The sequence below is a fragment of the Hippopotamus amphibius genome, chromosome 2 (assembly GCF_030028045.1).
Source record: "Hippopotamus amphibius kiboko isolate mHipAmp2 chromosome 2, mHipAmp2.hap2, whole genome shotgun sequence".
NCBI lineage: Eukaryota > Metazoa > Chordata > Mammalia > Artiodactyla > Hippopotamidae > Hippopotamus > Hippopotamus amphibius.
In genome coordinates this window covers 7075143-7145961 of record NC_080187.1, presented here as the reverse complement: position 1 = coordinate 7145961, position 70819 = coordinate 7075143, and the positions used below count along the sequence as shown (strand labels likewise).

The 70819-nt window shown below is 52.0% G+C and overlaps 1 long non-coding RNA gene across 2 annotated transcripts; it reads left to right on the top strand.

Moving 5' to 3' along the window:
* The first annotated feature begins 40147 nt into the window (after positions 1–40147).
* Positions 40148–48125, top strand: LOC130846635 (uncharacterized). 2 transcript variants are annotated; one of them, XR_009051595.1, is made up of 4 exons: positions 40148–40195; positions 43742–43969; positions 45012–45274; positions 46281–48125. It is a non-coding gene; the product is annotated as an uncharacterized LOC130846635 (long non-coding RNA). The 2 variants fall into 2 exon arrangements; XR_009051596.1 differs by lacking the exon at positions 40148–40195 and adding an exon at positions 41303–41518.
* Positions 48126–70819: the final 22694 nt, after the last annotated feature.

Below are 70819 nucleotides of genomic sequence, written 5' to 3'. Positions count from 1 at the left end.
GGAGAAAAATCTAAACTCAGCTTTTAAGCAAGAACAGGAGCCCTCTGCTCCTCCACCTCATTCAACTCCTTTCAAGAGTTGAAATTGCCAGTGAAAAACATGTGAGCATTATTCAGAAAATCCATCCATCCATCCATCCATCCATCCACCCAACTGCCACCCATCCATCCATCCCCTAACAGAGCAGGGTTCTGTGCCAGGCACAGTTCTAGCCACTGGGATACAGCAGGGGAAAAAAAGAGACAAAAGATCATGCCATCATGGGGCTTGAATTCTCGTGGAGGGAAGTGGACAGTAAGCAAGAAATGAGTCAGTTATAGACTTTATCACAGGTGATTTAGAGGCTTCAGAGAAACATTAAGTGATGGAGGGCAGCGGGAGTGCTGGGAGATGGTTCGTGATGTGAACTAAAGAGGTCCTGGAGATCTCGGAGAAAAGGGGACATTTCAGCAAAGACTTGGGGGGATGGATGAAGGGCAAACTGAACATCTGGGGGAAGAGTGTCCAGCACAGGGGACAGTAAGTGCAAAGCCTCCAAGGTGGGACTTGAGGGACAGGAAGGCGGCCGGTGTGGCTGGAGTGGGGATGAGAAGAGAGGTGTCAGTGACTCCAGGAGATGAGGGAGGAGAGGCTTTGGGGGCGGGGCTTAGCAGCCACTTGGGCTTTGGCTTTTACCAGGAGAGCGGTGGGACACCATCTGGGGATTTTGAGCAGGACATAATCTGATTTACATTTTAAAAGGATCTCCCTGGCTGCTGTGCTGGGTATACTGAGGACTGCACGAGGAGGGGCAGGCGGAGGTGGCAGATGAGAAGCAACTGGGTTTGGGATTGATTGTGAAGGTGGAGCTGCCAGCATTGGATGGAGGAGGGTTTTTGAGAAAAGGCAGAATCAAAGCTGACCCCAGAGTTTTGGGCCCTGGGCCACTTCCTGGATGAGGAGCCATTAGATGAAATGAGAAAGCAAGTTTTGGGGGAAGAACAGAAGTTCCTTTTAGGCATTTTTTTTTATTGGAGTATAATTGCTTTACAATGTTGTGTTAGTTTCTGCTGTACAACGAAGTGAATCAGCTGGATGTATACATATAGCCCGTCCCTCTTGGACCTCCCTCCCTCGCCTCTCTCCCACCCATCTAGGTCATCACAGAGCACCAAGCTGAGCTCCCTGTGTTATTTGAGATGCAGCTTAGACCACTAGGTAGCCGTTGACAGGATGCTCGTGGATTCAGCAGGGCGGGCTGGGTGGTGATGTGGATGTGGGCCCCCTGATTCTAGAGGGGCACTGGAAGGCACCAGATGGGATGAGACCATCTGGGAAGTGAGAAAAGAGGGGGAGCCTGTATTGTTTCCTACAAGCTGCCGTCACAGAGTACCAAAGCTGGTGGCTCAGAACAACAGAACGTGCTTCTCTCTCAGTTCAGGAGACTAGAAGTCCGAGACCAAGGTGTCAGCAGGGCTGTGCTTCCTCAGGACTCTGGAGAGAAGCCTTCCTTGCCTCCTCCTGGTCGCAGGTGGCGGCTGGCAGTCCTTGGCTTGCAGCTGCGTTGCTGATCTCTGCTTTGGTCATCACATGTCCCCTGATCTCTCCCTGTGTCTCTGTCCTCTTCTTATAAGGACACCAGTCAAATTGGATAAAGGCCCACCCCACTCATGTATGACCTCATCCTAACTAATTACACCTGCACGACCCTATTTCCAAACAGGGTCACCTTCTGAGGTACTGGGTGGGGGTAGGACTTCAATATATCTTAAAAAAATTTTTTTATTAAAAATCTTTTTAGGTTGCCTTTTTCGTATATTGTGGAAAAATGCACAAGACATAAAATTTAGCATCCTAACCATTTTAAAGTGTAAGGTTCTGTGGCATTAAGCGCAGTCACGTTTTCAATGCAACCATCCCCACCATCCATCCCCAGAACTCTTTTCGTTTTGCAAAACGGAAACTCTATCCCCATTCAGCACTCACTCCTTGTTCTGCCCTCCCCCAGCCCCTGGCAACCACCTTTCTACTGTCTGTCTCTATGAATTTCACTACTGTAGGTTCCTTACATAAGCAGAATCACACAGTATTTGTCCTTTTGTAACTGGCTTATTTCACTTAGCATCATGTCCTCAAGGTTCATCCACATTGTAGCATGAGTCAGGATTTCCTCCTTTTATAAAAAATTATTTATTTATTTATCTGGCTGTGTGGGGTCTTCGCTGTGGCTTGCACAGGCTCCAGAGCACGCGGTCTCTGTAGCTGCGGCACGCGGGCTTAGTTGCCCTGCGGCGTGTGGAATCCTAGATCCCCCACCAGGGATCGAACCTGTGTCTCCTGCATTGGAAGACGGATTCTTAACTACTGGACCACCAGGGAAGTCCCAGGAGTTTCTTCATTTTTAAGGCTGAATACTATCCCTCAGCATATCTTTTGGGGGGACACAATTGAACCCATTATTGGGGTCAAAAGACTGAGTCTTGGTCATTCCAATATTAAGAGGCCTAAGACACGAGGAGGAACCAGCAGAGAAGGTGGAGGAGTGGCGGCGGGGAGGTCGAGGGAAATCAGGAGAATGAGCCGTCGGTAATGGGTTGAGGGGAGTGATGGTCAGTGCCAGGGCTTCTCCTGGTCAAACAAGAGGTGGAAGGAAACAGACCATCAGGTTAGCAACGAGGAGGACATTGGTGACATAGACCGGACCTATGTCGGTGGAGTGGGAGGGACGACGCCTGTTTGCAGGAGGATTCGGGAGACTGGGGTGAGAAGAAGCAGGCACAGCAGGCAGATAACTCTTTTGATAAATTTTGTAATAAAAGGGAGCTGAGAAATGGGGTGATGGCTGGAGAGAGACATGCAGTCAGAGGTTTTGCAAAGATGAGAGTAGTTACCGCATGCTTGTATGCGGGTGAGAATTATCCAACAGGGAAGGGAAATCTGATGAAGTGGAAGGAGAGGGGGTGTGGCTGGGGCATATGCCTGAGGGCAGGAGGTGGGATCTGGTGCCCAAGGCAGGGTTGGGCATCTCTAGAAGCAGGCGGGGGCAGAAGGAGTAGGCCACGTGCCAAGGGGTCTGGTGGTGGTGGCAGTCCTTGGATGTTCTTTTTTTTTTAATTGAAAGTTTTTCCTTTGTCAGTTTATTGTCTACCCCAACACATTCTATTTATTTATTTATTTTAATTTTATTTATTTATTTATTTTTGGCTGTGTTGGGTCTTTGCTGCCGCGCTCTGGCTTTCTCTAGTTGTGGCAAGCGGCGGGGGGTGGTGAGGGCTACTCTTTGTGTGGTATGTGGACTTCTCAGTGCGGTGGCTTGTTGTGGAGCACGGGCTCTAGGTACGTGGGCTTCAGTTGTTGTGGCGCATGGGCTTAGTTGCTCCTCGGCATGTGGGATCTTCCCGGACCAGGGATCAAACCCGTGTCCCCTGCATTGGCAGGCAGATTCTTAACCACTGCTCCACCAGGGAAGCCCCTGGATATTCTTATTGTTTATGTCCCTCTGCAATAGAACAGGGTTGTAAGTGAGAGAGTCAGGGGAGGTGGTGCTGACGGTCTGGGGAGTGAGAAGGCAGAGAGAGGGTGACTTGGTGGACCGGAGTAGGCGCTGTGGGTGCCAGAAAGAAGAACAGCTGCCGTTTGTTTGCTGCGGGTTTACTCCACACCAGGCACCACGCGAATGGTATTCCACGTCTTCTCATTTAATTCTCCCACCAACTCTGACATGTAGTTTTATTTTCCATTTTACAGATGTGGAGACTTTAAAACTTAGGAAGGTGATGTAACTTTCCTTACATCATATAACCTGTAAGTCTGACCCTGAAGCCTGACTACTAAACAAGTCTGTCCAAATCCTGCAGGAAGCCTGGAGACTATTTTGTCAATTATTAAATTACACTTTTTTCTCTCTGTAGAAGTACTAAGTGTTCATCTCAGAAAATCTGGAAAATTCAATGTCACATAAATTAAAAAAAAATTTTTAATGGCTCTAAGTTCACCACCCAGAAATAATTACAGTTAAAATGTGGTGATTTCTTTGTAGTATTTTTTTCAGTGCACGTTAACTGTGGCAGATTTGATGTGTTCAGCAAATCCTGTTTCTCTTATCTTCCTGGAAGGCAGCTAGACTACATTTCCCAGCTTCCCCTGAGGGTGGGGTGGCATGTGATTAAATTCTGACCAATGGAAGCTGGGAAGGAGTGATGTCACACACACACACACCCCCCTTTTGTGCCTGGCCCATAAACTCTTCTGATCTTCCATGCTCTCTCTCTTCTCTTGCTGCTCATGGGATGGAAAGGACTCAGTGACGGACTCCAAGACCCTAGGGGGCAGTTAGACCATTAGTTGGAAGGCCCCCAAGTTCTCGAATGACTCAGTGGAGTAGAGAAACCCACCTTCCCCTGATAGTTCCATAGGGTGGAATAAACCTTGGCTGTGTTCTCAGTGGACTCTGGGTTCTGGGTTGTTTGTTTAAGCAGTTAGCCTGATACAGTAACATCACATAAATATTGGAATCATACTGTATATACAGTTTTTAGGCGGATTTGTATTTATTATTATTATTTTAAAAGGATTTTTATTTAAAAATAAATTTGTTTATTTTTATTTATTGGCTGCATTTGGTCTTCATTGCTGCGCACGGGCTTTCTGTAGCTGCAGAGAGTGGAGGCTACTCTTTGTTGGAGTGCGAGGGCTTCTTATTGCGATGGCTTCTCTTGTTGCAGAGCATGGGCTCAGTAGTTGTGGCTCACAGACTCAAGAGCGCAGGTTCAGTAGTTGTGGTGCATGGGCTTAGTTGCTCTGCCGCATGTGGGATCTTCCTGGACTAGGGCTGGTGTCCCCTGCATTGGCAGGTGGATTCTTAACCACCGTGCTACCAGGGAAGCCCCTCTTATTATTATTACTTACCATTTACTACAACCTTCTCCCATATTATTAAACAATCTTGGGTAGCATGATTTTAATGGTAGTCCATTATAATTATTTACTCAATCCCATTGGATATTTAGGTTGCTTCCAACATTTTGCTTTTATAAGTCATGCTCCAGTGAACATCCTCATGATAAATCAGGTCACCAGATCTGGAGATGCACCAATTCATCCCACTTCTGTTTCCTGCCTCTGAGCCTCTCCTTTACTCAGGCTTAAGGAGGTGCCCCAATTCCATAGACACTATCAGCAAACAGGAGTGTAATGGGATGAAATATACATTCTCGGACCAAGGTGTGTGAAAACCTTGATTTTTCTAGCATTGATCTCATTTTGCCCTTGTGTCCCCTTTCCTGCCGATGTCTTGGCAGTGGAGGAGTAGGGTGACAAAACTGAAAGCCCGTCTCTTCCTTTGTAAAACAGTCTCTTCCAGGCAAATATCTGGTCAATTTAAAGTCCTAACTCCTCTGCACCCAGGGCATCTTCTTTCTGTTTCCTTTTGTAGATGGTGTCTGGCTGCGTGGAGAAGCTTATGTGGTCCAAAAAGGTTGAGGAAGGAGTGTCTGGTCCTCCTTGCTGCCACTGCACCCGCTCAGGTGTGGTTGGTTTAGTACGCCCTGGGCATCATGCGTGCTTTCGATGATGGCAACTGTGGACCTTGCTGTGTACCACAGCTCTCATCTCAGCGTCAAGGCTCTTCTCATCTGTGTGTGTTTACTAGGGCTGCTGTAAGAGAGCGCCCCAAACTGAGTGGCTTCAAACAGCAGGTATTTACTTATTCTGGAGTCTAGAAGTCTGAGATCAAGGTGTTACTCGTGCCATGCTTCTTCTGAAGCCTCTAGGGGCGGATCCTTCCTTGCCTCTCCCCACTTCTGGAAGCCCCAGGCTTGTAGCTACATCACTCCAATCTCTGTGTCTCCCCCTCTTCTCATAAGGACATCAGTCATATCAGGAGGCCTATCCTAACGTCCTCATCCTAATTCGATTACATCTTCAAAGAGCCTATTTCCAAATAAGTTCATATTTATGAGTACAGGGTCGGGGCCGGGGGTGGGCGTGGTTAGGACCTCAACATATCTTTTTTGGGGAAATACAGTTCAATCCATAATGCCCTCCCTGGACCCTCGCAGCTCCTGGGCTCCCTCCACTCAGTGTGGCAGTGAGGACCCTTACTATAAGACTGTCCTCAGTCCCCACTGCCTGTGGACCCGCAGCCATTTCTACTCTCCTGCAGCCTTGCCACGTGGGGTGCAGCGTCAGGCCAACGTGGACACACCCTGGGGGGACACAGGCACCACCCTGGATGTCCTCACATCCCCTAAACCTATCTGAATCCTGCTGCCCTAGAACCCTCTGACCACCCCTCCTCCTGCCCTGAAAGGGCCTTCCACTCCCCCTGCACCGTCTGGCAACCAACCTTCTTCTACTCTGTGCTACAGATATTATCCACCATCCCTTCATGGGGCGAAAGCCTCATGGTTTAAGTGTCAAGGTGGTGGCAATTTGAGAGAGAGGGGAAAAAAATACTGAATTAGCAAAAGGGAAAACACAGCAGGAAACATTTCAAAGATTCTATGCCTGTTAAAATGTTGTTGATGGTAAGTCCTATTTGCCTTGACCTTTGAAAGTCTAAGCAGATGAAAACCCTGGTCTCCCTTTATCTGTCAGCCTGTCTACTCCCTTAGTGAACCCTATCTGTTCCTCCAAAGGCTCTCAGCCCTTGATTTCTTCCTCCGGGACACTTTCCCTCCTACCCCCTTGCTGGGGCATTTCCTACTCATGCTTTGGGTCTCAGCTTGGACTACACTTCACCAGGGAAGCTGTTCCTGATGCCCCAGACAGGACCCCCCCCACACACACACCACCATCATGTCAGGCTGCCATCACCCGTGACACTTGTGGTTGTGTGTTTTACGTCTGTGGTCCTCAGCAGATCGCAGCTTCACAAGGACAGGAGCCACACGTGTTTTTTCCTCTCTGTGTTCCCACTGTCGGCACTTGTTAGGAACTCATCGAACGTTGGGTGAAGGAATGAAAGCCAGTGAACGTGACACGACATTGTTTTATATTAGATTGAACCATATGAGCTTACCAAAAATTTGGTGGGTTTTGACCTACAAATATCCCAGTGGCCTGTGACTGAAGCCTTCCCATGTTCTCCTTTTTTGCAGACTCTCATCACTGGGGGACCATCAGCTTGTCTGCTGGGAGGGGAGGCTGCAGACGGTCCGTAATTTCTTGGCAGTCTCCTTCTCCCCTCCCATGTTGATGGTCCACCTTTCCAGGCCTGGAAGATTTTGCGTTGGGCGAGTCAAATGTGTGTGATAAAATAGCCCATATGGTTTAGCCACTTTCTCCAATTTCTTTCTTTCTTTTTTCTTCCAGCTGTTCTTTCTTTCTTCCTTTCTCCTTTCTTCCTCCTCCCTCCCTCCCCTCCTTCCTTCCTTCCTTCCTTCCTCTTTCTTTCTTTCTTCCTTCCTTCCTTCCTTCCTTCCTCTCTCTCTCTCTTCTTTCTTTCTTTCTTTCTTTCTTTCTTTCTTTCTTTCTTTCTTTCTTTCTTTCTTTCTTTCTTTCTTTCTTTCTTTCTTTCTTTCTTTCTTTCTTTCTTTCTTTCTTTCTTTCTTTCTTTCTTTCTTTCTTTCTTTCTTTCTTTTTACCAGTGCTGCGCAGCTTGTGGGATTAGTTCCCCGACCAGGGATTGAACCCAGGCCCTGAAAGCACAGAGTCTCAACAACTGGACCGCCAGGGAATTCCCTCCAGTTTCTAACTGCTCTCCAATTTCTCCATGCCCTGGTGGATTACCTTCATGCACTGTGTCTTAGAGTAGCTTGGAGGTTGACCACTGTTTGAGCTGGTGTAGAGTCGCTGGTAAAAGCAGTAGATTTGGTGTCAAACAGCTCTCAGTGTGGGGCCTGGTACAGAGTAGGTGCTCGATAAATGCTGTGGAATGATGGAGAACAGATTGGAGTTTGAGTCCCAGCTCTGCTACTTATTGGCTTTGAGATCTTGGGCAAGTTATTTACACTCTCTGAGTCTGAGTCTCCTCACCTATAAACTGGGGTAACCGTGTACCCACCTGACCAGGTACATGGAGATGATGGAGGCAAAGGGCTCTGTGTGGTTTGGGGTTGGGTCCACCTGAGGCTTCATAGCAGTGGGAATTGATGGTGGTGGGTGTCTCTCAACAGTGTCCTCTCTTCTCTTCCAGACTGTTCTAAGCATCTCTCATCTGGCTTCCCAACTTCCTAACTCTTTCTCTCCAGCCACCCTGTACCCCTCAATAAGCATTAATCAGTGCTCTTGTCTCTGGTCCTATCATTTTCTGCTCACAGCCCTGCAGGAGCTCGTCCTTGCCTCTCAAGGGACAGCCAGGCTCCTCCTGTGGCGTCCAAGGCTTTCTGAGGTCGGCCTCACCCACCCACATGTCCAGCCTCGTCTCTGATTACACTGCTGCATTTCAACCAAACGTCTGTCACTTACTGTTTCTACCCCAAGCCCACCTAGCTTCCAGACTCCTGTTCCACTCAAGCTGTCCCGTCTACCTGGGATGCTCTCACCTCACCAAATGAGACGATGTTTGTCAATAAACTTTGATGTCAGATGGCTAATATTAAAAAAAAAAAAAAGGAAAAAATAAGTGTTGGAGAGAAGGTGGATAAGTTGGAACTCTTGTGTGCTGCTAGTAGAAATGTAAAATTGTGCAGCTGCTGTGGAAAACAGTATGATGGCTCCTCAAATAGCTAAACATGGAGTGATCACGTGATCCAGACATCCTACTTCTGCGTATATACCCAGAAGAACAAAAAGCAGGGACGTGAAGAGATATTCGTACACCCGTGTTCACAGCAGCAGCATTCACAATAGCCAAGAGGTGAAAGCAACCCAAATGTCCATGGACAGATGAGTGATAAACAAAATGTGGGAAATACATACAATGGAATATTATTCAGCCGTAAAAAGGAAGGGAATTCCGATACCTGCTGCAACATGCATGCACCTGGAGGACATTATACTAAGTGAAACAAGCCAATCATCAAAAAAACAAAAACTGTGTGATTCCAGTTATATGCGGTCCCTAGAGTAGTCAATTGCATAGAGTCAGAAGGTAGCATGGTGCTTGCCAGGGGGTGGGGGAGGAGGGAATGGGGAGTTAGTGTTTAATGGGTACAGAGATTCAGTTGGGAAGTTGAGAAGAGTTCTGGAGATGGGTGGCACGACCATGTGAATGTACCTAATGCCACTGAACTTATACTTGAAAATGGTTACGATGGTAAATGTTGTGTTTTGTGTATTTTACAAAAAAAAAAAAAAAAAAAGACATTGATGATTGCCTTTGCCAGACGTCACCATCAAGAGATGTCCTTGCTTAGCGGGACAGAGGGTAGTCTCCATGGAGGCCTCAGGCAGCATCTGCTCTGCAGCTGGAGCCAGCCCCAGGAACATTCCCAACCCCACCATAGAGGCCAAGGCCTCTGTGATAAGCAGGGCTGCTCCGGGATGCCCTCTGTCCCTGTCCTCCATCAGCCTGGCCTCACCTCTCAGTTCCCTAAAATCCTCTGCTCCAAAGACCTTTCAGCCCCTACGCCAGTTGCCACTTCCAAGGCCACACCTGGATCTTGGTTTCTCCAAGAACGCTCTCCCCGAGTCTCCACTTCCAGCCTCTCGTTCTAAGATTCCTGTATTTCCCACTTCCTGCCTTTACGCACACTCTGTCTGCGACCTTGACTCCAACAATTCCTTGCCCCCTGCAATCTTTGACCCCCTTTTCCTTGCCCTCCCCTCCCCCCACCGCCTCTGTCTCTCCTCACTCACGTTACAGGTGAGGGTCGCGTCTACCTCAGGCCCCTGCCCTTTCCCTCTTCCTATTTTCTCACCAAATCCTTGTCCCCGTTGAGTCCAGCGTGCTGCCTCTCTTGCTCTGGCCCCCAAGCCCTGGAACTGGTGAGGGACCCTCTGCATCTTCTCACCCCCTTCCCCTTTCCCAGGCTCCTCTGCAGCGTTGCGTCATCTCTCTCCTATCCCCTCTCTTGGATCGTCCCCATCAGCAGGCAACGAACATGCTGGAATGCCTCACATATTTAAAAAAGCCACCCCTTGACCCCACAATCACCCCCAGCTTCAGCTCTGTTTATCTGACCCTTTTCTAGGACACTTCCTCGTCAAGGTGGTCTTAGTGACGCCTCTCTGTGGCCCCCCTTCTATGATCTCCTGAGCCCACCGCAGTCAGGGATCTCCTGGCCACTCCACCCAAACTGCCTTTGCCAAGGTCACTGCTGATCCCTGTGATGCTGACCCCAAAGGTTACCCTTGGTCCACTGGGCAGCAGCAATGGACACAGCCGTTCACTCCCACCATCTCTGAATACTCCATCTCTTGACCTCCCACCTTTCCTCTTGCTCTTCTTCTCCCTGTTAACCTGGACCTGCCCCAGGACTGGGTCCTGACCCCACTCCTCCTGTCTGTCTGCAGCTCTCCCTGGGTGGTCTCTTCCTTTCATGGGGCTGAGAACCAGCTTTATGGGACATCCCCCAGACGCCTGCCTCCAGCTGAACTCCAGGCCTGCCCTTCCCACGGCCTCCCAACATCTCCAAGGGATGGCACGTGGCTTCTCACATGTAACTGGTTCCAAACAGCGTCTCCCCCCACTCCTAACCTCAAACCTGCTCTCCTGCAGAAAATGGAGACACCATGCCTTCATTTTCTCTGGTCAAAACTCGGAGTTGTCCCTGACTCCTGTCTCTCTCACATCCTCATCCAGACAGGCGAGTCTTGTCAGCTCTAACCTGAAACACACCAGGAACCTGGCCCCTTCTCCCGGTCTCCTGGGACCTGGGGCGCCAGCCGCCATCCCTGCTCCTCTGTCTCACCTGACCTTCTCCAGGCTTCACCCTCATTTCCCTTCCACCTATTCTCCACACAGAAGCCCAACCCATTCTTTCAAAATGCAAGTCCAGTCGTGTCTCTCGCAGGCTCAGAACCCTCCAGCGGCTTCTCACGGCAGGGAGAGGGAGATCTGAAGTCCTCATCTCCCAGGCCCCATCTGATCCCACCGCTCCCTTACCTTGCTCACCCCTCCTGAGCCCCCTGAGGGCCGGGCTGTGTGTTTGGTCTTGGCCGCTTCCCTGGCACCCTGACCCGCACCCAGGCCACACATCCGTACACATTGGGTGAATGAATAAGTGAGGAACAGGTTACTGGCCTCCCTGGGAGGCCCCGCCCTGCACTGGAGCCCCGCCCAGCTTCCTGCCGCCCTCTGCCTGCCCTGGCTGCACCTGGCCCCCGACCCCGCCCCCTTGGCCAGGTGTGCAGCCTCAAGAACTCTTCCATCTGGTTGCCACCTCTCTGCAAAGGGGGTGCCCCAGGGACCAAGGTTTTGTGGTGCCCCCAGATCCTCATGAGCCTGTGTGAATCTCCTCTCGCGGTCCTGGTTACCCTCCGGGGTCCCTCCCTCCACCTCCCCCACCCGGTGGGCGTGGCAGAGGGAGCAGAGACCACGCCCCTTCGTGACCAGGCCCCTCTTCAAGCCAACCAAGCTCCAGAAAGCCCAGCCTTGCAAGAGATTGGCAGCCTGGAGTAGGTCCTTCAGGCGCCTCACCTCTGCTTTGAGGAGGGGGAAGCCTCTTGTCCCAGTCTGGAAATCGAGGTACCCGGATGCAAGCTCGGCGCCTGTGTGGGTGGGGGGGCTCAAAAGGCCCCTTCAGCACGTGCTTCCCCCCATAGCCACAAGCCTCGCTTCTCACTTCTGACATGACATGTCACCGGGAGCTGAACAGAAATAGAACTGTAGGGATCTGTTCCAATCTGCAGGCTAAATTGAATTAATGCATCGGAATTCTCAGTTTTAAGTTTCTTTACTTAAAATTTTCTTATACGTTTAACACCTGCCAATATTTGTCTGTACGTGACATTCAATAATGATAATTGCTGTCACCTACACCAATTTTATCTGCACATCCCAAGCATCGTGCGCTTTCCACCCAAATGTATGAAAATCTACAGAAAACCTGTATTTGATCGGGGCTACTACGGTCTTGACTATTTTGCAGAGGAGGAAACCGAAGCTCAGAGAAGGGAAGTCTGTTGCCCAAAGTCACACAGCTGGCTTGGGTGGAGCTGAGATTTAGACCCAGGTCCAGGTAGCACTAAAGCCCTTGCTATCCCCGCCACCCTCTCCCATCTCCTTGTTGGCAACAGAGCACTTAGATGTTTTCGGAGAATGCTTTCCGCTCACCATCTCTACTTCACGGGGATTGTCCTTGCTTCTTAGGGCGCTCTGCCCTAGGAAGTCCTTTTGAGAGAGGGGCGTTCCCGTTTCGCTTGCCTAGATGTGACCTTGAGGCTAAGACCTAGAAGGAGTCAAAGCCGCGATTGCTCAGGGTGACCTGAGGGATGAGATGGGATGCTGGGGGGCTGCCCTTGCCAACCGCTGGACCTCCTGCTTTCCTGCTCCCTGACCACAGCAAGACGGCTCTGGGGACCCTGGGGGTGGAGTCCTGGGACTGAGCATCTCTCGTAAATGGTCTGCGTGCAGGCACAGGGTCTGCCCACTGCCGCTGACCAGACCCTCACTTGCAGAATCACCGTTCTAGGCTGCAAAGGGCTGGGCTCACCTCTGAATTCATCCTGTAAGTGGCATCTAAGGCAGACCCTCCCCAGACTGGGTCTGAGAGCCCCCAGCCCAGGGGAATTGCTTAAGATCCCACACTCCCCTGCACCACCTTCTCCCCACCCAGGGCTCATCCCACTTTATAAGGGGTTGGGGGGCTCTTGGGTCTTAGAGAATGTCTAGGCTGCTCTGAGGGGAACCCAGGAAGTTGTGGGGTCAGAGTAAGGAACATTATGGGCTTCAGAAGCTGGTCATGCCCAGTGGAACCCCTGTGGACAGAGACCTCACTGCTGCCACTCGGGCTGAGTGACAGATTTGCCGTCTGTGACATATGCCACCAGCCTGCGTGTCTGGCCCCTGACAGGGCCAGCGAGTGCAGAGCATGGACTATCTCTGCTGCTGGTTTGTGGGGACAAAATGGGACAAACAGCTGCCAGTCCTTTCGTTGATGAAGCGTCCCCTCCATCTTGGCTGGCCTCCCACCCAGAGGACCGTTCATGGCCCATCCTGGCACCTGCATGTGTTTCTTACCCCCTTTGTCACCACCACTGCTCATTTTCATCCACACATCCCTTTCTGAGACTTATAATTGCATGTTCTCATAAAGGGAATTGTTAGCATATGGGGTGATTACGATCTGACTTACCTATTTCACTTAGAAATCAAGGGGGTAGTTTGTGAGGATTTGGGGGGTGGCCTCCTTCCCCCGCATCTCTGGCAGAGCTTCTGGGCTGCAGTGTGTGTGTGGAGGGGGCGACAGTCTGCGGGGTCTGGCTTGCAGAGAGTCCTGGGTCCCAAATAGCAAAGCCGTCCTGCAGACACTGTGATCCTCAATGGGACGGTGCCCACCCCAGGGTGGGGAGCCACTGTGGCTAGAGGAGGGGGCCCCTAGGTCGGTGGGGTTGGACATGAGGTGCCAGGTGTGGGGGGCATCCAGCAGAGGGGAGACGTCTCCAAATTTGGAGTCTTTGTGGAGAACAGACTGGCCATGCAGTGAGCAGAGGGCTGAGGGCTGTGGTCTGTCTACTTCCAGCAGGAGGCCATGAGCCAGGCTCGCCCCCCAGGACTTGGGTGTCCTCCTCTGTAACAGGACCACAGGTGGTGCTTGCCTCTTGCAGGGAGGTAATGACGGTACCTGTCAGCAGTAAATGAGGTCAGTCCCTATCTTGCAGGGAGCCCCATCCTCTGGATCGGTGACTCGGGGGTGTCCCCCCTGGTCAGGGCTTCACATTTGTAGGTGAGCAGCCCTGGTGACATAGGAGGGGGCGATTCCAGGAGCCCCACAGACTCCCTTCTTCCCTCTCCCTCAGTTTCTTGGAGGAGAAGCTCACATTCCCTAATCCTTTATAACAAAGCGCTGTGTCAGGCAGATAGCCAGACAGAATTTGTTAACACTTTTAATTGTAACTTATCTTTACTTTTATCTTCTATTTATGGCATCGGATCTTAGTTTTCCACTTACAGTAATCATATAAAGTTCCTGGATAGACACATTTATTTAGGTGAGAATACTGAATTCGTTTAAAGAAAAATGTCAAATAATACTAAAAATGTAGTGAAGGTGGTACCTGAAGGGCTGGGTCAAGACAAGGAGCTGTGGGGAGTTTTGCTCTTTCGTTGATCAGGAGACACAGTTGATACTCGTTTTGTTAAGTTCGCCTCAAAGGTGGTGATGTGTTTGGCAGGAGGGGTTCAGGTACCCGGTGCTGTGTCTGTGCTGAGTGCGTCTTCTGGGATTCCTCCTCCTCCAGCAGCCCTGAAAGCTTGGGGCTGACGTGACCCCCATTTTAAGGTGAGGCAGCTGATCAGAGAAGGGCAGTGGTGTGTCCAAGGTCACACAGCCAGCGAGTTGGGGAATGGCCTGACTTCAACTCACACGGCGAGGGGTCTAGCGGTGATGGTGTCACTTCTGGTTGCCCAGTCCCAGTCATTTGGAAGGGGAAGGGTGTGGAGAAATGGGAGTGTGTGGTGGCGGGGAGGCGCTGGGGGACAGAGAGGGGCCCAGGAGTCTGGGCAGTGTGTATGGGCCTTGGAAGGAACAGCCACTCAAGGTCACCGGGTGAGCCTGGAACCCAGGGACCCCCACCCTTCACTGGATCTGCTGTCCAGCCCCACCACTGCATTCTGCAGGGGTCTCCTTTAGCCATGTGGCCACCTCTCCTTTGCAACCTCTCAGGCGCACAATGGCATTGAAGGAGACACTTCGGGGTGGGGGTGGGGGTGGGGTTGTGTGGAGGGAGAGGCCACTGTGCTGGACATCGGTGCCCCCTGGCCTGGCACACCTGGGTGGGCCTAGATGGGTGCTGGGCCCCCAGATCTGGCTCCTGCTCTCAGAGCAGAGCTTTGGGTCCCTCTCCCCCTCCCAATGCATCCTCTGCACATCGGTCCTGGGAGGGGCTGCGGGGGGGCTTTGCTGGGTTGGGGGCTCTGAGGAACAGGTGGCAACATGGGGGCAGAAGTGGGGTAGGAGTTGGGAGACCTGAGTCTCCTAGGGGGCCCTCAGCTTCTCCTTCCGTAGGGGGAAAGGGTGGGGCCTGATGGCCAGAGGGGCTTCGGGGTCTGATGGGGTCGGGATGGAGTGGGAAGGGCTCCTCCCTGTCCTGGTCTCCAGCCTGTGCCCTCACTCCCTCCTCCCCTTAGGAGAGGTCCCAGGGGGGCGCCAACACGGGGGTCCAGGCTGGGCCACAGCTCACTGGCTCTGCCCGCTGCACGGGTGGTGGTGGACTCATGGTAAGTGCTCAAGAAACCTTACCCGTGTGTTATTATTAATAACAAAGGGCTTAAAAAGCTGGACGAATCGCAATATTTTACACTAACTATAAATGGAGTATAACCTTTAAAAGTTGTGAGTCACTGTATTGTACACCTGTAACTTATATAATATTGTACATCAACTCTGCTTTAATAAAAAAGTCATTGCCACCCCCCCACCCCCCCAAAAAAAGGCTGAAAGGATCAAGCGGGGCCTTTTAAGAACGACAGTTGGCTCTTTGGGCTGGGGGTCCTTTTATCTAGCAGGAGCTGGGTGCCAGGAACCCTCTCGCCCACAGCCTGTAAAGAGGGGTCTGTCTTTTCTCCTTCTTCCCAGACTTCAGATCTGCGCTCCAAGATCAGCCTGCCTGAGGGGCCTCCAAGACCACTGTACGTGGTCAACTTGTGGGCTGAGCCCCTCTTCATTGTATGGTGCCTCCGTGTGAGAAGCTGAGCTGGGCGTCCCAAGACCTTCTTTCTGTGGCTCCACCTCTGGTGTGGTACCTGGCATGGAACGGGTTCTCCCCAAACCTTTGTGAATCAGTGAACGGTGGCATCGCTATGGTCCATCCCTGCCTCACAGAGGACACTGAGGCTCAGAGAGGTGAAGCCACTTGGCCGAGGACACACAGGAGGACAGTGAGGAGCGAGGATTGAGACCTCCAGTCTATGCCGGATGGCCTCCCCGCAGAGGTCCTGCCTCAGTCCCACCCCCGCCCCCCACGCCAGGATTTTACACCTATCCGGGCCCAGTGGGCTGAGAACACGGGGCTGGCGCGTTGGAGGCTGTGGAGCTGAGCTCTCCTGCTGTGCTTGGCAGGATGCCTTGCAGACCCAGCAGGCTGAGGAGGGAGTGAGAACTCGCAAACGCACTAATTATCTTAAGTTCAAGAGCCATGGCTCCCATCGTCAGGGACCAGGAGTCAGGTTCTGTCTGGGCTTGTTGTTTTATTATTTTCTTAAGTCTGGGACCTATGGTTTCTGCATGGAGTCCTATTAAACTCACATCTGTTGGATTCATTTCATTCATTCATTCAGCAAAATATTCTCAAAACTGAAAGAAAAACACCTTAGCGATACCTCTGCTTCCCCTGAGTTTGTCTGCAAATGGGATAAACGATGATTTTGTTGACTCCACATTTCTTGAGCTCTGTGATGTGCTAGGTCAGATGGTCTAGTTCAACCCCTGCAACACTGTAGCTGCCCGTCTGTCTTGTAACTTGAACTCACCTAACATTGTATTATGTACGTTTCCCCGTGTGCCAGAGATCCTTGTGAGAGGTGGTGCTTGGTGTGGGACACCCTACCTCAAAGGGCCTACTGCCTGGCTTACCCCTTTCAAGTTGGGGTCCCTCAGCACCCCTCCCCTCTGTCCAGCTACCCTGTCCTCGTGCTTCAAGGCCTGGCTCCATTCTGCCTCCTCCATGAAGCCCGCCATTCCCCCGCTCCTGTCCCATGCTCCCAACTCTGGAGCCTGGAGCTCTCTGCTCACCTCCCCCAGCTCTCCTACCCCTCCCCCTCTCCATAAATGTAACACCCTTTCTCTTCCTTTCCACGCTTCAGGTCAGAGTTCAAAAGTCACCTTGTCGGGGACCTCCCAGACCACCCCTTACACTTCTCTCGTGGGCTTGTCCCTCTGTCCCCAGGCCCACAGGAGAAGGACTTCTGTAGAAGGGGCTGGGCAGCTGCTAAAAGTGGAAAGGCCTGCTTTGTAAGGCTGCCAGATTTAGCAACAAAAGGAAAAGAAAAATAGAGGACACTCACACATAAATTTCAGAGAAGCAACAAATAACTTTTGAGTATAAGCATATCCTGAATACTGAATGGGATACACTTATACTAGAAAAAATGTTGTTTATCTCAAACTCAAATGTAACTCGGCATCTTGTATTTAATCTGGCAACCCTACCATCTTCCGCTCCACTTTGGCCCCTTGTCGGGCACGCTCAATAGTCAGATGGTGCACGGGGGCAGGGATCTTGTCTGTCTAGGCCACTGCCGTGTGCCCAGCCCTCAGCAGAGAACCTGACTGATATCCATGGATAGGTCAAGTGAGGGGGACTTGAGCCTGGTGCAAGAACTGTACGTGGGCTTTCATCGATTTCTGGGAAGACCAGTGCGAATCAGCGAGAAGACGAGATGCAGGCGATTTGGGTCAACAGGTACTTTTTAACTCTTGTAAAACGGCTGTGATTTACTGAGCACCTACTATGCACCAGGCCTCACACTGTTTTTATACACATCACCTCGCACAGCAGCTCTGTGGGGAAGGCATTATTATTTACACTTCTGATGGGAAACTGAGGCTCAGAGAGGGGGTGTCCTGGACCTAGGTCACACAGCAGAGAGCAAAGGCAGGTCTTCCTCCCGCTAGCCTAGTGCCTCCCTCTCCCCCGTGGTGTGAGCTGGGAGTGCAGAGGCTCTAATGAAGACCCTTTGTGAGCCGTGTGCTTCCCAAGTTTTGGACTCTCTCCTTCCAGGTTAACCCTTTCCCTATTCATCTTGCTAATGCAGTTCATTTATTCAGTAAACCCTGCTTCCCATGTTTGGTGCAAAGAAGTTCCTCCTCTCTGGTATTCTGAATTAAGGAGGCTTCAAATGAATGAGAGTCTGCTGAACTGAAGCTCCTGACGGGGGAGGGAGGTGGCCGGGTGACTGGGGAAGGGGCACCAGCTGGGCAGGCAGAAGGGGTTCACACCCAGCCCCTGCCCTTGATAGGCTCTGTGGCTTCAGGCAAGTCACTTCCTCGGCTTCACCATTTCTAAAGAGGGAGTTAAATTAATTCAGACACCCCAGGGCCCCCAGAAGTGCCAGCAAGGCTGCTGCTGCTACTGGAGGTGATTAGGGACAGGGCATGGCCTTCTTTGGCCTGGAGGGGCCCTGCCGGAGTGGAGCCAGGAAGCTTGGGCCCCAGGAGCCCTCAGGCATCTTTGCAGGTGGGGCTTGGTCTCTGGCTCCTCCACTGGGAGCTGCTGAGAAGGGAAACTGGCCTCTTCACTGGCCTAGGGCATTGTGGTCAAGGTCAGCCGAAGGCTGGCCGCGCCCCCACCCCCCCACCTGCCTTCTTGCTGTGGCTGCCTTCTGGGCTGCTGGTGTGTGCGTGTGCGTGCACACGCGTGTGTGTGTGTGTGTGTATATGCGTGTGTGCATGCGTGTGTGATAAGGAGGCATGGGCTGTAGTCTGGGTGGGGACAGGGGTGCGGGCTCGCATGTTTTCTGTTCATCACCTGGCTGAGGAAGAGTGGCTGTCCTCCCTCCAGAAAGAGGGCTATTTTCCCAAATTGTCACCACCGCCTCTTGCGTGTGCTTGGAGTTAAATGCAAACTCCCCCAAGGCTCCCCAGGCCCCGAGAACTGGCTCCTGCCACGGGGCCCACCCCACGGCCGCTCTCAGTCACCCTGAGCTCTTTCCCGGCCCACAGGCCTCGGCCTGCACTGTGCCCCTCACCTGAGCCTCTCCCCTCGGCTGCTTTCTTTCTTTCTGCATCCAGTCCCCCCAGAGAGGTGTCCCGACGACAGCCCACGGGCACTGGGCGTCCTCACGCCCCCTCTGTGGTTCTCTCAGCCCCTTGTTTGTTTGTTTGTTTTTTTAATTTGGTTACACTGGGTCTTAGTTGCAGCTCACTGACTCCTTAGTTGCAGCACATGGGCTCCTTAATTGAAGCAGGCAGTCTCCTTAGTTGTGGCCTGTGAACTCTTAGTTGCTGCCTGCTTGTGGGATGTAGTTTCCTGATCAGGGATCGAACCCGGGCCCCCTGCGTTGGGAGCGTGGAATCGTAACCGCTGCGCCACCACGGAAGTTCCCCCTTGTGTTCTTCCCCAACCAGAACAGAACCTCTTCCAGGCTCGGTCTTCATCTACTGTCCTGCCTCCTCAGTATCTGTTGAAAGCAGTAGTAAGGGAGCTGCATCATTAAACTCACGTTTTGTTTAGGGCATCATTGTCACCATGCCCACACTCATTCATTCATTAGTTCACTCAACAAAAAACACTAGGCCCTGGAAAATTCAGTGTGGACGCCAGCACCTACCCTGGTGAGTCTGTGTCCAGCCAGGTGTGTGTGTGTGTATGTGGGGGGGGTTGGGGGGACAGTGAGGCAGGCACTGAGCAGGTGAGGACAGAAAGCAAACACCACCTGGCAATTTCTCTGGGATCCTCCAATTCCAGGTCGTTCCGCGTTCTCCCACACGTTCTCCCTTGTGGATGTTAAGAGATTAATATATGCAAATACCATTTTCCTACGGTGGTTTTTAGCCTTGAACTCCATGGATTAAGTTACTTGATTTAAATACATATTTGGGACCCCTCCCCGCACACAATATACATGTATAAATCCTAAACACCAAATAAAATCCCCTCATTTTGCATGTGCTGCAGAGCTAATCCCAAGTCCTGTGGGCATTTCGACAGTTAAGATGGTTCACGGGGGCTGCCGAGATTTTATTTGGAATATCAAATACCTGTATGATATGGACTGTTCCTTAATGGGGCTTGCTAATACCAGCCAAAGGGGGACAGGGGATGAGGCGGGCTCTGGAGATGTGGTGGGAAGGAGCCTCTGCAGGGAAACAGACCAGTTAACAAGTGAGGAGGGTGGTGGTTGTCAAGTAGCCAGGCTGGGTGCCATTAGGAGCAGAAAGAGACGGGGGCGGAGAGGGGGGGAACCACTGGGTTTCGGGCTAGACTGTGGGTTCCTTAGAAGCCCATAAGGAGAGTTTGGGAACAGTTGTGTCCAAGGATGAGACCTGCAGCAAACATCTCCCAAATCCATTGAGAGGACACCTGGGTGTGTGTTGGGACGGTGGGCAGGGCACACAGGTCTTGGGTTTGGGAAGGACAGGGGATGGACTCTGACAGCACAGCCACAGGGCAGCCTGGGCTGACTCGGTGCCCCCCCTCCCATAACAGGAAGGCTGTTTCCCCAACAAATCCTGCCAGACTGGGACCTCAGCCTAGCTCCCCAGACTCCCTGCAAAGCGGGAGTCACCTGGTGGATCACCTGTCCTTTCGCAAGTCAAGGGATGGAGCCTGGGCCTGCCCTGTGGGTGCCCAAGTAGCAGGAGCATCATGGCAGTGTCACCCTCCCCTGAGAATCCACTGTTCCTGGCAACTTCCTTAGTTCCCTCTGCCTGCAGGTCTTCCCCAGAGATCAGGGGGCTCCCTCCCTCCCGCTTCATGTCTTGGCTCAAACTTCACCTCTTCAAGAAGTCTACCCAGAGCAACTTCCCAGACCCACCCCTGCACACCCCACCCTCGCATACCCCACCCTTTACCCTACCTCACATGGTTTCCCGGTGATCAAGTGGGATTTATCCCAGGGAAGCAAGGATTTCTCAATACCCACAAATCAATCAGTGTGATCCACCATATCAACAAATTGAAGAACAAAAACGATATGATCATCTCAATAGATGGCAGAAAAAGCTTTTGACAAAATTCGACACCCATTTATGATAAAAGCTCTCCAGAAAGTGGGCATAGAGGGAATATACCTCAACATAAAAAAGGCCATATATGACAAACCCATAGCTCTGTCTCTTTCTAACAAACCTCATAGTTTACTTTTTATGATGTATACTGTTGACTGTGTCCCCTCCTCAGCCCATCATCATTCCTTGAGGCAAGGGTCTGGGTTTGTTATGTTCTGATACAACCCCAGGACCTGGCGCAGGTAGGTGTGGCACACAGTAGGTGCTCAGCAAATATTTTGTTGACCCCCCGAGTCCCTCCCCACCCTCTTGCCCTGGCCAGGAGCTGGTATACCAAGGCAATGTCAGCATTCGGTACCGAGAAATGACCCAGGAACCCACAGAATCTGCAGTCCTCGCTGAGCATCCCCTGCGTTTGTGCCAAACCGAGGCCAGGCTTCTGCGGCAGGTGGAAGGGCGCTGGAGGAAGACCCAGCCTGAGTTCACAGACAGCCCTGCCTCAGTGCCCCACACGTCACCCTTCCCTCCTCGGTGTCACGGGAGGTTTCCCCAGGAGGGGACCCCAGATGGAGTTGGGCATGAAGTTAGGGAGCGGGTCTTGAGGACACCTGAGACAGAGCTGTCTTGGCTGTGATATTTAGATCACTCAGCAGCCTCCCTTGGCTTACCGTGTGCATGTGTTACCTTTTTCCATCCATTTACTTCCAATTCATCTGGGTCTTTATATTTAAAGCATGGGACTTCCCTGGTGGGGCAGTGGTTAAGAATCCGCCTGTCAATGCAGGGGACATGGGTTCGATCCCTGGGCTGGGAAGATCCCACATGCCACAGAGCAACTAAGCCCGTGTGCCACAGCTACTGAGCCTGAGTTCTAGAGCCTGCGAGCCACAACTACTGAGCCCACGTGCGCAATTACTGAAGCCTCTGCACCTAGAGCCCATGCTCCCCGACAAGAGAAGTCACTGCAGTGAGAAGCCTGTGCATTACAACAAAGAGTAGCCCCTGCTCTCTGCAACTAGAGAAAGTCCGTGCACAGCAACAAAGACCCAACACAGCCAAACAAATAAATAAATAATAAATAAATAAATTTGTTTAAAAAAAAAAGCCTCCACCTGCTAATGCAAGGGACATGGGTTTGATCCTGGTCCGTGAAGATTCCACATTCCATGGAGCAACTAAGCCCTTGCACCACAACAACTGAGCCTGTGCTCTAGAGGCCTCACGCCACAACTACTGAGCCTACATACTGCAACTACTGAAGCCTGTGCGCCTAGAGCCCATGCTAATAGAGAAAGCCTGTGTGCAGCAACGAAGACCCAATGCAGCCAATAAATAAATAAATAAATAAAAAATAAAGCACAACTCTGCAGTTTGTTCCTCTGTACTTTATTTCCTACCCTCTTTGCACCATCATTATTATTATTATTTTTTATTATTATTATTATTTAGTGGTTGCTTAAGGGATTGAAATATTTATTCCTACATCCCTAACTTTTCAACTTAGAGTTAACATTGAACCACATCACTTAAACTGTAGACTCTTGACAAGTGTAGATGTCCATTGGCTCCCACACTGCCACCCTTTACGCTAGAGTTGTCAGATGTAAATGTGTATAATTTTTGCTTTATACAGTCCTATATAGTTCACAGAAATTAAGAGGAAAAAGTGAACTTTTCTATGTACCAAGATATTTATTATTTGTAACGTGCTTCTTGAAGATTCAGAATTTCCATCTCATACCCTTTCCCTTTTAGCATTGCTTAAAGTGCATGTCTTATGGTGAAAAAGTCTCTATTTAATAAACAACTTATTAATCTGAAAAAGAATATTTATATGTATAAAACTGAACCACTTTGCTATCCATCTGAAACTGACACAACATCGTAAATTAACTATACTTCAATTTTAAAAATGGTTAAAAAAAGAACAGATTTTATTAAATCTGAAAGCAACTTTCTTGTCTTCATTCTTAAAGGATATTTTTGCTGGGTATAGAATTATTGGGTTGTAGTATTTTTTCCTTCCTCTTTCAAAAAAACTTTTACTTCTGAAATATAGATTCACAGAAAGTTCCAAACATATGGACACCAAGTGGGGAAAGCGGGGAGGGTTGGGGGGGAATGAATTGGGAGACTGGGATACCAAATTGTACACTCTAAATATATGCAGTTTAGTGTATGTTAACTGTATCTCAATAAAAGTTCTTTAAAAAAAATTAAAAAAAAAAAACAACCCACTGAGATTAAAAAAAAAAAAAGCTATCTTTTCTCCACTGAATTATTTTGTACCTTAATAAAAAAAATCACACACACACACACATATATATGTTTGTATGGGTCTTTTTCCAGTTCTCTGTTTTTATCCATTGATCTGTGTGTCTATCCCTCTGCCAATATAACACAGTCTTGGTTATTGTAGCTATATAGTGTTTTTAAATTAGGTAGAGTGATTCCTCCTACTTTCTTACTCTTTTTCAAAATTGTTTTAGGTTTTCTAATTCCTTTGAGTTTTCCGTATAAATTTTAGAATAATATTGTCCATATCTAAAAATAATCTTGATTGGATTTTGATAGGAATTGCATTAAACTTACAGATCAGTTCTGGGAGGATTGACATTTTAGCTATGCTGATTCTTCTCCATTTTTTTAGATCTTTAAAAAATTTCTCTTATCAGTGTTTTGTAGTTTTCAACATGTAAGTTCTGTACATATTTGTTATTTATACCCAAGTATTTCATCTTTTTGAGTCATTATAATGGAATTACATTTTAAATTTTAGTTTCCATGTGTTCATTGCTGATGTATAGATATACAATTGATTTTTGTGTGTTGATCTTGTGTCTTGTGACCAGGATGAATTCAGTTATTAGTTCTTGAATATTTTTTGTAGATTTCTTGGGATTTTCTACATAGAAAATCTTATGTCCAAATAAGGATATTTTAATTTCTTCCTTTCTGATCTATCAATATATGTCTTTTATTTCCTTTTCTTGCCTTATTGCTTTGGGTAGAACTTCTAGCACTAAATAAGCAGATTGTTGAGAGTGGGCATCCTTCTTCCCATTCTTTGGAGGGGGAAACATTCCATTTTTCACCATCAAGTGTAATGTTAGTTGTAGTTTTTCTGTAGATGTTCTCTATCAAGTGGAGGAAATTCCCCTCTACTCCTAGTTTTCTTAGAGCATTTGACTGGGTGTTGAATTTTGTCACTTTTTTCTGTATTCAATTGTATAATCATGTGATTTTTCTTCTTAAGTCTGTTTACAGTGGATTACATTGATTTATTATTTTGAATATTGAACCAGTATTACACCCCTAGAATAAGCCTCACTTGGTCACAATGTATAATTCTTTTAAATATATTGCCAAATTCTAATAATTTGTTAAGGATTTTTGCATCTATATTCATTAGGGATGTTGATCTGTAGTTTTCTTTTCTTTTTTTATACTGCCTGGTTTTGGTATCAGGGTAATACTGCCCTCATAAAATGAATTGGAAATGTTCCCTTTTCTTCTTATTTTGATTTCTTTAATACGTATAGTGTTATTCAAATGACATTTCATATTGGGTGAGTTGTGATAATTTGTGCTTTCCAAGGAATTGGTCCATTTCATCTATGTTGCCAAATTTATATTTGTAGAGCCATTTGCAATATTCCCTTTTTTATCATTTTGATGTATTCATAGTCTATAGAATATCCTCTCTTCATTTCCTAATATTGGTGATTTGTCTTTTTTTCCTTTGTTAGTCTTGCAAGAGATTTCTCAATTTTATTGATCATTTCAAATAATCAGCTTTTTGTTTCTATGATTTTCTCTATTTTTATTATTTTAATTTTATTGATTTTTGCTTTTATATTTATTATTTCCTTCCTTCTGTTTGCTTAGGGTTTATTTTGTTCTTTTTTCCCCCTAGTTTCATCTTTAAATTTTCCCCCCAATATAATACTGGATTTAAAGTTTAAACTTTGTAGGTGGATGTTTCATTCACATAAAATTGTTTTTAAAGTCTAGTTTCTTAAGGTGAGAGATTAGATGAATGACTTGAGACTTTCTCTCTTTCTAATGTAAGCATTTAGTGCTATAAATTTCCCTCACCACACTACTTTAGCTGCACCTCACAAATTTTGATATTCTGTGTTTTTGTTTTCATTCAGTTCTATGTATTTTTAAAATTTCCTTTGAGACTTCATCTTTGACCTATGACTAATTTAGAAGTGCACTGTTTACTTTCCAAGTATTTGGAAAATTTCCTGTTTTCTTTCTTTTATTAATTTCTACTTTGATTCTCTTATGATAAGAGAACACACTCTGATTTCATTTCTTTTAAATTTGTTGAGATTTGAGAATTTCCTGGCAGTCCAGTGTTTAGGACTTGGTACTTTCACTGCCATGGCCTAGGTTCAATCCCTGGTTGGGGAACTAAGATCCCACAAGCCACACTGTGCAGCCAAAAAATAAATAAATAAAATAAAAAATAAAAATAAATTTGTTGAGATTTCTCACACATACCCTCCTTCACACATGCATAGCCTCCCCCCATTATCAACATCCTCCACCACAGTGGTACATTTATTACAATTGATGAACCTAAATTGACTCATCATAATTACCTAAAGTCCATGGCTTATGTTAGGGCTCACTTTTGGTGTTGTATATTCTATGGTTTTGGGTACATGTAAAATGGCATATATCTACCGTTAGATACATAGTATTCTATATATAGAGTATTTTCACTGTCCTATAAATGCTCTGTCTATACCCTCCTTCCCCCTAATCCATGGAAACCACTGATCTTTTTACTGTCTCCATAGTTTTGCCTTTTCCAGACTGTTATATAGTTTGAATCATACAGTATGCAACCTTTTCAGATTGGCTTCTTTCACTTAGTAATATGGATTTAAGTTTCCTCCATGTCTTTTCATGGCTTGATAGCTCATTTCTTTTTATCATTGAATAATATTCCATTGTCTGGATGACCACAGTTTATCTATCCATTCACCTGATGAAAGACACGTTCGTTGTTTCCAAGGTTAGGTAATTATGAACAAAGCTGCTGTAGACATTTGTGTGCAGGTTTTTGTGTGGGCATAAGTTTTTATCTCCTTTGAATAAATACCATGGAGTGTGATTGCTGGATCGTACAAGAAAAGTACGTTTAATTTTGTAAAAACTGCCAAACTATCTTCCAAAGCGGCTATACCATTTTGCATTCCTGCCACAATGAAGAAGAGTTCCTGTTGCTCCACATCCTTGTCAGCATTTGGTGTTGTCAGTGTTCTGGGTTTTGGCCATTTTAATAGGCGTACAGTGGTAAAAATGAAAAATTTAAAAATTCCATTTGTAATAACACAGAAAGCATAAAATGCTTAGCAATAAATTTAACAAAAGAACAAAAATTTTAAAATCTTAAGATAAATGGAAGGAAAGAGTATGTTCATGGATGGGAAGACTCAATGTTGTTAAGTGGTCAATTGTCCCCAATTGATCAATAGATTCAGCACAATCCCAATTATATTCCCAGCAGCCTTGTGAAAATACAGAAATTGTCAAGCTGATTCTCATATTTCTATGGAAATGCAAAGACCTCTGGCAGCCAGAATACTTGCTGTAATTTGGAGAACTTACACTAACTTATTTCAAGACTAAGGGATCAAGGTACGACAAACAGATTAATGTAGCTGACTAGAGAGTCCAGAAGTAGACCCACACTTACACAGCATGTTGATTTTTAATACAAGGGCCAAAGCATTTCAGTGGGGAAAAGAAGTCTTTTGAACAAATGGTGCTGGAACAGCTGGGTGTCCATATTAAGAGAATGAACCTTTATCTTTACTTCACATCATACATGAAATTCAACATGGATCATAGGTCTAAATGTGAAAACCCAGACTATAACGCTTCTGGAAGAAAACATTAAAAAAAATCTTCATGACATGTGAACAGGCCAGAATTTCTTAGCTGGGACACAGGAAGCAATAACCATTAACAGGCTGAAATAGAAACAGATTGATTTCATCAAAATTGAAAACTTCTGCTTACTGTTGAGAAAATGAAAAGAGAAACCACAAATGTGAAGAAAATCTTGCAAAACATATAACTGATAAAGGACTGGTGTCCAGATTATACAGAAATTCCTACAACTGAATAACCAAAGGACACGTGCTCAATTCAAAGCAGTCAAAGAGAGACTTCCCTGGTGGTCCAGTGATTAAGACTCTGCGTGCACTTCCACTGCAGGCGGCGTGGGTTGATCCCTGGTCAGGGAACTAAGATCCCACATACTGCAAGTCCTGGCCAAAAAGTGAAAAAAACCAAAACCCAAAACCCAAAATGGTCATCGGCTTTGAACAGACTCTTTAGAAAGGAATGTAGGTGGACCTGCCTGGTGGTGCAATGGTTAAGAATCCACCCTCACCATGCAGGGGACATGGGTTCTAGCCCTTGTCCGGGAAGATCCCACATGCCGAGAAGCAGCTAAGCCCCTGCACTGCAAACACTGAGCCTGAGCTCTAGAGTCCTCGAGCCACAACTACTGAGCCTGTGAGCTGCAACCACTGAAGCCCGCGCACCTAGAGCCTGTGCTCCGCAACAAGAGAAGCCACTGCACTGAGAAGCGGCAACTAGAGAAAGCCTGGGCGGAGCAACGAAGACCCAATGCAGCCAAAAATAAATAAATAAATTTATATTAAAAAAAGGCAGATAGGAATGTAGGGAGTTCTCTGGAGGTCCAGTGGTTAGGACTCCGTGCTTCCATTGCAGGGGGCACAGGTTTGATCCATGGTTGGGGAACTGAGATCCCACATGCCCCACAGTGCAGCCAAAAAAATAAAAAAATAACTCCTCAATTGAAAAAATGTTGGGCTTCCTAGATGGCGCAGCGGTTGAGAATCCGCCTGCCAATGCAGGAGACATGCGTTCGATCCCTGCTCCAAGAAGATCCCACATGCTGCGGAGCAACTAAGCCCGCGTGCCACAACTATTGAGCCTGCGCTTTAGAGCCCGTGAGCCACAACTATTGAGCCTATGTGCTGCAACTACTGAAGCCCACGTGCCTAGAGCCCGTGCTGCACAACAAGAGAAGCCACGGCAACGAGGAGCCCATGCACCAGAAGGAAGAATAGCCCCCACTCACCGCAACTAAGAAGAAAGCGAACAAAAAAGACCCAACACAGCCAATAAAATAAAATAATAAATAAATAAATAAATTTATTAAAAAAAGAAAAGAAAAAATGTTAAAACCCTAATTAAAAAAAAATGTATACGAATGGCCAATGAGCACCTTTAAAAGTACTCAACATCGTTAGTTCTGGGAAATGCAAATTACAGTCCATGAGATACCACTACAGTATCTCACGATTAAGATATTTTTATGATTAAAATTTTAAAAGATTGACAACACCAAATGTAGGTAAGGATGTGGAACAACCAGAACTCTCCTTAATTGCTGATGGGAACACAGAATGTTACAAGTACTCTGGAAAATGATTTACCAGTGTCTTATAAAGTAAAACACACACTTACCCCCAACCCAGAAACTCCACTTCTAGGAATTTTCTTGAAAGAAATACAGGCATATGTTCACAAAAAAGATGTGATGTGAATGTTTATAGCAGCTTTATTTATAATACTCCTCCAACTGTAAACAACCCAAATGCCCACTACCAGGAGAATGGATATACAAACTGTGGTGTATCTATATCACGGCATCCTACTCATTAATAAAATAGGAATGAGCTATCAGTGTACACAACACTGATGGATCGCACACACATTATATTGAATGAAAAAAACCAGATGCAAAAGAGCACAAAATGTGTGATGCCATTTACAAGAAGTTCTGGAACAGGCAGAACTATTCGATGGTGAAAAAAATCAGAATATCGGCTGTCTTCGGGGCTGCAGGATTGGCTGAGGAGTCACAAAGCTACTTTTGGGGTTGATGGAAAGGTTCTATGTCTTGACAAGTGTGTGGGTTACACGGGCGTTTGTCAAAACTCAGCATTGTACACGTGATATTTGTGCATTTCACTCTATGCAAATTTTACCTTAAAAAACCCTGAACTGTAAACAAACAAAGATTCAGAATAACACTGAACAGGTCAGCAGGCATGACAGTGGAATCATAGCCACTGTTCACGTCTCCCGGGTCTATGAAGGACCCACAGTTCGTTGTGTCTCCGCTTGGCCACCTCCAAGCGCGGTTAGGGCGGAGCTCTTTGCTGCCCTGACTGTAGTTGCTCATAGAGTCACAGGCAAAAGTTCTGCCACATTCCAGAGACGGGAGGTGCCCCTCGGCACTGTCACAGCATTGCTTTGCTCCTCGGTAGCTGGATGGCAGCTCACTCCTGCTCTCTCTCCATCACAGGTACAACCTGCTTGATTCACGCATCCTCTGATGGGCCATCCTCCGCCGGGCCAAGGACAAACGTTGTGCCTCCATCGCCGTCCCCCTGGGGACTATTACCGTGCTCCCTGAAATCAGAACTGGCCTGGGAATCGGGCTCCTTGGTTCCGCAGTTCTGTAAAGATTTCCCTGTGAAATCTGGAGCAATTTCATTCCTGTGTTTATAAATCACCAAATATTCATTCAGCACCCGCTACGTGCCAGGTTCTGAAGATTCTTGGGACACGCAAGTGAGCAAATCAGGGGAACATCTTCGGCCTCAGGAGCTTAGTGGAAGGACATATAGTGGAAGGCAGAATAATGACCCTGTCAGTATGTGACCTTATGTGGCAGAATAAGAGACCCGGGGAAGGCCGGGGAGTCCAGGGTGTGGCTCTCTTCTCATACCTGAGAGCAATAGCATCAAACTGACATTCCCATCCTGCCAAGGTGGGTGGCTGGACCTACTGAACTTCTGGTTTGAACAACAGGAGCCAGAGGCTGGAGCCAATGTTTCCTTATTTGTTTTTTTTTGTTTTTTGTTTTTTTTTAGTTGTGGAGCAAGGGCTTAGTTGCTCCTCAGCATGTGGCATTTTCCTGGGGCAGGGATCGAACCCGTGTCCCCTGCATTGGCAGGTGGACTCTTACCCACTGAGCCACCAAGGAAGTCCATCCTTATTTGTTTTTGTTGTTGTTGTCGTTTTGGCCTCACCGAGCGGCATGTAGGATCTTAGTTCCCTGACCAGGGATCGAACCTGCGCCCCTTGCATTGGAAGCTCGGAGTCTTAACCACGGGACCACCAGGGAAGTCCCTGGAGCCAATGTTTGGAGAGGCCACTTGGACGATGGAGGATCTGAATCTGCTTGGGTGTGGACGTGGGTCTCAGGAAACAATTGCTTCTGCAGGCTGCTTACGATCTCTGATCTCACACAGGTGCCTTCATGCAGGAGCTTGCTCTGCCCCAGCACCAGACGCAGCCTGTGCTAGACAAACACGTGCAGAATTTAGGAAGAGGTTGGGTACTTCTCTTTTGAAGCATTCATCACAATTACATACTCATGTCACTTCTCTTTGCGCACGGATTCCCAGCCTCAGGGGATCAGTCATGATCAGTTCAAGCCATTCATGGCAGTCAGGTTCCCCTTTTCTAGTGACTGGGACAGGGGTGAGCATGTGACCCAAATCTAGTCAATGAGATAGAAAGGGAAGTCTGCTGGGGGCTTCTGGAAAGATTCCCTCCCCTCACTTCACAAATATAGGGAGAGCTGTTCTGGATGCTGGTGTGTGAGGATGTGATACCTGGAGCTGTGGCAGCCATCTTGCAACCATAAGGTGACAAATTTGAGATTTAGGTAGAGTGAAAGGTTGAAGACACTCATTTCCACGTTACCTTATGTGGCAAAAGGAATTTTGCAGGTGTGATTAAGAATTTTAATCTTGACTCTTGAGCTACTGGGCTGACCTCAGGACTTCTTATCTCAGCAATTCTTCTTGAATAAACTTTATGGTTCAAGCCACTTGGAGCAAGCTGGGTGTTCTATTAACTGGTAGCAGTGACACACCCCTATTCTTCTACTAGAACCATCAGCAGTTCTCCATTCAGCTTAGCATAAGGACTGAGAGCCTTAGCCTGGCCCACAAAGCCTGTGCCTAACCTTCCCAGCCACACCTCATGTCCCTCTCCCCTGTACTCACTCTGTTCCCATGACACTGACCTTCAGTTTTTTCTTCTTACTCACTAGGCTTCTCACCACCTCGGGGCCTTTGCACATGCTGTGCCCTCTGCCTGGAATGCTCTCTCCCTGCACCTTCCAGCATCACCTGGCCAACTTTGCAGATCCTTTTGGCCTAAGTTTATACGGCCTTAAGTGAGACCTCCCCCACCTTTTCTCTTATGGTCCTCTTCTCATCTGATATTACACATTTATTTATTACTTTATCTAGCATTTGCCTCCCCCACTGGAATGAAAACTTTATCTCAGCTGGCACTGGACCTGCTTTTTCACACCTAGCCCCTGTACCCAGTACTGTCGAGTCCACAGCAAGTGCACAGCTGTGTTTTGTTTTGTTTTAATTTTATTGGAGTATAGTTGATTTACAATGTTGTGTTAGTTTCAGATGTACAGCAAAGTGAATCAGTTATATATATATATGTATGTATATCCACTTGCAGGTGTGTTTTTTGAATAAATGAAGCTGTTTGTGAATCACTATTTCTTGTGTGTCTCCTCTGCTGTACTCTGAGGACACCACGGTCAGGAATACCTCACTCAGCTTGTGGGGACCCTTCCTTCCCTGGGTAATCCCCTGCATACCTGTTTACACTTGTAATAGGTTTACAAGCCTATTACACACACACACACACACACACACACACACACTTATTAATCTGTTACTTCATGACAAATAACCCCCAAACACACCAGAGCTTAAAACAACAATAAACTTATTATTTCACTGTTTCTGTGGGTCAGAAGTTTGGCGCAGCTGAGCTGGGTAGTTCTGGCTCAGAGTCCACTAGGAGATTGCAGTCAGGTGTCCGCAGGGATGGCATGAGGCTGGAGAAGCTACGTCCCCTGTGGCTCGCGTACAGGCCTGGCTAGCTCATGGCCTCTCCACAGGGCTACTTGAGTATCCTTACAGCATGGTGGCTGGCCTCCTCCAGAGTAAGCGATCCAAGGGAGCAGGGCGGAAGCCCCAGTGCCCTCTGTGACGCAGCCTTGGAAGTCACATATCATCACATATTGTCATGTCCACTCTATTGGTTATGACTTAAGGACGTGAATACCTGGAGGGGCCATCTTGGAAGCTGGCCAGTGTACCCTTAGCTCCTCAAGAGCAAGTCCTGCCATAGTCACCTTGGGTTTCCCCAGGGCCCTGCACAGGCCTGGGGTGGGGGGTGGAGTTCATGCTCAATAAGAATTTGTTGGAAGAAAGAATGAATGAATGAATGAATATACTGTCTTATGATACTGAATACAGTGTAGCACTTACATCTTGGGCCATTGTAAATGGGCTAATGTATAATGGACTGAGCCCATGGTAAGAGTTCTGGGCCAGTTCTTGCTGTTATCACCAAAGATACTGTCTAATCAAATCTGATGCCCAGAGAAGATGTTGTGTAGGCACACAATTCATTACACCCATCAGCCCTGCTGTGGTGAATTGAGGGTCAGTGATGGTTTGGGGGATTTGGGGAGCCGGGAATGACTGCTCCCAAACCTTTAGGCACTGATGAGAAAGGATCTAACAATTAAAGGCTTTGTGATGAATACATGGAATGAATGAATGGATGGATGGATGAATAGATGAATGAATGATTACATTGAAGACCTTGAGGAATTCCTTGCCTGACAGTGAAATTCTGTCTCCTTGGCATCCCCTGGCCCTAGATGGGTCTTGGGGGACTGGGAGCTGGGCAGATCTGCTGCAGCCAGGCCCAGGGAGGCCCGGGGCCAGTGTATCGATGAAAACCACATTCTCCCAGCCAGGCAAGTGCTCAGAAACTGTGGATGGTGCTCAACGGCCCCTGTGTCACCTGCTGGGATGGTCCATGGACACAGACATCTTGCTGATGCTGGCGGTTGGTGGTGGAGTGATCTCTCAGGTTCCTTCTTGGGGGGCTCCCTCCCCAATCTGTGGTCCTTGTACCCCTGGCAAAGGCTAAATGTTGTTTTGTACAATCCGGGCTCCATGGAAACCGCCCAGACTCAGTTCATCCCCACTTTCCTTGCTTCCAGCAAAGCGGGTTTATGGGAATCTCTGGCATCCCAGTTAAGGTGAAAATACCGGATAGCCTCAGGGTCTGCTGGGTACATTAACCTCGGGGTGACATTCACCCATTGTTGTTTTATATACTGAGCTGACGCTGCTCCCTGCAGCCTCTTGTTTACGTCTTAGCCTTGTGAGGTCTTGGGCAGAACGTGTCTGCACTAAGCAGGTGATCAGTCACTAACAGGGCCCTGAAAATGCCTCTCCATGGGAGATGGGGGCTGCAGACAACCACCGGCGCTGAGACCGGATGACGTAAGATCGTGCACAAATTGAATTCCCGAGCCTCAGTTTCCTCATCTGAAACGTGGGGGTGGTAACACAGCACATCTCAGGGGGCTGGGATGACAAGGGGAGGGAGGACCTGGGCCTGGGGCCACACACAGCAGATGCCCCTAGATGACAGCTCTGATGGATGTCACCGGCTGCTGGGTTAACAAACCAACCCAAGATTTGCAAAGCTGTGGTGGGTGGCAGGGACCCTCCCTGCCCCTACTCTGGGCTGGGCCCCCACCCCCCCAGAAGCAGCCACCAGTGTGACTGGGCTCTGTACGTCCGGGGGAACCAGTGGGTGTGGGAACAGATCAATTACACCACAGTGTGAGGTCTCTGTGCTTTCCAAACTTTCCATCATGGGTGTTTATTGCTTTGATAACGGGGGGTGGGAGCCCCAAAGACCAAACAAACAGCATGATGGGAGAGAAACGGAGACCGAGAAAGGGGCCAGGGCTGTGGCCTGTGCTCTAATAGAAGACAAAGAGAATCCTCTTGACACAAGGCTTTTAGATGATGTCCCAGGGTAGGGGAGGCCTTGTGGGGGAGGTCCCTTGGAGGCCTGAGAAGAAGGAGAGGTGGGCCAGACCTTGGGATCAATGAGACAGGACTGAACCACAGGGCAACAGAGCTCACCTGCCCTTTGCCAGCTGTGGGGCCTTGGGTAAGAAATGCCTCAGTCTCCCCCTCTGTAAAATGGGGTGATGAAGATACCACTGGCCCGCCCCTCCACTTCTCAGGGTGGTCGTGGGGATGAAAGAAGTGAATAACCAATGGTTCTTGGAGCTGAGCCTGGCAGGGTGGGCTCTATATTCCTGTTTTATGGATAAATAAGAGTGAAAACCCCACCCACCCGCAGGCATGCCCCGGAATGCCTGCAGGCCCAGCTGCTTGTTGCAGCAGGTCTGCGGTTCAAGTCATAGAGTCTCCCTTTTTCTTTATCCTCTCCCTGGTGGGGGCAGGGGGGTGAAGCTAAGCAGAGCTTTACGCCCACTGCACCCACCGTGGTGATGGCTGAGGCCCCTCGAAGACGGAGTGGGGGCTTTGTAAGCCTCTGCCTGTGGGCTCTTACTAACAGGCTGGGGAGAGCCTTAAGGGGGCCTGAAGTCTCCAGAGACCCCTTGCTTGAGGGAGAGATGGTGACAGTGATGGCGCCTCTTCCCCACCAGAGCCCTGCCCTCCCCTGCGCACCATCAGCCAACCCTGGGCTGGTTTCTGCCCGTGGGAGTCTGGAAGCCCCTCTACAGTGCTCCTTCCACCAGGACAGCTCTGACCCCTGGCACCACTGTGAGGGGGCGGCTGGTCCCCCAGGGAACCTCAGCTTCTGTCCACCCATGGGGTGGACTGGGAGGTGCTGCATTGAGAGAGGTGGGGGTGCAGGACCACCCGAGCCCCCAGACAGGTGAGGGAGTCCGGGCCTCAGCCTCTTCATTTGTCCAAGAGGCTAGTGCCACCTCCCTGCCCCTGCGGTTCTGAAAGTCTGGAAAAACACAGCTCAGTGATGTGTCTGCTACACAAGGGGGCGGCAGGTGGAGTGGGGCGCACGGGATGGGGTTGGGGGGGCAGGATGCCAGGCCAGCCCCAGGGCTCTGGGCCACCCTTCTGAACACTGATAACCAGGGGCTGTGCAGCCCCTCCAGGCACCACTGTCTTTGTGCCCCAGCTGTATGAAGGGACACGACCCAGTTAGCCCTCCTTTGTAGGGATGTGGATGCCCCTTCCAAGAGAACTGGCAGCCTCCTGGTGCACCCTTGCAGCCTCCCCTCCTCATCTGCCTCACTCAGGCTTCAACCAGAGAAACAGAAGCGGCAGGAGATCTATGTGGAGAGATGTATTGCAAGGACTTGGTTATGCAATTGTAGAGCTGGCTAGACAAGCCCAAAATCTGAAGGGCAGGCTGGACCTCTGGGCCTGGGCTGATGCTGCTGTCTGTGGGCGGAATTTCTTCGCCATCAGGGAAGCCTCAGCTCTGCTCTTAAGGCCTCTCAAGGGATGGAATCAGGCCCACCCAGAATATCTAGGACAATCTCTCTCACTTCAAGTCAACCGATTATGGACTGTAACCACATCCACGGGGGACCTTCAGAGTGACACTAAGATTGGTATTTGACTGAGGAACTGGGGGTTGTAGCTTCACCAAGTTGACACCAAGCATCACATCATTCCTCCTCTGTCAATGGTTTCTAGCTCCTTCCAGCTTGAGCACCCACCCACAGATGGCCCCCACCAGTGGCAGGATGAGGTCGGCAGGGCTCCCAGCTCTCCTGCAATGAATTCACCTAGACCCTCAGCGCTCAGCCTGGCTCCTGATCCAGCCATGTGTCCCTTGCTTGTGAAATCTCCCTCAAGCCCCATGGGAGCCCAGCCTGGTGTGGAGCCACCCGCAGGGAGCCGCTGGTCATCTGGGGGAGCCATCAGAGCCCAGAACACCAGTCTGCTGAGTGCCTCTGTTTTCCGGGCCTCCAGGTCACGCTCGGGGTTGGATTCTCTGGTAGGCCGCCGCTCTGGGTTGCAGGAAACCAGCCCTGTGGTTGTTTTGTTTCGATTGCACAACCCCGGAGCAAGAGGCCAGAGCGGACATCTGCTGTTTTGGCCGCCCAGCACCCACGGCCCCCCTTTCTGGCAAAAGTCCCCCAATTGCCTCATGGGGAAATCCCCCAATGTGTGCAGCCTGGGGAGTGGGACATCAGCCCAGATGCTCCGTCCTTTAGTGCCAAGGGATGGGCCTGTAGCCCCGCTGGGCCAGAAGCCCTCCTTCTGCAGGGACAGGGCGCTCATTCCTCGTCCTCATGGTCAGCCTGGGGGGGGGGGGGGGTCACTGAATCTCCCCTGCTCTCCAGGATGCTCTGGTTGTGTCCTTGCTGAGGCTTGTCTGCCTCTCCTGTGTTCCTTCCATTCTGAACTCCCCCTCAGCCTGGGGATGAAGCCTTTTACTGACCAAGGCAAACAGAGCCCATTTCTGTTGCTTACAACCACAGAAACCTGACCAAATCTGAATGCCAATCTTGGCTCTGCCCTGAATTGCTGTGTGACCCTGGGCAGGGTAGCCCCTTTCTGGCCTCAGTTTCTCCACCTGTGCATCTCAGCTGGCCTCCTGTGCTGACATCCATGACCACACGGCTGCTTTGGCCACTAAAACCGACTGGAATTGACGTGTGCGCTGTTATGAATCAGCTGAGGCCTTCTCTGCCTTGACCCTGGGGTCTCTGGAGCATGTTTAGTGGGGGAGGGAAGAGGGTAGCTGCGGAATCCTTGCTTCTACCTCCTATATTGGGGCCACTCGGTACCAAAGCCTTGCTAAGTCCCAAAAAAGTCAATGTAGCACAGCTTGCTTTAATAGGAGAGTGGGCCATCTCTCTTTAAGTCATTATGCTCATATTTTTGAGAATTTGGTGAAAGCTTTGGATGCTCCCCTTAAACCAAAAAATATCTCTCCATCCCTCTCTCCCTCCCTCTCTCTCTCTCTCTCTCTCTCATTCACACACACACACACACACACACACACACACACACACACACACACTTTAATGTACCATTCCAGGAGGAGAACTAGGCACAGGCTTCAGATGCCGGACTTAACCCTCAGGCAAGAAGCCTCTGCATTTATAGGACAAATAACCAGCTTCCGCACACAAGTCAGTGGCCGGGCCCTACACTGGGTGCTTTGTGAGCATCAGCTCATCCACCTCAAGAGAACAGCATTTGTGGTAGAGATTACTATATTTTCACCAAACCCTGGTTCATTCTATTCCTTTTGGGCACACAGCTGGACTACATTTCCCAGCCTCCCTTGCAGTTAGGTATGGCCACATGACTGAGCTCTGGCCAATGGAATGTGAGCTGAAGTAATATGCCCTAACACCCCTTTTAGCCTGGTCCATAAAATTCCTTCTACACTTTCTTTACCTTTCCACAAGATTATTGCAGAGAAGGAAAAGGCCCTAGAAGATGATGAACCACAAGATGAGGGAGGCTGGGCCCCTGAGTTACTGCATGGAGCAGGGCCCCCCACCCCTCCCCTCTACCAGCCCACAGTAGACTGTGATATGAATAAGAAAAAAACTTTTATTTGGGGGTGGTTTGTTATATCTCTCAGCCCATCCTAATACAATATTTTTATTGTCTCCATCCAGGGGAGCTGCTCTTCATTTTAAGGGAATCCACCTTAGGGTTCCTTGAAAGTAGCAAGCTCCTCTGTTGCCTTCAGCCTGGGATCCCCGAGGCTGCAGAGGGTGCAGGTGGGCCCTGTGCCTGGTACCCACCTGAACTCGAGGTACCATCTCTAGGACCCAGATTTACCACCAGTCTTGGCCTCACCCCTTGCCCTCAGGTCCCGCTACCTGGCCTTCCTCATTTCACGATAGCTAGAGTCTGTGATCTTCCTCTACCATCCCCTGGCCTCTCATTACTTTGCGCGTTGTCTGGGGTCCAAAGACCAGGGTTCAGGGTCAGCTGTATGGATTTGTTTTTCTCCCAAATAGCTCCTTGAGGGCAGGGCCTGGGGATGGTTCTGCTGCTGAATTTCCTCGTGCCTAGGAGAAGATGAGCACGCAGAGCGTGCCTCTGAAATGCCGTCATCTTTGCACTTCCACGGTGTTGTTGCTGGAATCCCATTTTCCTGGAGCACCTGAATTCCAGAGGGAGAAGCTGGACTCTACCTATAGCTCATTTCCTAAATGGGCTGTAGCAAGACTCCAGGAAGGTGGAGGCCAGAAGTCTGGGCCTGGGCCGCCTTGCCCTGGCCCCATTTCCTAAGCACAAATTGCACCCTGTCCCCTGCCCCTACATGCTGGGGGATAGAGACAGGTCAAGGTCACGATATTCCCCACTGTGGGCCATGCTTTCCACCACTGTGCCTCAGAGGGAGGACTGGCCCCCACCTTTTTAATAATTCCATTGGTCTCCAAACTATCTTTTGCCCTTTACCAACCCTTTAGCCCTTGCTTAGCTTCATAATAATAATAATAACAACAAAAACAACAGTAGCTCTACTTGCTGTGTGTGTGCCAGACTCCAAGCCAGATCATTTATATCCTAGATTTTTCTGATCTATCAGCTCAACTCCTGGGGATGAACACCGTCATTATCCCCATTTTACAGGTGAGAAAGTTGGGTCCCCATCCCAGCAGACCCCAGGAGCAGCTGTGGAGGCAGCAGCCAGGGTGTGGCCAGGCGGGGGTGTTGTGGCAAACAGGGCTCCCCAGGACTGGCTTTCCCACTCCCAACAGTGGGAGAGGAAGCTGCTGGAAAGGGAAGAGGGAGGCGAGTCCCTTCCCAAGAGGCGCTCCGGGCAGCTCCCAACCTCGCCCTCCTCTGCTCCTTCGCGGGGGGCCTTTCCCCTCCGCCCATGCTGCTGGCCGCTTTGACCCCACCTTGGGGCTCTCCCCTCTCCCTCCCCGGCTCCCACCATCGGCGTGTCTGCCGTGGGCTTGGCCGTTTGGTTTCTCCCGAGCAGACTCGGGAGCGATGTCTCTCTGAGATTGTGTGCTCACTTTGCAAAACAGCAGAAATTTACAGCCCAAGTAATTGATCACGGTGCCGCTGCCTCCCTCCACCTCGCTCCGTCTCCTAATTCCCTTCTCCCCGCTCTCCCCTCTCTTTTTTCTCAGCGCGCCATCTGTGGTGTCAGAGAAAAGGAAGCCAAGAAGGGGGGGGTTCTGGTCCCAGTTCTGCCAAGTACGAGTCACATGAACCTCAGTTTCCCCATCCGCGAAACGGAGACGCTAATAATACCGGCTCACTGGTACGCGGGGCCCCACCGATGCCGGGGCGTGGGGAGCATTCGTGCAGGGCGACTCCACTCCCCAGGCAGTTTTGTGAGAAGGGGGTGGAATGGGGCGCACCTTCAAGATGGGGACCCAGAGAGCTTGGGGCGTTCCCTCGGCCTCACGCAGCTTGAACAGCAGCCCTGGGGCGTGAACCCAGATACCGAACCATTAGGCTACCCTGCCGCCCCTCCCCCAGGGCCAATGAGAATAGAGATGATCCTCGCCAGGCCTCCTGGCCCCCGTGTCACTTCATCCCGGGGCTAACTATGGGGAAGGAACGGAGGCCCTTGGGGCAAGGGGAGAGGCTCTGCAAACTAGCGAGCTGTTATGATGGAAGAAAGCATCACCATCATTGACTGACCCCACTCCTGGACCAGGGTCCTTAACAGGGAGACTCTCTGGGACCTAAAAGCTTGCCTGGCCCTCAGATCCCTCCTCTCCTTCCAAAGACCTTGTGTGAACGGGGGCCTCCTGCCGGCCGGGCCCCACACCTGCCTGCCTCCTGGTGCTTCCAGGAAGGTCCCAGAAACTTCCAGAACGTTCCCCAACATGACTCTTCAGAGAGTCCTTCGCATGTCTTTCACAGGGCAGGGGACGCACACAGGCCTGGGAAGGGGGGCCCTGGTCCCAGGCCTGAGCCCTGCAGGCCTGGCTGGGAAGCCCCCTCCTGACTCGCAGTTCAGTGCTCGCTGGGTTGACAGCCATCCCTGCCCCCTTCTGCTCAGTTCTGGGGGAAGAGTATTTCCAGGGGGCAAGAGCTTGTCTTTTCCCTTCCACTCCCTTCTCTTTCTTGTTCTCAGTCTAGCTTCGTCTCTGCCTCTGCACGTCTCTCCGTTTCTCGGCTGTCTCTCTGTCTCTGTCTCCCTGCCTCCAGCCCACAGGTGAGGCCTTGCTCCCCTCCCGTGCCAAGTACAACTCGTCTCCTGGTGCCCTGGCCTCCAAAGGCGGCTCTGGGCAGCACCAGCCTCCTCCCTTCCCCATCACAGCCCAGGGTCTGCAGCTGGGGGGCAGCGGGTGCATTGCGTTCCCCCCTTTCTGGAGGGCAGGAGGCTCCAGCCCCTCCGGCTTCCTGCTCCCTCCTGGCTGGTAGAGATGAGAGCCGGTTGCAGAGCTGGGAGCCAAGCAGCAGCACACAGAACAAACAGAATTTTTTTTTGCAACTAGAGGGGGAAGCACAGAGCTAAAAATAAAACGAAAAGATCAGTATCTGTCAGTCTGACAGCTGATTGGCTGCTCGGAGATGCATATAATTACCAGCAACTGGCGCTGGGTAGGAAAAGCGGGGAGAAACTGCTGAGACGAGGTTAGGATTTAACCTTTAAATTCTGGAATCACCCGAAAGCCGAGGGGAGGACGCCGGGCGTCGGTGCTAATGAGGTTGGGGGTGGGCGGTGGGGTGGTGGGCGGCCGATTCCTGGGCAGATCCCGGAGGGCTCCTCCACGAAGGCCTTGGGAGCCCCTCGCCCTGGCGCCTCCCCCATCAGCCTGGGAGTGCGTTTGATTGGGCGGCCAGGAGGCAGTGGTCCTTCTCCCCGCCCAGCGGAGGGGTGGTGTCTTCCGGGAAGTCAGGGTCTCACCCTGGGGTGAGTGAGGGGGCTGCCTAGGGCTCTGGGCCCCTCCCAGACTGGCCTCCTGTTGAGGTCCACCCCATCCCCACCCACATTCCTCTGCCTTTCCCGGCCTGGTGTTGATCTGCAAAACCCATCCCGGCTCCCCTCCTTCCTTCACCCCCAGTCACCGCGCTCCTGGCTGTTTCCTGCCCCACCTGGGGAGGGCATCTGGGCACCTCAGGCTTGTCCTGGGTCTCGAGCTATAGACAGAAACAGCAGGACTGGAGGGATGTTGTGGTCTCACTAAGTCTCAGTTTCTTCATCTGTAAAATGGGAGTGATGATACTAGGCAGATGCTGGGGGGTGCTTTGGGCCCAGTCTTGTGTATTGATTCTCTCACCTGAGCCAGGAGTCAGAAGATGTGGGCTCTAGTCCTAGCCAGGAATTGCCGCTTTCTGTCTTAGAATTGGTTTCCCCATCTGTAAATTGGGAGCAAGAGCTCCTGCCCTCTGTCCTCTGAGGTCCAAGGGAGGGGGGTGCCAAGTGAGATGGTGTAGGTGACAGAGCTCAGCAAAGTGTACCTGTAGGGGCAGGTGGGAGAGAACTTCTTGTAGCTTCTAGAACTCACCACGTTCTCCCTTCCAAGCCTTTGCCTGGGTGTGGCCTTCCCTTTAGTGCCTCCTCCTCTGGGAAGCCCTCCCTGACACCCTGGTGCCTCACCTCAAGCTCGGGCCCTGCATATCTGCCTCCCACACAGGTCTGTGAGCCCTGTGGGGGCAGGAACCACATGCCTAACAAGGGCCTGGCCCAGAGCCCCTTGGGAAGAGAGACACCAGATCTCTGATGCAGGAGGAGGCAGGAGTCACCTTGGGCCACACTGCCCAGGCTTTGGGCAAGCAGTGGCCTCAGTTGGTGGGGAGGCATCTTTCCCCAGTGATCAGCAGGCCCCAAGTACCTGCTTGGCACCAACCCTTTCCCTGTGCTTAGCAGGGCAGTCAGTGGAGCTGCCCCTAGGTGCTGGGACCTAGAAAGCCCATACTGACTACAGGAGACCCTGCGCAGAGCTCCTAACTGGGGTGAGATGCCAAGGGCAGGTCGGGGAGGCAGTAGAAGGAAACCATGAGTTCACACTGGGGTAGCCCAGCTGTGCCTGCCTGTCTTAAACACGGTACAGCCATTAACTCATTGAGTCCCCACAGTACCTCACTGGCCGCAGTGCTGTTGTTTTCCACATTTTGCAGATGAGGAAACCGAGTGATTAAGCAGCGTGGCTAGTGAGGGCAGAGCCTGGAGGCACCCAGTCCCCTTCTCCAGCCGCCAGGCCCAACAGCCCCTGCCTCTCTGGAAAGGCTGAAAGGGAGGTGCAGGGAAAGGAGATGTTTCTGGAGCAACTGCGCTGAGACCTTCTAGGTAGACAGATTGTCACAGAGAGTCTTGAGGATGCTTTTGTGTGTGGTGTGCACAGGAATTCCCCTTTGGTGTGTCTGGGAGATCAGGCAGATTTAAACTGCTTTTCAGTGATTTGGGGATGTCAGAGTGGTATTGCTTTTGAACATGACATGGTGATGAGACTGGGCCCCAAGGCAACCCAGTTTTATTCAGGTTACGCTAATAATCATCCCCACAGCAGCAACTAGAGCAGTTTTCATGCTCTGAGCACTCACCACGTGCCCAGTGCTGGCCTCAGCCTTGACTTGGATGCACACTCTTCATCCTCACCACTAGCTTGAGATAGAGATTACCCTCATCTTCGGGTTGTTTCCTCGTAGCTGATATCTGAATGTGTTTGTCTCCGAACTCACTGTCTCCCCTGTTAGGCCGTGATCTTGGTGAAAGCGCCAGTCTGGTCTCTCCCATTCATTGCTGAGTCCCTGGCACCCAGAACCAGCCCCGCAAGGAGCAGCTGGACCATAAAGCTTTGCTGGACACATTTCAGATGAAGAGACTGAGGCTCAGAGAGGTCACACAGCTTGCCAAGAGGGAATCCCAGGTGTCTGTGGCTTGAGAAACTAATTCATACAGCAGCTTGAAAGACCCTCTCAGAGACCCCCGCCTCAAGACAGCCACAGGGCATGAACGCCCCCACCCTCAACCCCTGCACACTTTCTCAGGCCTTGTACTAAAACCCGAGAGGCTTCTAATCTGAATCTGCCCTCTCCCCACCTTTTGCTTGCTTACCAGGGCATCAGATGGAAGTTGGCCAGAGTTAGCCCAGGCTTGGGGAAGTTGTACTCTTCCAGAGATGCCTGGTGTTTTTGGTGTAACCTGATTCAAAATGTCCTTCCCTGTCACACTGGCTCCCACTCAGAGAAATCTTTAAAGTAGAGATGAACTTATTATGTGATTACTGGCCTGGTCAACTCATGTGTGCACTTGATCATTGCTGGTTCTCTTTGGGAGGGGGCCCTTGGTTCCGGGGGGTCTAACCAAGGATCTCAGGGAGGTCAGGGGTAATAAACCCAAGATACTCACGGTTAAGAGCTTGACTCTGTCATTGAGTGACCTTGGGAACCTCATTTGATCTCTCTGAGCTTTGACTTACTCATCTGTAAAAGGGGGACATGAATGGGAATATCCATCTTTTTTTAGAATTAATTAGTTAACTTTTATTTTTGGCTGCATTGGGTCTTTTTGTTGCTGTGTGTGGGCTTTCTCTAGTTGCGGCGAGCAGGGGCTACTCTTCGTCTCAGTGCACTGGCTTCTCACTGCGTTGGCTTTTCTTGTTGTGGAGTACAGGCTCTAGAGCGCAGGCTAAGTAGTTGTCGCGCGTGGGCTTAGTTGCTCTGTGGCATGTGGGATCTTCCTGGACCAGGGATCAAACCCGTGTCCCCCTGCATTGGCAGGCGGATTCTTAACCACTGCACCACCAGGGAAGTCCCTGGGAGTATCTATCTTGAATGTTGGTTGTAGGTGGGGAGAAAAGTCACGTTTTCTCTTTTTAAAAAAAATCACATTTTTCCCACAAATAGTATACGATTTTTATCTCTATACTTGAAGAAATGTTAGTTTAAAAAAAATCTGAACACCAAACAGTACCTGAGCAGCCATCGTGGGCCCAGCCTTGAAGCATCCGAGTTGAGCTGGGTAGTGGTATCCCACTGGTGGGCGTGTCCTGTGATAGGTGTGTTCACCTGCTCAGGCCCTGCTCACAGCAGCCCCACGTGGTGCGAGGGACTGGGATTGCCATTTCGCAGGGGAGGAAACAGGCACAGAGAGGAGGGGTGACTTGCTAAGTTTCCTCACTGAGAAACCGATGAATCTGGCTTTGGACCTGAGCGGTCTGTTCTGCTGGTCAACAGGACTGCGAGTCCAGACGGCAGGGCCCTGAGTGAGTTTTCAGGCACAAAGACGAACCAGCGGTGCCCCTGCCCTGGAGGAGCTACGTCTCTCAGGAGAGGGGGACACATCGACAGACCAGTGAAACGTGGCATAACAGGGGCACCTGCGGCTGCGTAGCTGCTCCGTCTCATAAAGAAGCAGTGGAAAGAATCACCGAGGGAACTTGCTTTAAAAACGTCGCCTGGTTGGTACGTCGACATTAGAGTTTTAGGCCCTTCGCTGTGGCTGGTGGATGGTACATTTTTTTTAATACATACCTCAAAGCTGACTCCTGTTAGCTGTATTTGAAACCCAGCTGGCTTGGCCTTCACTGTGCTGTTCTAGTCCACGGTCATGGGGCCTCTGGACTGGGGTCTCCAGCTCCTGCTACTCAGACACATGAGGTTGGGTTTTAAACAAGTGATTGTGCCCCTCCCCCCCAATCCCGAGTCCAAAGGGACTTCAAGTCCCTCATGGAAGGACACCTACCAGTGGCCAGGAATCTGGGGTCCCCACACCAACAAGGCATCTCCAGATGGAGGAAGCACGTGGCAGGGGCTGTGAGATGCAGTTGTCAGTTGATCGCAAGCTCCTTGTATCCTTTGGACCTCAGACCCCCCAGGGCCATTAACCTCTGAGTGCTCCTGACCACACGTGTGGGGCAGAGGTAGGAGGGATGGAGGGGAAAGGTCTGCTGAGATGGGGAGAAAGGTGCAGAGCAGAGTGGACGCTGTGAGCAGAGGCCCACGCCCATCTTGTTGCATGTTTCTACAAGAAATTCAAGGTTGTCTGTGGCTGGCTTCCTGCAAACAGGAGCCCACATGTCATCCTCTCGGTCCACTTCCGTGGAGAGAGTGGCGCAAGAGCAGCTAATGAAGAGCTGGGTTGTGAGCCTGGGTAGCTCAGCCCTGCCCGTCGGGGCTGCTTCTGCCTCTTGATTCATTTTATTTTATTATTATTTTTTAATTATTTATTTATTTGGTTGTGCTGGGTCTTAGTTGCGGCAGGCAGGCTCCTTAGTTGCGGCATGCATGTGGGATCTAGTTCCCTGACCAGGGATGGAACCGCTGGCCCCTGCATTGGGACAACAGAGTCTTAACCAGTGTGCCACCAGGGAAGTCCCACTTGATTCATTTTAAAGAAGAAGAAAAAAAAAAAAAAAGTGGTGGTGCTGCCCCAAATCATTGAGACAAATGCCCTCCCTTCAGTAACTCAACTTTCTAACCTAATTCCTCTCTCCGTTCCCACCAGAAAAGCTCCTGCTCTTTTTTGCCCCCAGGCCCATGTTGGCCCAACAAGAAAACTGCTTCTGTTAAGTAATAGAAGCTTTCTCAGTTTGGGTTAATCAAAGGCGTCCGAGATGCTGTGCAACTCTCATTGGCCTGGAGAGTCTGAACGAGCACGGTGGGTTGATATAACCCCATCCAAAGCAGAGAAAGGTGATGCTGTTATGGAGCCCATGCTGGTCTGGCCCTCCGTCTGGGTGCAGTGACCATCAGGGATTTCAAAAGGCTGTAAGTATCATGGAGATCCACCCCCCCTCCGCCCCCACCTGCAGAAAGCCTTGGAGGGCCCCCCAGGGAACCCCAGATTGGATACCACTGGGCTAAACCAGTTGGGATGAGGGTGTGATTCTTTGACAGTCCCTGCAGCCACTCCCACTTCCCCATCAAGGAAGTCCTCCTGCCGCAGGGTGTTTGGGGAGAGCTCAGTGGCTGTGAGGTCACCCTGATTCTGCCATTTACCAGCTGTGTGATCCTGGGTAGCTGGCTTTTCCTCTCTGAACCGCTGGGTCCCACTGCCTCCTCCCTGGGTTGAAAGCGCTCTGTAAGGGCTGGGTGTCTTTATTGTTACCATTACCTCTTGTTCAGGTGTCCTGACATCCCACCCTGTCGTGTGTGATCCTCTCACTGGATTTCCATGATGAAAGAGGGATGCAGCGGCGGGCAGAGTGCACGTGGAAATGGGGCTCGGGAATTGTAGCTTCTGAGAAGCTGTCAGCAATGTGAGCCTGGAAGCGGGGTGAGGAAGGCAGATGTGGCAGTCCGTTAGCGGGAAGGCGGAGGGCACTTTGAGATGGCAGTTCTGGGGTGCAGCCAGGCACTCCCCATCTTGAATGTGCCTGGAATCACCTGGGAATCTTGCTCCAGTGTAGGTCCTGATGGAGCAGGCCTGGGCAGGGCTCCCAGGTGAGGCAGGTGCTGGGGCAGCCAGGGCCAAGGGAGGAGGGCAGGCCGCTTGGTGTCTGGAAGCGATGGCTCCAGAAAGGCCTGAGAGCCCCCAGAATGTCCATGCAGGGAAAGATGAAGCAACGTGAGGGTAAAATTACGTTTTCAACAGAAGAAAAGGCCTCTGCCTCCTAGCGTGTAGAAAGATCTCTGTTCCCACCCCCATGCAGCCCCAGGGGTTTGAAAGAATGTGGTTTTCTGAGCACAGCCTTCCCTCGCTGAAGGGGGTGGATTCGCTCTTAAAAAGTTGCCTGTAAAATGATTTTTTTCTGTCTCAAACGCTGTTTTCCAGTGGTGCGTGTTTTAAGAGCGTGGTCGCATTCCCACTGAGAAGGATGCATCTCTGAGGCCTTGTCGTTGAGGACGTGGCAGACACAAGGGGTGGGGAGTTCAAGGGCACAGCGTGGCCTGCGTGTCAGTGGGCTTCGGAGCTGATAAGAGCTGGAGCTACAGAGGTTGGGAACGAAAATCTGAATCCCCAGTGGTCCTCAAATGCACCGAGGTCCACGGCCAAACCCTGGCTCAGAACCCTGACCGATACTACTGATTGTATGACTGGTGGGACCAGATGGGACCCAGGGCTAAGCAGCCCTCCCCTGCTGGAAGAGGAGCTCAGAGAGGCCCGCCATCTTGTCTTTGTATGGAACACCACCGGCCACACTCTGAATGTCAGGCTGGGAGTGCTTCTGTTTTTATATTGGACACAATTGTCTAATGTGCTGTAGGAGCGTGCTGCCGTGGCAGTTGGCTGTGTTTCCCAAAGAAGCTCTGGAACTCTGATGCCAGAGTTCCACAAAGACTCCTGGGAAACAGCTTCCTTGCCCAGCAGAATTTGCTTGAATATGCCAGGGTGCACTGGGAATCTTGTATATGAGACGAAAGCTCACAGTCTGCACATACTGGACAGGCTATGGTTTTTCCAGAGCATAACCTGAGGTCAGTATTCCAAAGGACACACTTTGGGAACCCAGTCAATGAAAGGCCCTCATAACTAAAAGGTCTCTCTGTTTCTGTGTTAGTTACCTCCTGCTGCATAACAAATCACCCCTAACTTAGTGGCTTAAAACAGTAAGCATGTATGATCTCACAGTGTCTGTGAGTCAGGAATTCAGAAGTGGCATAACCGGCTGGTCCCAGCCTGTGGTCTTCACTGAAGACGCAGTCCAGGTGTCAGCTGGGGTCGCCATCACCTGACAGCTTGACTGGGGCTGGAGGAGCGGTTTCCGAGATGGCACAGTCACCGGCTGGCGGGGCGATGGTGGCTGTTGGCAGGAGGCCTTGCTTTCTCACCGCACAGACTCCTCCACAGAGCTGCTTGAGTTTCCTCACACTGTGGCGGCTGACTGCCCCCAGATGGATGCGAGAGAGCACAACGGAAGCCACAGTGCCTCTTGTGACCTGGCCCTTTCCACACTGTCCTATGGGTCCCCACAGGGCAGCCCTATGCATTGTGGGAAGGGCTGAAGGAGGGTGGAATCGTTTGGAGGCCATCTTGCAGGCCGGCTGCCATGGTAACCATCTCTCCTGCACAAGGACAGATAACTCACCTCACTCTCACAGCTGGTTTCTTACCATTTAGTGCCAATTAGTAACTTTGAGAGGTGACCTTGCTAACCTATGATGTGAAGGAGGAGGAGACCAGGAATTTATCAGCCACATCAACGCCCCGGGAACAGCAGCCGTAACAGTCGTCCAGGCCCCTTTGCTGAGCCTCAGAGCCTGGTGGTGTGGTGCAGTTCTTGGCCCCAAGCAGCAAGTTCCACCAGAGTTCCAAGGTAGCCCACTTGGTTTTCTGAAAGGTATCAAATGAGAGGGTTTTTTTTGGCCATGATGGCTACCAGGACACAAGCAGCTTTGTCTCCTGGAAATGCAGAGGCAAAATCTGTGACCCGTGTGAATCCACGTGGAGAAGACTAGAGAGGGGTGAGAACTCAAGATGGATAAAGGCCAAAGATAAACACCTCATAGGGGCTTCCCCGGTGGTGCAGTGGTTAAGACTCCGAGCTCCCACTGTAGGGGACGTGGATTCGATCCCTGGTCAGGGAGCTAAGATCCCACATGCTGTGGGGCATGGTGCCCCCCAATAAATAAATAAATAAACACGTAATAAGTAGGTGAGATAAAAGATTTATTTCGTGTGCGTTAACCATGTGAAGAGTTAGGGTGGGTCAGGGGTTCCTTGGTTTAGCCCCAGCCTCTGCTGGGAGGAGGAGTCACATCTACGGTGGTGGCCTAGTGGGGAGGAGCAGATACCTGGCTGCTTGAGACATTTGCATCCCAGGCCTGCTATGTCCGTTATTAGCTCTGTGACCCAGACAAGTGACTTCATGGTCCTGTTTCCTGTCTGTGAAATGGGGTAGTAATGTCCGACTCTTCTAGTTGTGATGAGGCTTCGGAAGGGGCTGGAATGCTCTATCCTGGCAAAGCTGATGGCGGGTCACCAAGATGGTGGCACCGCAGGTTCAAAGGACCTTTGTAGAAGTGCCATTGCCTGGAAAGATCTTTGTTCTGTGACGGAGCGTGGACCCCGAGCCACAGAACAGACCGTCGCTGCTGCTCGGGCCCCCTGTATGGGTGACCCTGAGGGGCTGGGAGGAACTCAGCCTCTGCTTCTGCTGGGGGCATGTGTGGGCATGGAGCCGGCCCAGCCCCTTCCTGTCCTGTCCCAGCACGATTTCCACAGAGGGAGCGTCCTGGGCGTGTTTTCTCCTCGGACGTCTTAACCTGCTGAGCAGGATTTGGGGAGCTGTCCCAGCAGACAGAGCCAGGCAGAGAGACTCTCAGAAAACACAATGTAGGCCCTAGTTTCTGATCCCACAGCCTGAGCCTGGCCTGACAGAGGGTTTTGGGGTCAGGCTGGCCTGGCAGCACGTGACTCCATCCCTCAGCGCTGTGTGACTCCGGACAAGTGTCTCCACCTCCCTGGCCCTCCTTTTGCCCATCCCTAAAACCTCGGGCTGGGCTTGCCTATTGGCCTTCAGTGGGTTCCGGGGAGCTTGGGGTGGCCCAGGAAGACACAGAACCCACGTGGGGTGGGTGTACCTGGGGCCGGTCCCAGACCACCCCCTTCTTCTCCAATCAGGGGAGCTCCGTTTTCATCTCTTTGGTATGTTGGTGTTCTAAGCAACACTTCATTTAAAAAGAAGAAGAAGAAAAAGGAAAAACAAAACGAACATGTCTACAGCGAAAACAATACAATCAAGAAGTTTCCCACTAACTTACTTTGTCCCCTGGCTCATACCTTCCGGCTCCAAGGGATGCAGCTTCTGAATTTGGATCTGTTTCATTCGACCTCTGTGAGGTCCCGTGAAAGGTGGGGCGAGGAAGGGGCTTTGATTGCGGGGGTTCACAGAGATCTTGGGGTGCCACGGTCACAAGCAGGCCGGGTGTGCTGGCCTCCTCTCTGAACACGTGCTGTGGGCATCTCGGGTGCATGTCCTTCTGCCCCCCTGTGCCCAAGCATCCCCACAGTAGCTGGCCCAGCTGCACATCTGCCCCTGGTGGGAGCCGGGGCCAGCCCTTGCTGCCTCTGGGTCTCAGTTTCTTCATCTGCATCGAGGAGACGGTGGGCCTGGACGGTCTCTCAACCCCCTGCAACCTCAACACTCTCCTGCATGTATCGCCCTCCAGCTGTCTACAGAGTGGTGTCTGGGCTGGGGGAGGGGTGGATCCCATCCTGGGGGGAGAAGCCACCTGAGCCTGCTGCCTCTGGCTGGCCTGGGGATGGCAGGGCTCCGAGTGGACCCTGGGCCCCAGGAGGAGCAGATGCCAGGCCCAGCTGCCAGGCTGCCATTTGAAATGTCTCCTGTTGGTGGCACTTTGGTGAGTTTCAGGTGTTCTGGTCTTTGTGTATATTTGATTTGTACCTGAAACTGTGCTAGCTCCCTTTCTTTGTTATGGGAATCTTAGTGCCTGAGGCTGAACTTGACCATGTCATTCCCCAGGTAAAATCCTTCCATGGCTCCTTGCTGCCCTCAGAGGACAGTCCCAGCTCTCCCACCTGGGGGCTCTCTCCCCGCCACCCTCTCTTTTCCAGACACACAGACTGAACTGTGAAACCTCTCTCTCCCTTCTAGAGCTGCACGACCCCTGCCTGACACACTCTCCCTCTCCTTTTCTTGTTGCTTGCTAAATGTCACTTCCTCCAGGAAGCCCTCCCTGCCTAATTGAGAGACTTTAGTTCACACTCAGGCTCACCCTGTACTTCTCCTTTGTAGCACTCAGCATTGTAGTGGGCTAAAAAAAAAACCCTGTTTATCTGATCCGCATCCCTCCCCCCAGTAGAATGTGGGCCCTGTGAGGCCCCCCTAGTGGATTTTCCTGCCTGTGCCAGGCACCCTGGGAGAGCTCTGGAAATGCCTGCTGAGTGAATCCTTGACTGGCGACTGTATGATCTGACCTGCAGCCTATTGATCCAGGTTGCTAACCTGGGGCCAGCCAGGGCTGCCAGCAGTGTGCCTGACCAGGTCACGCAGAGTCTGGGAACCCAGGCCCAGCCCCATCCTCTGGCCTGCAGGCTCTGCCTGGAAGGAAGGAAGGGGTTAAGTGTTTCTGGCGGCCCCGTGCTGTGTCTGCGGCAGTTCCCCCTTCCGGGGCTGCAGCAACCGAGGTTGGCGAGGAATGTTTGCAATGCAGAGCTAGGAGGGAGGGCGGCTGGTGGAAGTGGGGGCCTGTGGAGGCCGGCTGGGCCAGGCTCCCCCGTTGAGCAATCGCCCCGGCCCAGCCGGTTCCTGTAACTCCTGCCCCTCCCGCCTTTTCCCGCCCTGCCGGCTTCCTCCACCCGCCCGCCTGCCGGGCAGTGGGGGCGGCCTGTACTCTGGGGCCTGCGATGAGAGGTGGAGGGACAGAGGCCCAGAGAGCCTGGAGGCCAGGGGTGAAAGGAAGGGGCTTCCAAGGAGACAGAGAAGTGCAGACAGCTCAGCCACCTTGGCCCAGAGAAGGTAGGGCTTTTACCCAAGGTCACGCAGGGAGGTGCCACCACCGAACCGGGCCACACCCTGGATTCAGACTTTTTTGTTCCCATGGTACCAGGCTACGACTCAACACAGCGTGAAGGTCACTTTGCCACTAAGATGGGAAGCTCTGAATCCCAGGGACCCTCTCCCAAATGAAGGCAAAGACACCCCACCCCACCCCACCCCCCACCCGGCTCTTCACTCAGGGCTAGGGTCTCAGAGAGGATGGTGGCTCTCACTGGGCTGGGTGACTGCCCCCATCACCTCCCCAGCACTGTCCACTACCCAGCCTGTCTGTCGTGGGGACACCTGTCACCTTCATTCTTCCCTCCCAGGGTGTGGAGGAAATGGATGAAAGCAAACTGGTTCCAAAAGCCTCCATTCTCCTTCCTTCCAGTTCCTTTCAAGGAAGAACCTGCGTGCATCTTGAATATCATGTTCAGCCCGGGCACAAAACTGATTTCTTTCTCCACAAGCACACACCTTCTTTGGGGGGAAGCACATTCCCTGACACTGCAGGATGAGCTCCTTCTATGGAGGGTATTTACAAGTGGCCTCCAGGGAGGTGGCCTCTGCAGTCATTCAGACCCAGTTCAAATTCCGGTTCTACCACCTTCAGGCTTCATAGCGATGCACCTCTCTCTGAGCCTCAGTTTCCTCATCTGTAAAGTGGAATTCAGAGAGAGGGCAGATAGAGTAGCAGGTCCGCTCGAGTTCTGCAGAGACTCTGGTCCACTTGCCTTTCCTGGTCCCATAGATGTTCAGCCTATTTGGGGCTGGCTCAGGGTGTCCCCCACCAGGGCCCTGGGCTTTGCCTAAGCTGCCAGGGGATGACGGGATCTCGGAGCCCTCAGAGGTGCTGCCTTGGCCACATCTGGCTGGAATCAGAGTGGAGCTCCTGGGACCCCACATCTCCAGAGGGCGGGCTAGGGGATCCACGTGAGCTAGAAGTTCCTGCGAGAATCCAGTACCACGTTTATAAGTAAGGAGGCTCGCAGGAGGAGCGGCTTGCCAAGCCATCCAGACAGAGTGAGGAATTTTAACCCGAAAAACCACACCAGTAACACCAAGGACCCTCCTACACTTTGCTCTGCAGCTAAGTCCTTACTGCCAGCTAGGCAATGGCTGACCTACTTTATTCCAACAACACACCTAAGAAGGAAGTATATTGATACCCCCTTTTTTCAGGAAACAGAGAGGTTGATGCACTTGCTCAAGGTCACACAGCTTGTAAGGAGTTGTGCCTGACTTGGAACTCAGGCTTCTTGGCCTCCAGAACCTGTGCTCTTAGCTGATCTCTTCCACACCTAGCTTGGGATCCAGGCTCTTCATAGAGGAGGTGGGCCACCTTGGATGAATCATTAAGCCCCAGAGCCAGGAAGTGAGGGGAAAAGCTCCAGCACCCACTGGGGGTGGGGCAGGCGCTGTGCTAAGTTATCACTACCACTGCGTGAGCAAAGCTCAGAGGGGCCAAGCCTCTTACTCCAGGGCACACAGCCAGTCCAGCCAGAACCCACTCCCAGGGGGACTGATGATGCCTTCCAGTCCCCTGGTCCCCTGGCTCCCTGTCTACGACTCCACCGAGGCCGTGGCCGGGAAGGACCCCCCTAGCCTACTGGGCTCTGCTGACTGATGGACAGATGCTGGCCGCTCCCCCTCCAAGGGCCCGCGGGCTGCGAGGCTTCGCCACCTCCTCCCGAGCAGGTTTCCTTTAAGAAACCAGAAGATTGATTTCCTGGCAGGCTCGCCGAGGAGCCCGTCCAAATGGTTTGTATGTCTGCATTTTTTACTGCTTCGTTTAATATGTATGCAAATGCCGGCCGGCTGCGCCGAGGCTGCACAGTCACACGCGGCGCCCCATTAAAGCGCCGTCCGGGCGCGCGCATCATTCGAGGCGACGGGCTCGGCGGCCCTGATAGATGGGGTGCGCGGACGGAGACAAATGATGGGCTTTCGTAATTTCTTTCTCCCTTTTACGGGGGCGGGGGGGGGGGGGTGCGACTCAAGCCTGGAAACAGCAGAGGAGATTTAAATATATGCAAAATTGTTTGGGGGCTTTGGAGGGGGTGTAGAAACCTGAACCCAGAGGAGGGAATTCAGTGTTCTCCTCCGTGGGAGTCGGGCTGGAGGGGGGAGCCGAGCCCCATAGTCACCTTCTGGCAGAGAGAGCGGCTTTGCTCCTGATAAGCAGGCTCAGTCCTATGGGAAGCGCTGCTTCAGCCGCAGAGAAAGAGAAAATGCCGGTTATTTTCAGCCCGGTTACGCCCGAGAGGTCACTGCCTCGAGCTTTTCCCATCCCACCCACCCCTCCCACTTTCTTTCCTTGGGCTTCCAGGGCTTATAACTTTGTAGGTATGATGGATGTCATTTAACTCTCACACTAGCCCTAGGAGGTGGATGGTACCCATTGTACAGATGGGGAAACTGAGGCTCACAGGAGCGAAGTCCTTTGGGGAGGATTGCAGAGGGAGTGGGGGGTGGGGTGGGCCTCCCAGAGCGGTATCCTTGATCCCCTCAGCCCTCAGTCAGCTCTTGCTTTGTGGGGTTTGCTCCCAGCCTTGCCCGGAGGGTGGGGGGGTCAGGTGTGGAATCTGCCCGGACTAACCCCGCCCCCAACACACTCTGCTCTGCAACCCTAGACCCCCTTGCATGCCCTCAGCATCCTATCTGCCCCACCTGCCTGTAACAGAAGCCCACATCCGCCTGAGCCTGAGGACTGAGCTCTACATTTCCAAAATATTGTTTCAGCCTAAAATTTGAAGTGTGTGTTTTAAAGGAATCTTTCCTTATTTCTCAGGACTTTAGGCTACACGGCAGCTGGGGGGCAGCCTGGAGGATCATATGAAGACGCAAACATTTCCCAGAGGAGGCTCTGGCCTAAGGAGGTGGCCATTCTGGAGCAGATAGCTCGGATCAGCTAGAGAGGCAGTTTCGTGGGTGTGCGTGTGTGTGTGGGGGGGGGGGGTGTGCATGTGTGTGGCAATTTGTTGGTTTATGTGTATGTCATTGTGAGTGTTTATCTGTTTGCCAGTGTGTGCGTGTGACAGTGTGAGAGTGGGATTGTGAGTGTGTCTGTGTGCACACGTGCGTGTCAGTGTGCACGTGTGTGTGTGCGCGGAGGGGGGGGGGATGTGACAACAGCTGAGAATGCTTGTCCTTCGGCTGGCAAGCAGCTGGAGTGTGAATTTCCCTGAGGGCTTCCATCTCCCGCGGTTTAGGCCTCTTGCCTCCCCCAACCCCAGCCCAAATCTGCTCCCCTTTCCAGCGAAAGCCTCTGCTATTTCAGCTGCAGAGTGGGGGGTAAGACACCTCACAGGCAGTTGTGAGGATCCGAAGAGGCTGAGCCCCCCTAAAGCTCTGCAGAGATGAGGAGGACTTCGATTATTGGGGGATGGGGTGTAGCCTGTTGCCTGATGGTGAGCCTGGGAATTCTGGGAAGGAAACAAGGGGCGCGCATAGCTCTCTGCAGAAGCTCTCCCTGTGTGTACCTGTGTGAGTGTGACACCCCTACCCCTTCTCCCTCTCCCACCCCTCCCCTACTTCCCTCGTCTACCCCCACCCCACCCCCACTCTCTCACGTTTACCCTGCCCTGGCATCTCCTGGTTTCCCCCCAGATATCCCCAGGCCCACCCCCTGCCCCCAGGAGTCCTTCCTGAGCACCCACTTCCGCCCCTTGCCCTTGCCTCCTCCCATATCCCATCTAGTTGCCTGTTTGTTCCATTTTGTCTACATCATCTGTCCCACAGGACAGTGAGCCCTGGGAGAACCTAGAAAGTGGGGGTGCCCAGGAAGTTTCTGATGTTCGTGAACATCTGGGGACCCCCACCCAGGCCAGGCTCAGTTCTCGCTCTCGACGGGTCTCATTCACCCTGAGGCTCACCCTCCATGTCTGTGGAGCCCAACCAGATGCAGACCCCATGTCCCAAGTCCTCCCCCAACTCGTCTGTGTTTTGGGACAGTCCACCCTTCTTCCAAGCCTCAAGGTGTCACCTTCCCTGAGCTGGCCCCAACCACAATCACAGCACCAGTGGTACTAATAGTGATGAATCAGACTGTTTGCATCATCATTTCAAGAAATTCTTTCATTCAGAACCATTTTGAATGGACCTCAATACTGCTCCTCTATGAATACCTCCTCCCCTGGGGCCCTCTGAAGCATCCTGTAGAGCCTCCCATAGCCTGTGGAGAAGTTGAGCCCTGGGCCTCACTAAGGTCTCCCCCAAACCGGCCGAGCACTCAGCGGTTGCTGGACTGGTGAAATAGACAAGGGAGAGGATGCAGGGACCAATGAAAGCACGGGCTTCAGCAACACGTCTCGCCGGGTGTCCTGCCCCGTGGTCCCCTTGGGGTCCGCACCCTCATTCCCCAGCTGGTTGGGGACTGGGGGGCTGCTGTGTGTGGACCAGCTGAGTCAGGCCCTAACCCCGGGCAAGGGGCCACGGCGGCTCTGGCTGATCTTGCTGACTGGGCTGAATACGCCTCTGCACCTCCCTCAGCAGCCCGCCATTACTCATGGTTGGCATTTATCCCCAAGTAAGGGGGTGACCCTCGGAGCAGCCCGCAGCCTCCCGCGTGTTCCGAGGAAGGGGTGGCCAGAGGCTGGGCTGCGAGGAGGCACAGCAGGAGCTGTGAGCAGCTGCTCTGAGTGCAGTGACCATGTTTTTCTGAGCTGAAAAATTAGGACACAGGATGGAGCTGAGGGTGTTCTCAGATTTGTCCATTTAATGAGTGGAAAAGTCTTACAGAGGTATGAGAGTTAAAGCTTATTTTGTTATATAGGTAATGGGTGGTCTTTGTTGAAAAGAATCTGAGTTTCCCAAATCAGGGTGATTCTGGAAATTAATAATTCAATTTGATGAGTATCTGGGGGGGCCCCTGGGTTGACCCTGTCCTTGGTGCTTGCACGATAGTGGGGAGCAAAACATTGCTCAAAGAATGTCACATTTGAGTGCTGTGAGCACCAGCAGAAGCACTATGTGGGTGGGGGGTCAGAGGAGGGTAGTACAGGGCTGTGAAGGCCAAGGTTCCCACGTGTACAGAGGGCGGGGATGTCCAGAAAGTCTTCGCAGGAGAAGTAATATTTGAAGTGAGACAGAGCCTTTTCGGAGTTAACTGTGGGAGGGTTGGAAGTGGAGTGGAGCGAAGGAAGCACATTTCGGGCAGGAGGAAAAGCATATGCAAAGGGCCAGTGGCAGGAAGGAGTGCTGGGTGTTTGAGGGACAGGAGGCAGCCCAGGTGACTGCAGTGTGATGAGTGAGGGGAAGAGGAGGTTGGGGATGTCCGAAGGGGCCGGTCCAGGCAGTGCCCACCAGTCTGTGAGAGCGTGGTGGATTTTCTTCTGCCAGCAACAGGGAGCCATGGACTGTTGGGCACAGGCGGGACCTGATGGTACTTCTGGATGTGAATGATAATGTTGGTAATTAAAGGAAGTGGTTAGTGAGTGCTTACTATGTGCCAAGCGCCATTTCAGCCTTTTTTTTTTTTTTTTTTTTGCTGCATTGGATCTTCATTGCTGTGTGCGGGCTTTCTCTAGTCGTGGTGAGTGGGGGCTCCTCTTCGTTGCGGTGCACGGGCTCTAGGCGCTCGGGCTTCAGTAGTTGCAGCACACCGGCTCAGAAGTTGTGGCACACGGGCTTAGTTGCTCCAAGGCATGTGGGATCTTCCTGGACCAGGGATGGAACCCATGTCCCCTGCATTGGCAGGCAGATTCTTTTTGTTCCCCCTAAAATAAGAATTTAATAGTTGAAACCAATTCAACATCAAAAACCTTTTTTCTTACAAACCTATTTGAGAATTTGGAAAGGGATTTATGCTTTTTGGATTTTAGAATGAACCTATCAGGCTTCTAATAAAAGATAAAATGACCCCTGAAACAAGTCTTTTTTGGATAAAGTTCTTAACCACTGCACCACCAGGGAAGTCCCTCAGCCATTTTACAGATGAGACAAGTGAGGGCTGGGAAGGGGAAGTGGCTTATCCAAGGTCACTCGGCTGGCAAACAGCAGAGACGGAACTCAGACTGAGTTCCGACGTCTGGCTCCGAAGTCCCTGCCCTTGTCCCGCGCACAAAGCTGCCCTAGACGGGACGTGCAAGGACAAGGGACATGCAGATGGGCCCCCTCGCCCCCACCCCCAAGCTCCCTGTGATGCTGCCTCCTCTCTGCTCTCTGCCCCAGGCCTGGGTGGCGACTCCACGTCACAGAGTCAGCCGGGGCTGGAAAGGCCCAGCTCAGTTCCTGCTCAGGCCCAGCGGGGGAAGTAGGGGTTGCAACATCAGAGGCTGGGGTTCTGGAGAAGCGGGGACCCCAGCTGGGGTGGGAACGGGTCACTGGGGCATGAATCACACGGTGCCCCGGAGCACAGCCCCACTCTCACCTGTTTGGGGTTCAAGGACTTTGAGATGCAGCTACAGGATCCCCAGGACTGGAGCAGCACGCCGGCCCCCTGCTTCCTCCCCTGGAAACAGGTCCAGGGGGTCGCGCCAGTGGCATGAAAAAAAATCCTATTCCCTCAGTGATGATCAGGGAAACGCAAATCAAAACCACGAGATGCCACCTAACACCCGTGAGGATGGCTACTGTCAAAACGCAGAAAATAAGGAGTGTTGATGCGGAGGTGGAGAAATTGGAGGCTGGTGCACAGTGGGTGGGAACGTAAAATGGTCCGGCCGCTGTGCAAAGCAGTATGGCGGTTCCTCAGAAACTTAAAAATAGAATTACCATATGATCTAGCAAGTCCACTTTGGGGTGTATACCCCAAAGAATTGGAAGCAGGGTCTCCAACAGATGTATATACACCCATGCTCATTGCAGCGTTAGTCACAATAGCCAAAACCCAAGTGTCCATCGACAGATGAATGAATGGATAAACAAAATGTGGTACAAACATATATTGGAACATCATTCAGCCTTAAAAAGGAAGGACATTCTGACACATGCTCCATTTGGATGAACCTGGAGGAGATGATGCTAAGTGAAATAAGCCAGACACAAAAGGACAAATATTGTATAATTTCACTTATGTTAGGTATCTAGAATGGGGAAATTTATTGGCATGGTGGGTGCCAAGGCCTGGGGGGAGGGGAACATAAGGAGTTAGAGCTTAATAGGTACAGAGTTTTGCAAGATAAAAAGAGTTCTGGGCCTTTCCTGGTGGCCCGGTGGTTAAGAAACTCTGTGCTTTCACTGCAGGGGGTATGGGTTCAATCCCTGATGGGGAAGTAAGATCCTGCATGCCACACTGTGCGGCCAGAAAAAAGAGAAAAAGAGTTCTGGAGGTGGATGGTGGTGATGGTTGCACAAGAATGTGAATGGACTTAATGCCACTGAACTGTATATTAAACATGGTTAAGATAGTAAATTAAAAAAAAAAATCTCTATTCTAAGCTCTCCCAATAGTGGGCTTCCTTTTAAGTTGTGTTTATAAGAGATAAAATATCAGATGTTGGTTGTCATTAGAGCAGTTAAGAATCATAGATGCTGGGGTTTCCGGGCAAGTGACCTTGCCTCCTTGAGCCTCAGTTTTCTTCTGGGGAAATGAGAATAATGACAGGCTTCCCTCCTGGGGCCACTGTGAGGATTCTACGATGCCCCCAAGGTGGTCCACCTAGTGGCTTATGTCCAGCAAGCACCTGGCACCAGCAGCCCTTATACTGGCAGGTATTCCTCAGGCCTTTAGGGTTTGGGAACATAAGCAGCACAGGCCCTAGTCAGAGGAGAAAAGCCCCCTTGCTTCACCATGCAAGAGGAAAATGAGGCCTGGAGGAGTCAAGGGACCTGTCCAAGGTCTCTGATATCCCTAGAACCAGAATGTGGTTTTCCAAATCTGTATTGGTTAGCAAGGCAAAGTTCTGCTGCAGTAACAAAAGAACCCCACGCTGAAGTGTCTCAACACAACAAAAGTTTGTTTTGTGCAACGAAAGTCTGCCATAAGTCCAGGTGCTTCTCCAGGGCAACTGCCCTCCACGTGAAAGCTCAGGTGTCCAGGCTGCCTTCATCCTGTGTCACTTCCATCTCTGGGTCACTGAGATGGGGAAAGAACATCACATCGCTTCTTCCCACAACCCACTGGCCAGCACTGGTCATATCACCCTGTGGCAAGTGTGATGTGTCCTGAGAAGGAGAGGTGAACTAAGGGTGGGTGAGCACCAGAAGGTTCTACTCAGCATCTTAGTGGGAGGAAGGCCAGTGAATGTCTTTCTCAGGGAGTACATGCTCACGGTGAACTGAGTCAAAGAGAAAAGGTTTAAGGCTAGAATTATTCCGTCTCCTACCCAAGCCCCCAGCTCCCTCCCCAGGACAACCACAGCTACCAGGACGATTCTGCACATTGACAAGTGAGGTGTGTACCAGGTGCCCTTCTTGAAATACCAACAATGGCTCACTGCCTTTTTTCACTCCTTAAAGGAGCAGGCAGGTATTTGCCACAGCTTTTTGCTCTTCCCCTGGGCAGTGCCTTCCCATGATGTAATCAGTACCCCCGGATGGGTGTCTAGGCGTCTTCCAAAGTTCTGCTATTATAAACAGTGATGCAATGAATTTCCTGTGCATTTTCCCTTGTCACCCATATGAGTGTTTCTGTGGTCCAAATTCCTAAAAACAGAATCGCTTGGCCAAAGCGCAGGTGCACGGAACCACCTGAAAGCTCTCTGGCAGCAGGTGCTGCCTCCAGGGTCAAGAGGGGCTTTTAAGAACAGTTGCTAATGGAGCCCAGTGAGTTTTCCATCCCAGGGGGTTTCCAAAGAGGACATTGAGGAGGGGAAGCAGGAAGAGGGGATGCCCTTCCCATCTTGACTCTGCGGCGCCAGTCCTAATACGGGTGCTCTGCTCTGCCCATCTTACAGAGAGCAAACACTGCCCGTGGTGCCCAGCGAGCAGCCTCTGAGCCACAGTCCCAGCCTGAGCTGAGTCCTCTTGGGTTCCAAGATTCCAGCTCTCTGCTGGAGACCTCATGAATCCTCTCCTTACTGGCTCCTCTCAAAGACACCCATGTTCCCCCAAGAGCTTTCTTTCAGCGAGTTTCTGAAACTCATCTCTGCTTCTTCGATTCCTCAGGCTGCAGAACAGTCACTTACTTTTTCCCTTCGTTGTTTTCATATCTGCTGCATCTCTTTGAAAGAGCATCTTGGTATTTACAGAGTTTCAAATCTTGTTGATTTTAAATTTTTCTGTCTTTTTGGGGGTAGCATCACTGTTGTTTCTGGAAAAAACCGAAACACCCTTCTTGTAAAATAAATAAATAAATAAATAAATAAATAAATAAATAAATAAATTCAAGCAACACTGAAAACACAAGCAAGAAGGTAAAAATCATAAACACTCCTCACCCAGAGATGACTAATGATGGTTAACGTGTGCACAAATGATCTTCCTCTTCCGTAGATTCTAAACATTTCTAACCACCCCCACTAATGATAACGATAATGGAATGCTCTACCTTTCTCGCTAAAGGTGGGGTGTATGAGTCACCGGGGTGGGACTGAAAGTTGCTATTAGTCTCCCCTCCTCTCCCGGTTCCCCCATCCATCACCCACAGCCTTGCCTGGGCCTCCCCTCCCCTCTCTGCTTCCAGTTTGGAAGCTACTGTTCCAGCTCCAGGGAGCAGATCCCACAGGGTTGGGTACCAACTGAGCAGGGGCTGATGACTTCCCCACCTCCAAAGAGAGTTCCATTTGCTCCACACCTGGGAGCTGGGATTTCATTCCCTCACTTCCCAGACCCCCAGAGGCTGAGACCGAGCCCAGTTTGCCCTGTTGTGCAAAGTTTGTCTCTCTACTTTGTTTTTCTGTCTCCCACCCCCACCCACCATCAGCAACACTGACTCTTCCTAAGCTCAGAGCAGGCCCCAGCCTGGGCCCAGGTGGTTGGTTCTACCTGTCTGGGTCTCTCTAGCAAGGTGGAGGGTGGGTCAACCACAGGCTGTTTCTGTCAGACCTCCCTCCTGGGGGGGATCTCCATCTCTAGGGAAGAAGGGGATACAGCCAATGACAAGCGCTGGGTGACTGTCCTGCTTCTTAAGGGGAGGGCAGTCAGTGTCAGAAGCCGTGAGTGTCCTAGTTGAGCCTCGTACTGGCTGTGTGACTTTGGGCAAATTACTGAAGGTCTCTGAGCCCCAGGTTGCTCATGCGCAGTGAGGGTACAACAGCACTCACTTGGTGGGCCTGTTTGCATGACTGAATGCAACTGCCTCGTAAAGGATTCTGGGCCGGGAGAGTCCCGGGAGAGGCCTCCTTAGTTACAGTTTTGTTTGTCTGCTCACTCTTGGGGTGGCAGCTGGGGAAGAGCTGAGTTACGTAAGTGGGGGTACTTCAAGAAGCCGCAATTCTCTGTCCCAAACGACTCCTAATTATTTACAACAGCGGGTTTCAAACTGGTTCTTTACACGCACCTTCCAGTCTCAACCCTGTGCCTTATTCCTTCTCAAAATAAATCTTACCCAAGTGATCTGTACTGGACAAAGCAGAAACCACCCCCCCTCCAGCCCTCTTTGCCCCCTCCTCCCAATGCCCCTTAGGGTCTATGAAAGCCACTGTTTTAGGCCAGCAAGGGTGTCACCAGTCACAGGATGTAGAGGTGGCAGATAATTATCCAGAGGGGGGTCATTTTCCCAGCACATTTCTCACTGTGCTTTTGGAAAAGACATAAAGAAGAGACATCTTCAGATCAGAGACTGGTGTTTCTGAGGGTCCTGTCAGGCCTGAGGTCACTCGGCTGGGGCAGGCTGGAATACTCTGACCCCAAGGGCCACCTTCCCTCCAGGCAGCACTGACCTGGCCTAGGGTGTCCCTGTGGGCAGCACAGGGAGCTGGGTGAGGAAACCCCTCTTTGCTGCCAGAGTCAGAACCCCCATCGGCCGCTGTCCCACCGCTTGACCTGGGGCAAGTCCCCACTCTGAGCCTCAGCTTTCTCATCTGTAAAATGGGGCAGTAGTCACTGGGCCCTAGATGAGAAGGGTGGGGGGACGGGACCAAAAAGGAGCTCTGAGGCTCCAAGCACTGCTCCTGGCACCTAGTGAGTCACAGACCAGTAGTGCTCATCCTTGTCAATAGCAGTAATAAGAATCCCCCACAGGCAGAGGCTGGAAGGAACCCTGGAACTCTCATCCCAGAGGGAAAGGTCAAAGGCTAAGATCAAACAGCAGGGTCAGGAATTGAACTCAGGACCTGACACCCGGGTCTCCTGACCCAGAAAGGGAAGGCTGCCTTCCACCTGCGGCATCACATGGAGGAAAAGGATGTAGATTTCTGAAGAACCCCCAAAGGTTTGTTCTTGGCTCCCAGGCTGGTCTCAGTGGCAGTCTGGTCCGCCTCCTACCCTGGCTTCTCTGGTGCTGACCACTCCTTGCTGGGAGAGAAGAGGTTCCTGCCTTCTTTCCTGCTGCTGTTTAATGTGGGTGACTTGGAGCCTGGTTGGGGGGTGGGGGTGTGAAGGCGGGGGGGAGGGGGATGGTTGGGCAAAGGTGACATGGAGCAGGGACCGCCTGCCACTTAGCCACTGACATGTGTGCAGCCTGTAGCGGTTCCCAGGGAGAGGACCCTCCTCCCCTGTGAAGGGGAGGGAAGCATCACAGGCCCAGTCTGCAGATGAGGAAACGGAGACTCTGCTGGAGGCCACAGACTGAGAGTGCTGTGGCCACCTGTGACTGGGGGCTGGGCGTGCTTTACCCCACTCCTTGCCTGATTTTAGGAGCTCACATCATACCTAGAAGACTTGTTCTCCTATTTCCCCTCTGTGCCTGATCAGCCGTGGGGATTAATCAGAGGGGCCTTGAAAATGTCTAGACTCCCAGATGTGAGAGCAGCTTTGGCCCTAGAGAACAGGAAGTTAGTCTTTGGCCCCATCCCACAGAGGGGAAAACTGAGGCTCTCAGCAAAGTCCCCTGGAAGCTGCGTGACCTCCGGATCCAGCCGGGGCCCTCCTTGGGACCGCAGCCCCCTCCTGGCCCGGCTCCCACCTTCCCCCCAAACTCCAGTGTCCCCAGTCCTCTGGAGGAAGATTTCCGTGGTCCCGGTTGGGGGTGCCAGACTGCCAGCGACGAGTGTTTTTTTAATCCCAGCCCCGCTGACTTAGACGATTATTCTTATTTAAAGCAGGGAGGAAACGCGAGAGCATGGCAGCCGGTCACCTCCGGGCGGCGGCCCCTCCCCGCCAGCCTCCGGTGCTCAGCTCCGACCTGAGCAGGAAGGGGAGGGGGAGATGGGAAGCGGGAGGAGGGAAGGGGGAGGAGGGGGAGTCGGGAGTCGGGAGAGGGGTTAGCGGGAATAGGAAACGGAGTGGGGAGAAGAGGGAGGAGGAGGGAAGGAAGGGGCAGGAAGGAGAGGATTAGGGAGGGGGGAAGAGGGTAGAGGGAGAGAGGTGGGGGAGGGGTGAGGAAGAGGGTGGGGGAGGAAGCCGGGGTGGGGGGGACACGGAAATTCCCCCCCCCCCCGCCTCGGCAGCTCCCTAAGCAGTTAGGAGAGAGGGAGATACACAGATGAATAATTTACTACGCAAATGCAAAAAGAATTTAGAAACTCTCAATTTATAAATATTTATTTCCACAAGTTCGCCCCCTCCCGATTCTTTCCCCCAGGCTGGCCCTAGTCTCTTCTCTTTGGGGGGCCCCCTCTCTGTGCTGACCCTGCCTCTCCCTGTCTCTGTACACGGCTGTGACTGTCTCTGTCCCCATCTCTCTGCCTCTGTTACTGCGGCGGGGGCGGGGGTGTGTTTTCTTGTCTCCGCGTCTCTCTTTTCTCCACCTCCAGTCTCTCTGCGGCCTGTGGCTCTCCCTGCCTGGGTGCGTCTCTGTTTCTGTCTCCCAGTCTCTCGCTCTCGCTGTCTCTCCATCTCTGGGTGTCTCTCCCCCGTCTCCCCAGTCTCTCTTATCCAAGGACCCGAGCTCCCGCCCGCAGGGGTTGGGGGAGCCCTTTGAAGGCTCTAAGGGGAGAGGTCGTTTCCCTGACAACCGGCGGACGATCGGCAGAGCCACAGGGGCTGCAGATTAAGAAGCAGGCTCCCGGCGGACGGGGGGCGGGAAGCCGCGAGAGCCCCGCCCCGGCCCCGCCCCGGCCCCGCCCCTTCCACACCGCCTGTAGGGGCACATCTGGGGTGGGCTGTGCGAGGTACAAGGGCTGGGCGGTGGGGTGGGGGGGGGCCTCCCATGCAGACCCGGTCGGGAGGCGGGGACGTGACAGGTAATCAATCAGTCAATCAGTTAATCAATCAGTTAATCGGTGGGGCAGTCAGTTACAGGCACGCACAACGGGAGAGTTTAAGAGTTCGGGTGTGGAATGAGACGGAGCTGAGTTCTAATCCCTCCTGGGCCTTGTCCTGGCAGCGTGGTCCCGAGAGCTCTAAGTGCCTGCACACCCGGCGGGCCTCGGTCTCACAATCTGTGCAGTGGGGCTACAGCAGCCCTTGCCTGCAGGGCAGACCCTCCAATGCAGTCCCTGCTGCCCTTGTCTGGCCTTTCATTCACAGATGGAAAAGAGAGGCCCTGAAAGGGAAGTGCCTGGTGGGCACAGAAGTGACCTGGGGGCGGGGTTATAACCATTTAACAAGCTCAACAAAACATGCTTTTTGGGAGCTGGGACCTGGACTCAAGTGATCCCAGCCTTGACAGCACCTGCCTCAGTGCCTGACCCGGAACGGGTCCTGGCTTTGCACTGCCCTGCTGCCTTTCTCTCTCCTCCCTGCCCTTCTCTCCTCTAGGTGTGGGGAAACTGAGTTCCAGAGAGGCCAGATGGATGGCATGGTTGCCTAGACCCGGGAGTTGGACGCCAGCCCTTCCCCTTAAGCCATTTCTGAGCCTGACACAGAAGCACGGGAGAGCTGGGGAGAGGGAGCCTGTTCGTTAATAATGGAGGACTCCTCAGGCAGCATCCTCAGGCAGCCTCCTCAGGTCACCGGCTGGTAGGGTCTCTTGGCACACACTCCCTCCTCCCTACCACTTAAAACCAGTGTGTCATTTAATACACCAACCCTTGTTTGTTTCTTTGAGCGCAACCCTTCTGACAGGCACCAGCTCCTCCTTGACCTACCCCGCCCCCCCACCCCCACCCCGAAGCGGGCTGTGGCTGGACTGGAAGATGGTGAAGGGGCTGGTGGAACACTCCCCAGGAAGGCCTGGGGAGTCCCTGGGAAGGCAGCTATGGATAATTTCAGCGGCCCCTTTAAGCCCGGGCTGCAGGCCTGTTGCCAGGCCGGGCTCTGTTTGAAGCTCTCAGCTCTAATCCAGCAGCAGCAGTGCTCCCAAATCAGGGGCCTGGGGATGCTCCAGAGGCAGGGACAGGCCTGGCCTGTGGAGCTCTCCCGGGGCTGGAGACAGCTGCAGGGTCACCCCCTCCCTGTCCCCAGCTCCCCACACCGGGCAAATCACACACACACACATACACACACACACACACACACACACACACACACCCCTCTCTATGCAGCAAACACACAAACTCATCCTCACAAACCCTGGGGGAGAGGATCCCATGGCTTCCACATGGCCTGGCATTCGTGTCTGAAGCCTGTGGGCCCCTCGCCCGAGGCCTGCCCTGCCCATGCCAGCCACATTTCCTCTGCAGGAAAGATTTCTCTAGAACCCTATGGCACTCCCCAAAGGTTCTAGACTCTATACTTCTTGAGCCCCAGGATACCCCAAGTGGGTTTAGAACCTGGACCCACCTAGGACCTGACAGGAAGAAAGGGCAGAGTGGTGGTGGGAGGGGCTGTCAGATCTTGAAGGAGGGGAGTTGGTCCAGATGCCATTGGTGGCCCTGGCTCTCCACACTGGAGCTCATCCCTGGTGGAAGGTTCTTACTCCCCCAGTTTACAGATGGGGAAGGTGAGGCTAGGAGCAGTAACACACCCGAGATCCCCCCTCTAGTGAGAGAAGCGGCTGGGATTTGAGCCACGTGTCTGGGGCCCGGGCTCTCGCACACGTGTGCACTTGCAGGCCGGGGCATTTGACAGCATCCTGCCATCTTTTCCTGAATGCAGGTCTGGGGTTTCCCCATGGCTGTCTGGGGTTGGCAGGACAGCTTGCATCTCTGCTTGGCACGTTGTGGGTGCCCAGTTCACATTCCCTGGCTGATTGCAACTAGGAGAGAACAGGGAAAAGGGAGACCAGGGAGGACCTGTGGTCGGGCTGTGCCCTCCGCAGCCAGTGGGTCTCGCCGTGGAGCCAGAGATCAGGCTGTGGGGTAACTTGCACCTCAGGGGGCTCCAGGGTCAGGGAGGACCCAGGAGGGATTAGAGGAGGCAGAGAGGATCAGTCCCTGAGACTTGGGGACCCCCATGTCAGACAAGGCATGGGATGGAGTGCTGAGGTCTGGCATCCAGTTCCAGAACCAGCTGCGTGACCTTGGGTCAGGCCCACGATCTCTCTGGGCCTCAGTAGAAATAAGGGAGCTGTGCTCCCTAATCTCCGAGGGTCCTCCCAGGTGGACTGGTCATGGATTCTCTGAGCCTTTCATCCTCCACCAAACCTCCCTTGAGCACCAGCAACTTCACAAAGGCTGTGCTTGGGTGAGGCAATTGGTGAGCTACAGGAGACCTACCCTCCAGAGAGTGAGTGCCTGGTCTCAGGGAGCTAGAGGGCAAGTGCCCCTGTCCCAGCGCTTGGCCATATGCCAGTGGAGGAACTGAGCAGCTAGTAACGGCCAACATGTGTACAGCACATACCACAGGCTTTACCCCTGTTGCCTTGTTAAATCTACACAACAGCCTCATGCAGTATTTACCATTTTATCCCCATTTTACAGGTGAGGAAACTGAGGCCCAAACTTGTCCCAGTTCATACAGCTGGCAAGGGTGAGCCCAGGCAGATCCCAGCCTTGGGATGCTGCAGCTGCCTTGATGGTTGTTAGAAAAGTCTTCAAAGTGGAGGCCTCCTGGGAGCTCAGTCTAGAAAGATCTTTCCCAATAGAAAAGGAGGTAGAGGGCACACCCCGAACAAAGGCATGGTGCAAGGACTGAGGGGTCTGGCATGGTGCGGTGGGCAAGGAGGAGGGAGTGGAGGCCTGTCAGCACCCTAGGGGGTCTGCAGGATGCTGTTCTAGGTACCCGCTTCTGTGTGACAAACCACCCCCAGTGAAGTGGCTTCAGACAATAGTTTATTAGTCTCCCTGGTGATGCTGGGGTTGACGGGGCTCTGCTGGGCGGTTCTTGCTTGGAGTCTCTCATGCAGTTGCAGGCAGACAGCAGCTGGGGCCGGGGTCATCCAAAGGCTCCCCTTGGCTGGGTGCCCAGGATGGCCTCACCTTGCTGCCTCCTATTCCCTTTCCAGCAACCTAGACCAGATTTCTTGTGTCAAAGCTCAAGGCTCCAGGGACTACCCCGGTCCAGTGGTTAGGACTCCTCTCTCCCAATGCAGAGGGCACGGGTTCGATCCCTGGTCAGGGAACTAGAGCCCGGATGCCACAACTAAAAGATCCTGCATGCTGCAACTAAGACCTGGCACAGCCAAATAAATAAATAAATAAACAAACATTAAAAAAAAAAAGCTCAAGGCTCCAAGAGGCAGGAGGTGAAGCTGCCAGTCCAGTTAAAGACCATTCCCAGAACTGTCCCCATGTCACTTCTGCCATCCTCACTGGTCAAAGCAGTCATGTGGCCCACCCAGATTGAAGGGAAGGGAGAATAGACCCTACCTCTCAATGATGGACGTGCCAAAGAATCTGCAGCCATGTTTAATCTGCCACAAGTGCCAATACATATTTCATGAGAAAAGTGGGGTTTATGGTTCAAAAAGTCGTGGGCAAGGCTGGATTAAGCAAAATCGAACAGGGTTCTTTCTTGCGGGACTTAGTGCCTTCACGTGCTGGTGTGGATGGTTGGTTGATTAGCTGCCAACACAGGAACAGAGCTTGTAGAATTTCCCAAAGGATTTTGGTTTGACTGCCAAGGGGGTCCCATCTTGGGGCAGAGGTGCCTGGTCTGGGAGGCTGGGGGCCTGAGGCTGAACATTGCTCCAGAACCTCCAGATCCGGCTTCCACAGGACCACGTGTGGATGTGATGAGATGAAGCTGACTCTGGCTCTGGCTGCTCCCACCCTCCTGGGGCATCTGGGTGTGTGGCGAGCTGCCCTGGTCTGCCGGCCAGGGCCACCTCCCTGGGGCAGGCTGGGCCAGGTCTCACCAGCTCAAGTGATCAGAACCTTGGCTCACCTCGCCCTCTCTCTTCTTCTCCCCTCTTGGCCCTGAGAAAGGGGCTTCCTCCCTTGGGCCTCCTGGCACTTCCCTCTCTGGGGTCCCACAGGGAGGCTGATGGATGGCATTGGACGGGCAGCGGTCTTGCAGCCTATGTACTCGCCCCAGTCTCCACCCAAGCTGAGCCTCAGTTTCCAGCTTACTCACATGGGGTTATGAAGGCCCCTCTCACCAGCTGTGCATGAGGATACCACTTAAGGAGCTGGGCTTTATTGGATGTCTACTGGGTAGGCAGGCCCCGCACCTTGCAAGTTTCAGGCTCCAGCTCATGTCATTCTTTCTGGGCCTCAGTGTCTTCCTCTGTAAAATGGGGATGGTAATATAATAGTGCCCACCTCAGAAGGTTCAGTGAGAATTAATCAGGTAACAGCCATGGAATTAAGAGATGGAGACCTAAGCCCTCCCAGCCCAAAGGTCTCAACTTTTGTGGTCCTGGCTGCTGGCTGAGCAGGGCCAGTGGGGAGTGCCCCGGTTTCTGGTGGCGTCTGCTGGGTGTGGTGTCCATGTGACACTGTGCAGAGTGGGCTGTCTGCTTCCCAGGAAGCAGGGGAGTGCTGCTCAGAAAGGCTGCAGGCACGGGCTGTCTCCCTTTCCCCCTCCGCAGGCTGCTTCCCCATCCCTCTCTGTTCTTGGTCCAGGACCAGCTCCCGCCAAGGCTTCAGGACGTCATGCCCCGCTACTTGATGTTCCTGGGCAGAGGCTGGCAGGGGAGGGCTGGCTCCCAGAGAGCAGGGGTCACCACGAACCACCCCACCCCGACCCCGCCGCCTGGACCAGCAAAGTGCCAGGGGCAGTCTCTGAGCCTCTCCAGTGGAGCCCGTCACCCTCCAGATGTGTGTCCTTGAGCACATGACACCACACCTTAGTTTCCCTCCTCAGCAAATTACCCCAAGGATGTTCCTGTCAAGAGAGGCTGGAGGGAGGATTTGATGAGATGCCACCCCTACCTCAGCTCAAGGCAGCTCCAGCATCATTTGGGCTGGCACCTTCTACCCCATCAGAGAGTGCAGCCAGAGCCCTGTAGTGGAGTCAGGGGCCTGGAGCCATGGCAACAGGGGCCCGAATTTCCCAGCAGCCTGATGGGAGGACCACAGCACCCTGGAGACTGGGCCCACAGAGCTAGTGAGTTCCCCAAACTTCATCCTCCCCCACTGGGAACCACCGCCCACGGGTTGCACCCAGCCATCCTGCTTCCTCTCCTCCTCTCGCCTCCTACAGCCTGCAGCCACTTTGCCTCCCCAGAGAACTGCACATCTGCCTGCCTTCCCAGCCGCCGTCCCCACCTCTACTGCTTCTCTGTCTCCCGCCTGGAACACCATACCAGCCTCTTCCAGGACCCTCTCCAGGATGGCGCCCAATGACCCACACTCCACAAAGGGTGCTGCAGTTCCGGTGAAGCCTCACCCCAGCTCACAATGACCCAGTAACCCCAATGGCCCGAAACCAGCTCCTTCCCTTGGCTTTGAAGGCTCTGGGGACCTGATTCCTGCCCACCCCTGCAGCCTCCCCGCTCCCCACCCACACCTCTGCTCCAGCCAGACCAGCTACTTTCCGGCCTCTGTGCCCTTGCACATGTTGTTCGGAGGACTGGAATTCTCTACTGTATCATCAGATCAGCTGTTCATTCTTTAAGACTCAGCCGGGGCTTTCTCGCCTCCAGGGAGGTGCCCCTGACCCCCGTGTCATGGTCCGTCTACTCGTCTGTCACCCCTTCTAGACTGTCCAGGAGGGGCTGCGTCTTTTTCCAGCTTGGCTCAAGGCCTGCTTGGGAGGTGGGGTCACTAGTGCTGGTCAAAGGATGGCTCCGTCCCACCCCGTTCCACTCCTGCTCCATCCTCACACCCCACTCCTTCCCTGGGACCCACCTTCCTTTCTCTTTGTTCTCTCTGTGGGGTAGCATTGTGCTAAGGGCATCCACTTTGAAGTCACACAACCTGAGTCCCGATCCCACCTGCGCCTCCTCAAGGCGCTGAGCCTCAGTTCTCCATCTGCAGAATGGGGGCAGAGGGGACCACCGCACCGTCCTAGGACTGTTGGAAAGATTAAGTGAAGAGTGCCTGTCATATCCTTGGACGTCACAGGAGTTCAGTAAATGTTAACTAATATTGTCCTTGTTCTGTACTATCACGCCGGCCTGTTGTAATCACCTCCTGGCCCGGGTCTGGGTCTCCTGTTGCCTCAGCTCTCTGCTCCAAGCTGCCCACAATTCGAATCACTTTGTCTTCACTTAAAATATTCAATGGCTCCCCGGTGCCTCCCCCAGGACATAAAAACTCCAGCTAATTTTCAAAGCTCTTCACAACCTGTTTTTCTGGTGAGGCTGCCCTGACTAGTGGCCAAAAGAAGACCTTCACGGAAGAACGGTCTTCCTCCCCGTCCCTGCAGGCCCCTCCCCATCCCCCACAGGGAGCTGGGTGACCCTGGGTGGGTCTTTCACTTCCCAGGGCTTCCGGCTCCCTCAGCTGCAAAGGGGCACTAATACCAGTGCCTTGTGCTGGTCCCCTCCCTGGGTGTGCAGGACCCGGACTCTGGATGCAGAGGGCTTAGCCGGTGTAGAGGATGTGCTGAGCCCCGGAGCCTCGTGGCCGGCTCAGGCCAGCCCACAGCCCTGCACACAGGCTCTGGAGCGAGGCCAGACTCCACACTGATCCTCGTCTCCACACAGTTCCCATCTTTCCAGGCTGAATATTACCCTGAT